The sequence below is a fragment of the Glycine soja genome, chromosome 12 (assembly GCF_004193775.1).
Source record: "Glycine soja cultivar W05 chromosome 12, ASM419377v2, whole genome shotgun sequence".
NCBI classification, from domain to species: domain Eukaryota; kingdom Viridiplantae; phylum Streptophyta; class Magnoliopsida; order Fabales; family Fabaceae; genus Glycine; species Glycine soja.
The window spans coordinates 10780835-10852923 of record NC_041013.1 but is presented as its reverse complement, the minus strand read 5'-3'; the positions used below and the strand labels follow the sequence as shown (position 1 = coordinate 10852923).

General features: G+C 34.0%; 4 protein-coding genes, 1 non-coding gene and 1 pseudogene across 8 annotated transcripts; 3 read left to right on the top strand and 3 right to left on the bottom strand.

Annotated features, from left to right (window-relative positions):
- Window positions 1–14338: 14338 nt before the first annotated feature.
- On the bottom strand, window positions 14339–27165 carry LOC114379597 (annotated as a pseudogene).
- Window positions 27166–28572: 1407 nt separating this feature from the next.
- LOC114379463 (mycothiol acetyltransferase-like) lies at window positions 28573–30181 on the top strand. The gene is made up of 2 exons (XM_028338130.1): window positions 28573–28866; window positions 29830–30181. Exons 1-2 carry the CDS (start codon window positions 28632–28634, stop codon window positions 30057–30059), a joined length of 465 nt encoding a protein of 154 aa, XP_028193931.1. The 5' UTR covers window positions 28573–28631; the 3' UTR covers window positions 30060–30181.
- A 1206-nt stretch (window positions 30182–31387) lies between these two features.
- On the bottom strand, window positions 31388–31460 carry TRNAV-UAC. Its single transcript has one exon. It is a non-coding gene; the product is annotated as a tRNA-Val (tRNA).
- Window positions 31461–31559: 99 nt separating this feature from the next.
- LOC114378292 (tetraspanin-19-like) lies at window positions 31560–36271 on the top strand. The gene is made up of 6 exons (XM_028336864.1): window positions 31560–31908; window positions 32750–32849; window positions 33705–33785; window positions 33914–34018; window positions 35220–35388; window positions 35970–36271. Exons 1-6 carry the CDS (start codon window positions 31739–31741, stop codon window positions 35975–35977), a joined length of 633 nt encoding a protein of 210 aa, XP_028192665.1. The 5' UTR covers window positions 31560–31738; the 3' UTR covers window positions 35978–36271.
- A 4404-nt stretch (window positions 36272–40675) lies between these two features.
- Window positions 40676–41986, top strand: LOC114378705. Its single transcript, XM_028337344.1, has one exon. The coding sequence runs from the start codon at window positions 40676–40678 to the stop codon at window positions 41984–41986; it is 1311 nt and encodes a 436-aa protein (XP_028193145.1).
- An 11088-nt stretch (window positions 41987–53074) lies between these two features.
- On the bottom strand, window positions 53075–61947 carry LOC114378254 (glycerol-3-phosphate dehydrogenase [NAD(+)] GPDHC1, cytosolic-like). Of its 4 annotated transcripts, XM_028336817.1 has the most exons (8): window positions 61205–61947; window positions 61045–61135; window positions 60281–60760; window positions 59745–59832; window positions 59493–59609; window positions 58218–58350; window positions 53419–53922; window positions 53075–53300 (listed from the first exon to the last, which is right to left on the bottom strand). In XM_028336817.1, exons 3-7 carry the CDS (start codon window positions 60332–60334, stop codon window positions 53847–53849), a joined length of 468 nt encoding a protein of 155 aa, XP_028192618.1. In that variant the 5' UTR covers window positions 60335–60760; window positions 61045–61135; window positions 61205–61947; the 3' UTR covers window positions 53075–53300; window positions 53419–53846. The 4 variants fall into 4 exon arrangements, 2 of the variants coding, with proteins under 2 accessions (XP_028192618.1, XP_028192619.1); XM_028336818.1 differs by lacking the exon at window positions 59493–59609 and having other exon boundaries at window positions 60281–61135; window positions 61205–61944; XR_003659281.1 differs by lacking the exons at window positions 53075–53300; window positions 53419–53922; window positions 58218–58350 and having other exon boundaries at window positions 59511–59662; window positions 60281–61135; window positions 61205–61946.
- Between the last annotated feature and the right edge of the window lie 10142 nt (window positions 61948–72089).

The window sequence follows — 72089 nt, the reverse complement described above, 5'->3', positions numbered from 1 at the left end:
GAGATGTGATGTTATGTGATAAGTGGTGGAATGACGTGAACTGTGTTGAAATAAGTTGTATTTCATGATATGTATATCTATGTTGTCATGTTCCTCTGTATTAATTAGGAATGTGATAATTCACTCCCTGTGTATTGTTTGTGTTTGGATCTTGTGATGATCTCAAACTTTGTATTCGTGGGAGCAGATGGTTAGATGGATGACTATGGAGAACCTCATGCTAAAGGACGTTGGAACACAATATTCTGATAGGAAGTGACATTGGGACATGAGATTCTATATTAATTGCATGATGTTCTAGACATGTAGTTTTATCATTTTGTTTCACATGGTGAGTCTTTAGTTCATTCTTTGGAATTTTGGACGATCTTGTTTTGAGCCAGAGATGTTTTTAATAAGTTTTATTTGATAACAGTGAAATGAATGTAACCCTTTTACCCACGTGAATTTGTTTAAGTGATGTAAATAAAATTAATTTAATTAAATTACGGATTTTTATATATTTTTCTTAAGTATATGTATGTCGGGGTAGAGGGTGTCACACCCATTGTATGTTTTGGTCCATTCTTCGATGATCTTCACATAACTTGCTTTGTCATTACATGACTACTTCAAGAATAAATATTTAATCACAAGGGTCATTTTAAAATTTAAATTATTAACAAAAATCATAAATAGCTAATTTAAAACAAGGGACACAAAATAGGGGTCCTCAAATTAGAGCATCTTCATATTTCTTTATAAAATTACACATATAATTTGAAATTGACAGTGAATCCTACATTTGTGGGGACACAAAATAAGGGTCCCCAAATTATAGCATCTAAGAATTACCAACCATGCCAAAAGTGTAGAGTTTCAAGCCAAAATATAAGGTGCATGCATATTGAGAATTGGATTTTTATCACTAAGGTTTATGTGGCTTAAATGTAAAGTGGAAGATTGCATTTTACTAGATGAAAATTATTTGAATGGATGCATTGGAAGCTGCTTTTGTTTTAACTTTCAAGAAAACTTATTTACTATAGTTGGTGGAAATCTTCACTATAAATAGAAAAGATAATTAGTGGATAAACAACACATGAAGAGATAGTGTGTGACAAAAGAGATTGTAAAACAAAATCTCTTTGTTGAGAGAAAAGTGTCTTTGAGTGAGAGTGTTATCATTTATTGTAACCATTGAGTGGAGTACTCGGGTTTGTAGAGTGATGCACTATTTGGGGTGGGTTACAATCTTGTAATCATTTTTGTGATAGTGAAATACTTTTTGAGACAGTTCTATGGACGTAGGCAAGAGGTGTCAAATCACATTAATTTCTTGTGTTTGTTATTACTTTTCTTACGGTGTAATCTTTATTATGTTCTCACGATTCTTTGTAGGTGTGGGTAATTTTATTTGTGGGAGTGTCGATTACCCAACAGTGGTATTAGAGCTATGGTCGAGAGCACACAAAGGTTCAAGATACCGTTGTTTGATGGAAAAATAAATTTTATGATTTGGCAGAGTACTAGTCAAGACCTTTTGGTGCAGCAAGGTCTTGATCATGTGTTAGAAGATGAAAGATCGGCTTCTATAAATGAAACTGAATGGATTAAGATTCAAATGAGAGATGTGAGCATGATTGGGTTAGCCCTTGCTCCTAAGATAAAATACAACATGTTGAAGGAGACAACACCGAAGGCCTTGTGGGAGAAGCTCAAGAATATCTATGCTTCAAAGTCATTAACCAATCATCTTTGTTTGAAGATGAAGTTGTATCAACTCAAAATGGAGATGGGAGGAGATCTCCATGACGACATCAACAAGTTCAATCAGCTAGTAAGTCAATTGTTGAGTGCAGATGATAAAGTCTCTAATGAGGAGCAATCGCTGTTGTTGTTGGCCTCACTACCAAGGTCCTTCAAAGCTTTGGTTTAAACGTTGCTTATGGGAAGATTAACTTTGAATTTGGATGAGGTGACCGTCGTTCTTAGAGAAAATGAGAGAATGATAAGAAATGAAAATGTTGATGATGAACACAATGCAATAGCTATGGTGGAGTCTGAGCGAGGGAGGAATCATTCAAGGAGACATGATGGTCCAAGAAGAAGATCAAAATCACAATTGCATCCACAACGAGATATGGGTAGCATTCAATGTTACTATGATGGTGGGAATGGTCATGTGCAAGTGAGATGTAAACAAATGAAGGAGGACTTGAAGAAATTAAGAGATATGAACAAAGATGACGCTAACTCCCAAGCTAATGTAGTAAAAAGTATTGAAGATGAAAATGATGTGTTGTTTACAACAAATGATGAGGTTGCTAAAACAAAATGGGTGATGGATTATTTTGCCTCAAAGCACATTTGTAGAGATCGAGAGATGTTTGATACTTTGAAATCTGATGGAGAATTTGGCTATTTTAAGTTAAGGAATGGTGGAAAATTGAAGGTTGAAGGCATAGGGAGCATGAAGATGAAGCTCCATGATGTTGCTATTCGAACTTTCTCAAATATGAGGTTTGTACCTTCTGTTGTTGTCAATATGATTTCTATGGGGGAGATGACATCACAAGGGTACAAGTATGTTGGTTCAAAGTGGGATGCCAGGTGTACAAGGAGAGACACTTGATGTTGTGAGGACAGAAAAATAAGGGTAACCTTTGCTATTTGGATGGACAAGCCTTGAAGATGAACCATGATAGCAAAGTGAAGAAGAAAGTGAACTTTGTAATGTTGTCGAAGTGTTGGGAGAGACTTTCGTTGGAGGGAGAGTTTGTTTACTTTTAAATTGATTGAAGGATATTTCTCTTTTGGCTTGAAGGGGAGAATTGTAGAGTTTCAAGCCAAAATATAAGGTGCATGCATATTGAGAATTAGATTTTTATCACTAAGATTTAGATGACTTAAATGTAAAGTGAAATATTGCATTTTACTAGATGAATATTATTTGAATGGATGTATTGGAAGTTGTTTTTGTTTCAACTTTCAAGAGAACTTATTTACTATAGTTGGTGGCAATTTTCACTATCAATAGAGAATATAATTAGTGGATAAATAACACATGGAGAGAGAGTGCGTGAAAAAAGAGATGAAACAAAGTCACTTTGTTGAGAGAGAAATATTTTTATGTAAGAGTGTTATCATTTCTTGTAATCATTAAGTGAGATACTCTGGTTTGTAGAGTGATACACTATTTAGGGTGAGTTATAATTTTGTAATAATTTTTGTGATAGTGAAACACTATTTGAGACGGTTTTGTGGACGTAGACAAGAGGTACCAAACCACATTAAATTTTTGTATTTGTTATTATTTTTCTTAAGATGTAATTTTTATTGTGTTTTCATGATCCTTGGTGAAAATAAGTAATTTTATCTGTGGGTGTGTTTATTATCCAACAAAATAGTTCCTTTTTTTCACTTTAGAAGTTTCATATAGCAATGAAACATGCTTCTGCCTCCTTTTATGTTTCCAGCACGTCTAGTTTAGGAAACCTCATTCATCATGATTTGGGGGCAAAAGCATGTGTCTATTCACTTGCACCTTGTTCAAACCTAAAAGTATTATTTGCCCCCACAAACTTCCTCAGCGACATAGTCGAAATGAATGAAGGAAAATAGTGTTCCCATCAAAACCTTCAAAACCTTATTTTATAGGATATGGGTTCAATCTAGCATTGGTGGACCTTTTTATCCCACTATTTGATTGATTAAAACTTGCCGAATAACGCGTTCAGAACCAAAATAAATCATGATTAAGAAACAAGCCCCATGCATGATCATGACCCTCTCCCTACTCATTTAAGCTTCCCAAGTTAAAATTGAATCACACACCAACTAATAAAATAAAAAGTTATCGGGGGATGCATCCGGATCCCCTGAACCATATAGTTTTCAAATTTCAAACACCACCCTACTAGTTAACAGAAAAGGACAATAAGCAAGATAAAAGAAATTAAAATATTACACAAATAGAATCAAAAGAAACAAGATCTGGAACTTGGGTCCTCACTAGCAATTTTACATACCAATCCAGAGGAAGAACAGAGAGAATAATAAAACAAAATTTTAGATTTAACAAAACAAACAAACTCGGACACACCAAAATTACTTCCCTAGGAAGAGACAAAAACAACCCCAAAAAAGGGGAGAGAGGGACAAAAAAATAGAAGGACTACATTTTACATGCAAACCAAACCTATGAAAGTACAAATAACAATACCAAAAAACAAAACCAATCAAGAGACTTTGGGATAATAAGCCATGCAACAAATGATTACAAATCACTAATCAGCTAGCGTTTGATGTGTTTGACTTTGTTCCACCCCTTCTTGCATGAATCTCCCACAATCTTCACCCCTTTCTTGAGCAAGACCTTGAGCTCCTTGGCTCTATCCTTCATCTGCTGTTCAAACCCACCCATGAGAACAATAGACAAAACAAAACTCTTTGGGAAGAGAAAAACTGAAAAAACTTGGGTTGGGTTGTGAGTGTTTTTAGGCTAATTGGTATTTGAGTTCTACAAGGTGGTGGAAGAAGAAAAAAAATCACTTTAAAATAAGAGGTCTAGTGGAATCCAACGCATCGTAGGATACGTGGCGATGATCGGTTGGTGATGTGGGTATAAAATTTGATCTGAATCGTCCTTTGATGCCTACGTTGATTGCGGGATAAGCATAGAAGCCACGTTGGGGCATTGATTAAGGGGACCACGTGAATGCCAAGGTTGTAGTAATGCTGACACATTTGAAAGCAAAGTGAGTCTAGCTGGGACCCAGGCTAGCTCATTAGATGGGTGGCAAAATCTAAGGCCCTGTTTAGGTTTAGGATGACCGTGAGTTTTTAATTTTTTTTTATTTTTAAATATAATTTTAAAATAAAATATGTTTGATAAAAATAAAGTTTAATTAATTTTTAATTTAATTTTAAAATAGTTTCATATTTATCAACCAAACTAAGAAAAATTATTTTATGAATTTAGTTTTTATTTTTAAAAAATACATTTTAGTCATCATATTATTGTTGTCATCCTCATTATTACTATCGTCATTATCATTCCACCTCATCTTAGTCGTCACCATCTCCATCATCGTTGTTAGTGTTGCTACCACTATTACACCTCATCACAATAGTTGCCACTACTAGAAAACGTGGATTCAACATTGATTATTAAAGACATTCTACATCGATTGACGATCGTCGTCATAGACAATATTGTAAAAAGAGATAACCTATTCTTAGAATGCTGAACATTCTACATCGATCATCTCAGAATCAATATAGAATGCATCGCATTTTAAGACGACCATGGTTAGCATTCTACATCGCTCGTCTCATAACCGATAAAGAATGCATTTTTTTATTTTTTTAGTTTAAACTACTTTTATTTTTTTTCACCGAATTGAAAGTTAGGGGGGTCACACTCCTGGAAAATGATACATTTACACTTCACTCCATGACAATCTTAAATGAATTTTTTTATGAATCTAATGAATATACACTTTTGGTATATAATAATTTTACATTAACAAGTAGAAAAATATTAACCTTATAATTATTTGTTTATTATAATTTTATGCAATATAATTAAAAAATAATGTAAACGTTAATAACTTAACCTAACATTTTATTTTATATTAATATTTGATACGCTAAGTATTAATATATAGATCTCACAATAGAAGTAATTATGCTTGAGATAAATAAAAATACTATGAATAACAAAATTAATTGTTGAGTGTGTAGGTGATGATTTCTAACCTCTCCTAGTGGTTTACTATAATCCACAGGACTTCTTCCAGTAATTACAAGTCCAACATCCCCATGCGGCCAATGTTCTAGATTCCCATTGTCAACATATTCATACACAAGCATCATGCAATATGAATATTGAATACATACTTCAAAGTTCAAATCTTACATTCTTTAAACCAAACAAACTTCTTTAGCTTCAATGTTCAAAAACAAAAAAAAAAAAAACAAAAAAATATACTTGTATGCCCCCTCAACACAGTATCCAAGCTTCAATGTTAAAATTTTTGTATAAACTCATCATAAATTAAGTCATCAATCTATAGATGTATAATTAATAATTTACTATTAATAATTGTTTATAAAGCAAAACTGAAGGCCATATTTTCATAAAACAAGCATGAATGAACATACATATACAACTTTCATTATATATATATATATATATATATATATATATATATATATATATATATATTGTTAACTACAAAATATCCATTTAAAATAAAAAAAAATGTTTAGAATGTGATGTACAAGAATTTCTTGATAGGTGCAGCCTCCATCAAGTTGTAGTATCAATTTAAGGAAGCGGCTTCAAAATTTGGATAAAATAATTTCCCGCATAAATTCTTCAGGTGCTGCACAGAAAGGAAACCACCAGGAATTAATGAGATCACTGGCTTTCCACCAAATTTAGATAGTCTTTTTATAGTTTTAAACCTATTTTTAAGTTATTCTATTTACAGTTTAATGTTTTTTACTCTCAACTTTTTTATGTAAAGCTGTATGTAATGTTTAAAAGATGATATTGTAATCCATCTAAATCAACTAAACTAAAACAATACGTGCATAATATCCACAGGATCATAGGAATATATGTTCACCTTTCTAAATTCCATTTTGGCCTAATCATTTCATGTTAATATCCACAGGATCATAGGAATATATCCTGTTTGCAATTTTGCACGTTAAAAATTGAAAGACCAAGACAAAAAGCTAGGCTACAAACGCACCTGAGACATGTTTTCCCTCCAAAGTACTAGCGAGCTAGACTTATAAACGTAAAATAGCTGCACCAAGTAACTTAATAATTTAGTAACCAGCTGCAACCAGAAAGACAACTAGTTTAGGATCACCTCCAATTGAACCATAGGTCATTTCTTATAAAAAAAACAATATAAATAAATGACAAAATTACAAATTTGGTCCCCCAGTTTATCATCAGTTTTGGATTTGGTCCCACATTAATTTAATTCACGAATTGAGTCCTCTTATTTTGTAAAATCGTGCAATGTTGGTCATCCAAGCCACAATTGAACATTGATCATTACAAAGGAATGTTGACTGTCACGTGTCACGTTCTTATTGGATGATAACTGCCACGTGTCATGTTCTGATTGGATGTCAATTCCTTGAAAGATGAAATACATTGTTGTTTTCATCATACAATCAGAACATGACACGTGACAGTCATCATCCAATAAAAATGTGACACGTGGCAGTCAACGTCACTTGCTAACGGTCAACGTCCAATTGTGGTCTGGGGGATCAACATTGCACGATTTTACAAAATAGGAGGACCCAATTCGTGAATTAAATTAATGAGGGACTAAATCTGAAATTAAAGATAAATTGAGGGACTAAAAATACAATTTTACCTAAATAAATTAAGTTACAAACCAGATAGTGGAGTTTTGGTTAGAGCTCTGGTGCGAAGGGATGAAAGGATGTAAAAGCAACTCTGAACAAATTAAAAATCACAAACATTAAAAACCTACTTGTATAAAGCAAAATATAGTTGTGATTAAATGATAGAGAAAAATTTAAAAACCTGATTCCAAGTATGGATTAGTTAAAAGACAACCTGAAAAAAAGGATGCTACTATTGGTCTCTTGTAGGGATCCCATGAACAAAGTGACTGCAAAAATAGAATTCAAACGGAAAAATGAACACATAACAATCTATTAGTGGAAAAATGGGGAACAGAAGTACACTGTAAAGTAATAAAAGTGAAACTACTTACCATCACAAGGCTGATTGCATCATCGCTTCTGGATGGGATCAGTGTAGAGAGATGTACACCAGCAAGCTGTAGAATTTAAATAAAAGGAAGTATTTAACAAAAGACAGTGCCCATCTTATATCTTAATATACATAATATCAATGGAAAACAACACAAGTTTAAACAAATAAAATAGAACATTCTAAATTCCTTCACATGCCACACCTTCACAAATAAAATAGAACATTGTAAAAAAATAGCTCAATCAAAACTCTTTAAGACCAATTCATCAATTAGTTATTCCCTCTCTGTCTCTCTGGCAATCAAACAACGCATGAAGTGTCTCCCTGAACTCTTAAGAAACTATTTAAATTGGTCATATAAAAGCCAATAAATAGAGTAACAGAGAAAGAGGGGATTTCTCCACGGATCAAAAGAGTGAGAAAGCAAAAGTACCTTCCATGGGTTGGTGATTATTCTCAGCCAAATCCGTGTGCGGGACAAGCATCTCCTCGTACTCCTGCTGCTGCTGCAAAAACCAAAACACACAAACCAAAAAGAAATCATCATTATCACCCTACTTCGGATCCACCGAAGAACCAACCCCAACTAAATCCCCAAATTCCGAGCACGAAATGCATCGTAATTGAAGCAAATTCCACTCGCGCAGATCAAAACCACAACCCCTAACACGAAACCCACATCCACTCGGCGGCAACCTAACCTTCCCCACCAAAATGACAATCAAAATTGACACCATTCGCCAAAACAGAAAAAAGGAACAAAAATCAAGCAAGCAAATAAGAGAAAGCAAAAAATGACTCGCAAAATTGAAAACGTGCGAGTGATCAGAAGCGCAGGGGGAGTTGCAGAATGAGGGGTAAGGGAATGTACGTCAATAGGAGCAAGAGTCATCACAGTCATGGCGATTGCGCAATTGACCTCGCATGGCGTTGCTTATGGAGAAGCAATGGAAGAGAGAGAAAAATGAGAGAGAAAGAAGAATGAGGAAGGAGATGAGGGGACGCGAGGGGGCACAGATGAGGGGACGCGAGACAACGACACCGTGCTGAGAGGTTTAAATTAAAGCTAATAAAGAGGGACGCGAGTGAGAGCAAGTTGGTTTAAATCCAGCACCGACCATACAAAGACGGTCGTGAGGTTAAGACCGTCTTTGTATCAAAATAACAAATTTACAAGTTTGCCATTGAATGCCTCATCAACGATGGGTTTGCGGAAACGTCGTCGTTCCATTCGAGTTAATTATGGAAACGCCACTGCTGCACTTTCTAAGACGATCCTTTACAACTGTCTTAGAATCAGCGACGTAAAAGGCTCAATTTTTAGTAGTGTGCTATTCCCATCACCATTCTATCATCGTTATCGTCACTACCACCGTCACCATCACCACATCATTGTCATTGTCATCGTCACCATTCCACCGCTGCCTTCATCACCATTGTTGTCATCATTGTCATTATTCCACCCCACCACCAACCATAATTTTAAAAATCAAATTAGTGATTAACCCAATCAAGGCATTAGGTCATGGGATCAATGGTCGAACCAGTAGGTCACTAATTAACCCACATGCCATGGTCTTTATATCCAATCTTAATTGACCCACATGATCCAACGGGTTTCCTTCCCTAGGCATGACCCAACTCGGGTCAGTAGGTCACCAGTTTAACCGCAAACACGGCTGGATCATATCGGATTACATCAAGTTCAATGCATGGTCGATCTGATAAGCAACTTGACCCGAACAAACCTCTGGTTCACTAGTTTAACCACAAACCTGACTGGATCATACCAGGTTACATAAGGTTCAATGCATGGTTGATCCAATAAGCAACTTGACCTGACCAAACCTTCGGGTCGCGGTCGAATCAATTCGACCAATCAGATCACTTCGGGTTTTAAAACATAGTCATCACCATTTCACCGTTATTATCATCACCACCACCATCCCACTGCCACCATCGTCACCACCATTATTCCATCCCTATCATCGTTGTCATCGCCATTGACACCACCACTATTGCCATCACTGTTATCGTCGCCACTCCCACAACGCTACCTTTATCACTATCATTATTTCATAGTAGAGCGAGATAAGATAAAACTATTGACTCATTTTATTTATCCTTAATTTGTAACATCTTTTTAAAATCTAAAAACAAAGAATAAACCAAAACTCAAAACTAAAATTGATTTTGATTTTTAAAAATTTTAAAATGAAAAATCAGCCCGAACAAGGGCTAAGAAAAGAAAGTTGAAGGAAAATTGGGGTGAAGGAAAATAGTGAAAATTAAACGGTAAAAGTTGTGTTTTTCTTTTAGCTAAATGATCTATTTTGTCCTTTATCTTAATTTTTTATTCACTTTATTCTTTTTTTTTCAAAAAGTTCAATTTGATCCTTTATCTTATTTTTTGTTCAATTTAATCATTTATCTTTTAAAAAGTTTATTTTAGTCATTTATCTTTTTTATGTTCAATTTAGTGTTTCAATCTATTTAAGATTGACGTCGTGAATCATTTAAGAATGATTTTTTTTTTCTTTAAATGAAGTGTAGGGGAAGAGAATAAAACTGAACTAAAAAGTTTATTTTGAAATGATTAATGAAGTCTATCTTAAATAGATTGAAGGATCAAATTGAAAAAAAATAAGATAAAAGATCAAACTGAACAAAAAAGTTAAGACAACGAACCAAATAAACTTTTTAAAAAGACAAAGAACTAAACTAAACCAAAAAAAATAAGATAAATGACCAAATTGAACTTTAAAAAAAATAAAAAACCAAACTAAATCAAAGAGTAAGATACAGGACCAAATGGATCATTTATCCTTTCCTTTTTACTATCTATATTATAAAATTAAACATTATTTTATGATATAAAAAATTGTGTAAATAGTGCCAGAAATTTTGTGGTAGAGGCAATATTCATATACATAAATTTGTGGGGACAAACCAACAAGAATACTAAATATATGTATAATTCAATGTGTTAGGGTTCATTCAAGAGGTATTGAATTTAATTTCTTTAAATAAAATATCGAGTTTGACCCTTATGAATAAGAAAAATAGGATTAGAAGACGAGAACTCATTAAACCTGACTAATTAATTAGATTTTCAATGAAAATTAATTATCAACCAAATCGATAAATACTTTATATCAATAACATGATAACGAAAAAAATTGACTACTCTCTAATACATATTATAACTTGAGTGTCTAAGTTTCTCAAACTAACATCATCACACTCATTCGTTGAAGACCATCAGAAACCACCACACAACTAGTTTGAATCCTCTTCCTTGTGAACAACTCAAAAGAAATATATATAATTAAATTTTTAATTTGAAAATTATATATATATATATATATATATTATTTTATTTATAAGCAATTTAAAAAATAAATTATATCTTTGTATCATCGTCTTTCCACGTTCGATCAATCTATATACCCGTTATGGTATTTGTTTGCATGTCTATTTTTTTGTTTTAAAAGAGAAACTCCATTTTCAATGAATAAATAAACCCCTCACCCACCAGCTGTTCACACTTTATACATACATTGATACACACACGCACGTACGCCAAGTGACGGAGAAAGAAAACAAAATAAATAAAGAAGAATGAAAAGGATTTTGTTAGTACGTGTCTTCAGTGTATATATGACTATATGTTAAGAAATAAAGCATTTATTATTCGAAATAATTAAGTGTTAATATTTTATATAACATTTTAAATATTTATATTTATATTTATATTCAATAATTCCTTTTTTTTATTTCTTAGTACAAAGGGCACACGTTGGGAAAGATACGGAAAAATAATTATTAAAGAGTAAAATATGTTTGGAGTATGGTAAAATTTAAAAAGTATTACTTTTATTCATATAAAAAAAATTTATATTAATTTGATCCTTATAAAAATAAAAAATATATTTTGTTGATCATTGGTGATAATTCTATTAAACAGTCTTTTTAGATGACTAACAAAATTAATTTTTCTCTTTATCTTCCTAAACAGACTCAAAAGATACTAGAAATTATTGTTCTTTTATTTCTCTTCTTAATCTCACAAGAAAATGTGAAAAAATTGTATAGAAAGTGACAAAAAATTATAATTTTGAAGAATTTTAACTGACATAAATTTCTTATTACATCTTGATGAGTTTTAATCGTCACAAATTATTTAATTAATTTATAGTCAAATTATACATGTAAATGTAACCATGTTATATTACTTTTAGACGAGTTACAGTTGAAGATCAATAAAAATATATTTGATTTTTGAGGAGATGAAATTAATAAATAAAATTATGAGGAGAAAATTAATATTTTGTCAAATTTTATAGGAAACTCAAATATATTTAGGCGTTATTAAATGTGAGAAGAGAGTTTTGATGTGAAAATAATTAGTTTATTATAATGTTAATTTTTGTTAATTAAAGAAGATCAAATTTATCATCTTTTTCATCTCTCTCAACCATTGAATCTTATATATGAGAGTATCATCTTCGAATAAGGAAGTTTTTATTTGATAACTAATCGTTCATTCACCTATTAATTAACAAAGCAAATAAAGGGCAACATTACGCAAGGAATGTATAAATCCAGCTTAGCTATTGGCACAAGTGACGCGTAAAGACTAAAGAGGGTGCATGTGTCTATATTATACTAGTACTCCAGAATGATTGATTTGCTAAAGCTTTGCTGGAATGTGAAGGAAGATACGTATTTGATTGTGAAGTCAACAAGATAAGCATTAAAGCATATATTAAGTTGTATAGTAATAAAGTCGAATAAAGTAGAAATTTTTTTGTACCTGCCGAGAATTCCTCTCAATTTGAAAATTTATGCCATGGCAAGATGGATTACATCTCACATTAAAAAAAAAAAGTTAAAATATTATATGATTTAGGTGGTTGTTCTCCAGCTTTATGTACGTGCTGTCCACCTAACTTGAGGAAAATTATTATGAAAAATAATTATCGATCGATGGCATTTTACAAAACCCCAAAATGTTAATATCCAAACCATTAATTAAGTGGTTTATTTCTACTTTGATAAATGCAAGTTTCTTCTCAATATATTTCTCATTTTAAAGGCATCTATTAAACTTTTAAGTATATGTTTTTGGATGCCATTGAAGGAGCTTAACATTTACTTTTACTATCAAAAGAATATTTTTTCCTTTTCATTTTGTATTTTCAAATTAAAATATATATATTAGAATTCTAAAAAATTCGTTCTCAATTTTATCCAAAGATAACTTAAGTTTCAGACCCTATATGTTCATGTCTGTATTCTCTTGCTTTTAAATGGGATAGGCCAAATGTTCATGGTTCAATTTGAATTTAAATTTAAATACTTAAAATTTAAGAGGAAAAAAAAAAAGGAACAGAGAAAAATAGCTTCTGAAACAGTGGACCAATTCGGTAGGGGGACAAAGGCAGCAAAAATATGATGACATAGACATAATCTCCTACGGAGAAATAATTGTGTTTCCTTAAAGAGAAAAGGCTAAATAGAATAACAACAAATTTTTTATTAGATTAATTAAAAATATCAAGGGAGAATTCGACAACTCCATGGATAGACATCAGCAAATTAATCTATCTATGTACATATATAAGGGCTTATTTGATATTAAGTCAATTTTTTACACTAGCACTAATTAATAATTTATTACAGAATGCAAAATTAATCAATCCAACCATTTGAATTATTTGATATTATTTTTCGAATCATATATATATATATATATATATATCAATTTTCTCATAAATTAGATATTTATTAGTATATTATGTTGTAATGAATATTTACTTATATTTTAACTAATATATTATCCGTCAAAATAAAGTAAAATAATAAAGTAATAAATAATTTTTTATTTAAATAAAATTTTACTAACATAGTTTATTTAATAAGAATGTTTAAAATAAATAAAATTCATCTGTGGTGGTTATTCCAGTGATGAAGAATTTATTTTCCTTTAGTAAGATTCTAAATTTAAGTTTTATAAATTAAAAAAAATTAAAATAATTTCTTTAAATCAATATGGTCAGCTTGAGTAATTAGACTAATGTATCTTTTATTCACAAAAAAGACTAATGTAATTTTTGAATACTAAAGCTTTAAAATAAAAATGACAAAAGCTTTTATCTAAACCATAAATTATTACTATTATTGAATGTCTCATAAGATATGCTGAAATAGTAATGGTGAAGAAGTACGAGAGGTAACCAAACTAATAGCGTGTTAATGGTCACCAAAAGAAAAAAAAAAAAAAAACTACTTTTGTAGTAGCGCTGTAATTTTTCCATTTGATAAAATTTTCCTTTCACGTTATACAACCATAGGCTCATCCAATTTCACTAAATGTTAGGAGAATAAGAAACTCTCGTAGAGAAAGCTTTTTCTATTTTTTTAACCTAAATGTTGGTCATCTTTAATTGGTGAATGGTGACATTTAGCAACAGGGTAGAATATTATTGGGACAAAAAGCTCTAGAGTCATTGCATAAGGCAATGAATGGGTCATGAACACAATATAAATCACATAAGCAAACTAGAGACACCTGGGTAAAATATATAAAGAGTTGTAACAATTTTGCTCAATGATTTCTGCAAATACAATTTAATAAAAATAAGTTATTACTAAGGTCAAAGCATTGTACAAGGAATGTATAACAATGGAGGAACTCAAATTCCCAGTCCAGCAATTGGAGTATCCAAGAACACACCCAATGATGAACAATTGAAGAAAGTTTTCACCAGAGAAGTGAATTAAACTGAATAAAACTGAGCTTATAGGAACAGCTTGCTGCCATTCCATGGCGGATGAAAGTGATGTCAAAAGAAATCCCCTATAAACAACACTTCTTCCAAAAGGGGAGTGACAATGCAATAAGCAAGCACACAAGACACTCTTGAAATGTCACTGTTTAGAAGCATCTCCTTCAGTATGGGGTTGTTCACAGGCTGCATGCATATGGTAAAAGTAAAGTTAAAGGAAAACACCATCATTTCATAACTTTCAACCTGTCTCAGTATGCTAAGGTACAGATTTAAAAAATATTGCAAATTTTAGAATAACTACGGATAGAATCATGAGGTTTGGTAGGGAGGGGCTGGAGGAAATGACAGTTCCATGGTTTGCAATAATAGTGCCTTTATTAAGCATCATGAGAATACGATAATGACACATTCCACAGCTCACACAGTAAAGTAGGACTAATTTTTGCTATCAAATAGTGCTGGGTATTCTCCACAACTGAATCAAACCACTCGGGTAATTTATACCGTGTACGTTGGAATGCATAACAATCTTATCTACTTATCTAACCTATTTAATTAAAAATAATTACACACCCTTTTAGTCAGATGCCAAACACAATAGTTGTTTCTTACTTTTTATTTTCAAATTTCCCCTTGCTCTTTTCTTGAAGTTTCCTCCTATATCTCTTAGTTCTTCCAAAATAAGTAGTTAGCAGCAAGAAGCAATCATAACCCTGTTTGTTTCTGTCATAAGCCTATCTGATTTAATACTGGATGAGACATTTTTCTGAAATGCATATTATCTCAGAGCCTCCCCAAATTAACATGGCAAATTTACCATGTATGAAGAAAGTCTAACTGTGATATTAAAAGAAATATAAGAAACGTAGAAAAGAAATGCTAGTTAATAAAAACTACGATTTCTTTTTGAAAATTAGCTCCTTGAAATGATAGATTATTAGGTAGTCTTGGAACACATGATCGTCATCGAAAGATTAGTTGGGACCATAGACACGTGGGGGTCCTAGACTTAATAATTTCTCATTTACAATAGAGGTAGACCTTAAGAATTCCTCAAGACAAAAAAAGAAAAGATATCACATGTCATTCAAGTTTGAGACCTATAAAGTATAACCTACCTACCTCCCAAATCTTCACTTAATAATTGCTTACATCTTTTATTTCCCCAATTTTCCCTTATATTCCACACCTGTTTCCAGATGTAAGCAAGTTTCTTATAGCCCAAACCCCTCTTTTGTCCTTACTCATTTCCGGCATAATCTAGCACAGGAGTGGATGGTACAGCTGGAAAATGTGGGGTATTTTCCATGATCAGGAAGGACATTTTATTGAAACAAGGTTTATTAATCATACATATATACTAATGCAACAAAAATTAATGCTTGTAAAGAAAGATGTTTTCAAAGGAAAAAAACAACATAATGATACCAGTTTCTGATTCACTACCTAGTACCTACAGCAGTATTGTTATTGAACAGTCTGGGGTTTGAAAGAAGATTCTTGATGATTCTAATCTATTACCATGTGGTTTTACACAGATTTTGGTGAAGATATAAGGCCATGAAGGTACCTTGAGATGTCAAACTAATAAGACGCTCTTGGTGTATTGTGATTTACAGAGGGTATAGCTTAAATCCTGAGGATTCCTAGAACTATCCGAACACCTTGAGAAAGCTACGCAACTTGAAAAAGCGTTGGGTGCCTTGAGGTCCTAAATGTGCATTGAGAAAGCCTAGGGAACCTTTTGGAAGCTTCAACTCTTTTGCTCTAGGAATAATGCTTTCCGTGGCTTGCTGAAATAAATAAAACTCCGAAGGATGCCAACGGGAATTGTGTACAAGTGGGTTAGTCACTATTTAAAGGAGGAAAGAGTTTGGTTTGGATGGAGTCAACATGAATAGACTAAAGTAAGGAGTAAGAAATTTTAAAAAGAATTTGCTGATAGACTAAATTTTTCTTATCAAGAAAAGAGAAGAAGAAACAAAATTTATCAGTTTTAATCAACTTTTAGAATAAGATTTATTTTCATTTTTAATGGTATTTTGAGTCTATTCTTAAATTTGTAATGAGATATAATCTTTTAGTGTTATTTTAACTCTTTTAATTATTAAAGTAGTTATTGGATCTTGTGTCTAATTTAGAAGTATTAGTAAGTATAATCATCCTCAACTTATTAATGTGAATTGTTTTTATTTTTTTTATTTTTTTCAATTTTAGAAAATTACAAATAGTTTTTCTAAGTTATTGATGTTAAATATTGGATCGGCAAATTAACGTTCCATCAGTTCGCTTGATCCATCAAGTTATCAAAATCTCATTAAATACTATTTTTTTTCTGTTAACAAATGCAACCCAACAATTTGATCATACCAGGGAAGTAGAGCACGCACCACCCTAGCTAGCACTACTCCAAGCTAAATATGTAAAAATAGCATGGAAGGACATTCCTCAAATAAAGATAAATTATCATGTTCCCTTCCAATAAATACTCCCAATCTCCTGTATATCTCACACAACTCAAGGTTCATCCCTCTTAATCTCCTCCTTCTCGCAAATCTCACAGTTTTCACAGTTGTTCTGCCATCCACCTTAGCCTTTGGTTGTTATTTAGTGTTTACTCTTAGGAACTATTTGTAAATCTTTAAGGGGTTTCCTAGACTATCAATTATAGAAAACCAACAGGATTTTAAAATCTATGATTCTCACAAACAATAGATAAACAGATAATAATGCGTACCTTTCTCCATAGGAAAGCTTCTCTCCGGTGTACTTTAATTTCCTTGAAAGAGGAAAGAGATAAAGTTTCACTTCCTTAGGCCTTTCTTTTCTGCCTCTCTCTGTTCGTGATGACTATGGGTGAGAGAGAACACTTTTCTAGTCAGGAAGGGAACCTTATTTCACGTTAGTTGGGTATTAAACCCCTTTTATAACCACTACTCCCATCAAGTAGCAGTTAACCCTAGAAACTTCTCCTATTAAGCCCAATGACAATTTAGTCCTTAATCGTTAATTATTTACTTATTAGTCCCTACATAAGTCACATGTCTCTCACATGAGACATAAATTCTAACATTCTCCCACTTGACTCATGTGACATTAATAAACATTATGGACTAAATAAATAAATAGATTAACTAACATAATATGCATTAAAATTAACTAAATTGTTTTATACATTAGGTACATCATAATTTCATGATTAAGAATAGGAACCAATTTGAGTCATAGCGGTTATACATCATCTAATCGACGTAGTCCCTTCCATGTACTACAAATTAGTCTTCTCCTTAATATGACCATTAGTTAGGAGTACATAATTGGTCCAACATAATGTCTTCATTCAAGACAAAACCTGTTAACATTATTCTAATACAAACATGCATGCAAATATAGAGAGAACAAGTAATCAGAAACATATCATAAATGAGCTTAGAGTGTCAACAAAATCTCATAAGGTAAATTACACTTAATGATCATCAATAACAATAATGCCCATATTTTCAACATGTTCTATAAATGTCTTGGGCGGTAATCCCTTTGTCAAAGGGTCAGCTATCATAAGCTTTGTGCTAATATGTTCTATTGACACTCTTTGTTTCTGAACTTCTTCTTTCACGACAAAGTACTTCAATTTCATATGCTTAGCACTCGTAGAGTACTTGTCGTTCTTAGAAAAAAAATATTGTTGCGGAGTTATCACAATACATTTTTAGCGGCCTAGCAATACTGTCGACAATTCCAAGCCCTGAAATAAAGTTTCGCAGCCAATTAGCATGAATTGTAGCCTCAAAACATGCTACAAATTCAGCTTCCATGGTGGATGCAACAACAACTGATTGTTTTGCACTCTTCCATGATATTGCTCCTCCGGCTAAGAGAAATACAAAGCCAAGAGTGGATTTTCTTGTATCCACACATCCAGCAAAGTCTGAGTCTGAATATCCAATCACCTCTAGGTGATCAGACCTCTTATATGTAAGCATGTGGTCTTTTGTTCCTTGTAAGTATCTCAGAACTTTCTTTGCAGCTTTCCAATGTTCCATTCCTGGATTACTTTGATATCTTCCTAACATTCCGGTTGCAAAGCTTATATCTGGTCGAGTGCAGGTCTGAGCATACATAATACTCCCAACAACTGATGCATACGGAATTGCTTCCATTTGCTTCCGTTCCAGATCATTTCTAGGACATTGTGCGAGACTAAATTTGTCTCCTTTCTGAATTGGAACGGGAGATGCTGAGCACTTTTCCATCCTAAATCTCTCTAGTACTTTATTGATATATGCTTTCTGAGATAAGCCTAACAATCCTTGTGATCTATTTCAGAATATTTCTATCCCTATCACATAGCTTGCCTCACCCATATCCTTCATTTCAAAGTTACTAGAAAGAAACTTCTTAGTCTCATGAAGAAGACCAAGATCATTAGTTGCAAGCAATATATCATCAACATACAGGATTAGAAACATAACCTTACTCCCACTGACCTTCAGATATATACACCGATCAATAGTATTTTCCTTAAATCCAAAGGAAACAATGGTATCATTAAATTTCAAGTACCATTGGCGGGAAGCTTGCTTAAGACCGTATATTGATTTCTTTAATTTGCACACCATGTGTTCCTTTCCTTCAACTGAGAACCCCATTGGTTGGTCCATATAAACATCCTCCTCTAAATCTCTATTCAAAAAGGCAGTTTTCACATCCACCTGATGTAGCTCCAAGTCATAATGGGCTACTAATGCCATGATAATCCTAAAAGAATCCTTTCGTGAGACTGGAGAAAACGTCTCTTTATAATCAATGTCATCTTTTTGAGTAAATCCCTTAGCAACAAGTCTAGCCTTGTAACGTTCAAGGTTGCCATGAGAGTCACATTTAGTCTTGAAGACCCACTTACAACCAACTCTTTTACAACCCTTTGGTAATTCTACAAGGTCCCAAACACCATTATGTTCCATGGAATCTATCTCTTCTTTCATAGCATTTAACCACTTCTCAGAATTATCACAACTTACAGCTTGTGAAAATGAAACTGGATCATTATCATTAATGCTTAAGTCTGTTTCTGTTTCATGTAAGTATACCACATAGTCATTTGAAATAGCTGGTCTTCTTTCTCTTTGAGACCTCCTTAATGCTACTTCTTGTGGTTCTTCCACAATGGGTTCATTATGTATCGTGGGCTCATCATTGTGTTGTACTTCTTCATTACTGTTTGTAGCAATAACTAAAGTAGTAATCACCTTATTGCTAGAGGCAAAGGCTAAAGGGACTTGCACTCTAACTTCTTTAATTTCCACTTCTCGTGGAACTGTACTCCCACTGATTTCACCGTTTTCAATGAACCTTACATTTCCAGTTTCGACAATTCTCATACTATGATTAGGACAATAAAACATATACCCCTTTGACTTTTCTGGATAACCAATGAAATATCCACTTATTGTTCTTGCATCCAATTTTCTTTCTTGCGGATTGTAAATTCTTATTTCGGCCTGACATGCCGAATTTAGGTGCCTTATACTAGGTGTCCTATTTGTCCACAGTTTAAAAGGTGTCTTTGGAACTGCCTTACTAGGAACCCTATTCAACAAATACATGGCAGTTTTCAAAGCATACATCCACAAAGATACGAGCATGGTTGAATTGATTAACATACTCCTAACCATATTCATTAAAGTTCTGTTACGCCTTTCTGATACACCATTTTGTTGTGGCGTACCAGGCATTGTGTATTGCGCACAAATGCCTCGTTTCTAAAGAAGCTTAGCAAATGGACCTGAGTGTTGCCCAGTTTCATCATATATTCCGTAATACTCACCACCTCTATCAGATCTAATAATTTTCACCTTTCTGTCTAATTGTCTTTCTACTTCATTCGAGTAAATTTCCAAAGCATTCACTGCCTGAGATTTCTCATGCAGTAAGTAGACATAACCATAACGTGAATAATCATCAATAAAGGTGATAAAATATCTTTCCCTTCCAAAAGAACTAACATCAAAAGGTCCACAAATATCTGTATGCACAATTTCAAGAAGCTGAGTGTTTCTTGTAGCTCCTTTCTTTGTATGTTTTGTTTGTTTTCCCTTGATACAATCCACACAAATATTTAGATCCGTAAAATCTAGATTAGGAAGAATTTCATTCTTTATTAATCTTTCTATCCTTTCTCTAGAAATGTGACCTAAACGTTTATGCCACAAGAAAGCAGATCGTTCATTCACTAAACTACGTTTAGTGCCAACATTATGATGCAGAGTTAAAACAGTTTTAACATACAAACCATCCAATTTAAATTTATATAAACCATCACAAAGAACACCAGTACCAATGAGATGATTATACTTAAATAAACTGAAACATCTATTACCAAAATTAAAAGAGTATCCAGTAATATCAAGTTTAGATAATGAAACCAAATTCCTAGATAAACTAGGTACATAAAGAGTTTCCAGTAAATCTAAATGATGTCCAGTGTCGAGTTTTAAATGATAAGTCCCGACCACTTCCACTGGAGCTTTCACTCTATTCCCCATGAAGACAAACTTCTCGTTTGGGCTTATGGTCTGGATTGTAAGAAATCCCTGCATAGTGTTAGAAACATGAGTCGTACATCCAGAATCAATCCACCATGTATTATGGGGAACTTCAGTTAAGTTTGATTCAAAACATACAAGAGCATTGAGCTCACCTTTCTTTTCAAACCAAGACTTACGCTTTGGACAATCCTTCTGGAAGTGTCCAGATTTTCCACAAAAATGACAATTATTACTCTTTGATGCTTTCTTCTGGATTTGCATCGGACCGTCCTTGATCTTTAATGGTCCTTTTCCTTTATCATGTTTCTTTACAAATCTTTTTCTAGCTCCTTGATTCCCTCGATGGCTTACATAATGGATTGAGTGACTTCCTTGATTCTTAAGCCTCGTTTCTTCCTGAACTAACATACTGTGTAATTCATGCACATTCCATTTATCTTTCATGGCATTATAGCTCATTTGAAACGGGCCATACTCAAACGATAATGAGTTTAGAATAAACTAAACAAGAAAGTTCTCATTCACAGCCATTCCCAAGGTCTTAAGTCTTGCTGCAATGTTTGTCATCTCAATGACATGTTCATGCATAGTATGCGAACCATCAAACTTCATGGTGGTTAGTGTACTTATTAATGTCTCAGCAAGAGACTTATCAGTTGCTTGAGAGCGCTCTCCCACTAATCCCATAAACTCTTTAGCACTATCGGTTTTAGGGAAAGTTGTCTTAATATTGTCTGCAACAGTCATTCTCATGAACATTAGGTTGAGTCTGTTAGATCTTTCCCAAGCTTTATAATGAGTTTTTTGTTCATTGCTACTAGCATCAGTAATAGTAGCAGGCTTCTCTTCCAATATAGCAAGATCAAGATCCAAAACACCGAGATGAAATTGGACTTGCTCATTCCAGTCGGAGAAGTTAAGCCCATTAAAAATTGGTACAGATGATACATGAGAATTCAATGAGTTGGGAACAGGTACTGCATAATAAAACTTCACATAAGCATTTTGGTACATAAAACACAAGTCATACATATAATTTACTCAGATAACAATGAATGTATATTGATGTTCTCCTTTGGGTGATACACCAACACACAACATACAAACATGATGATGCTAATAAAATTTTAACATTATTTGACAATTAAATATGCACCAATTAGTAGTATCTATTTCCTTTGGGTATATAAATAAAACTAATTATACACACAAATCGCCTACAATAATATTCATTTATTATAAGAACAACTAATCAACCTTTGGGCGATTCATAAATGCCTTATAACAATGAATTTCAATTACCCATAAGCCAATAATCATATAATTTAGCATCCATTATTCTATGAGTAATTGAAATAATCATTAATTTGGAATTAAATAACCTTACAAGTTTGGGCACTTTGGTGACTAACAAATTCAACATACATTTAATTCCAACCAAATATATATGGCCTGCACATACTTATTGCTATTAACAATTCATAGTCATTCCATTAATTTCATTCTTGGCCGTAAAATAATTTTCACATATATTTGTATTTTGCATTCAAACACATTCAAAGGAATATGTAACATATACATATTTACTGCCACCAATAATTTCAAAACATTCACATTAATTTAATTATAAGACAAAAACTTTCAATCCTTCAATAATATTCAACAATAACATTCGGAAGAAAAAGGAGGCAGGTGGGATTGGAAATAACAAACAAAGATTGCAAATAGCAATTTCCAAAATATTCATTCTACCTGCAAGGACTTATTTGGTACGCCTCTTCAAAGCATTATAATTAAAAGTAATCCTACGTACCTACACCTATGTATGCTGCGCAGCTTTTCAAAAAGATTGGAATTAAAGGTAACCTATTGTACGACCACACAGCTTTTCAAAACATTGGAATTAGCCTTTCTCCATTAGAAATAAATTAATGGCTTTCTCTACTTTCATTCTAGTTAAATGCTTAACGTGCGTAAATGGCGAGGCAGAAGCTTTCTCATGAAGTTTTATATATACAGAATTTCATACTTTGCAGTGAAAAATATAATTAACACGAAAGGCACGTTATCAAAACATGTAATTGAAAATACATGTAACATAAATTAAAAATCCCTAAATTTCATAATTAGGGTTTATGCATAATTGGGATAAATTAAATCATTCTTGGAGAATCATAAATTTCATAACACATGCTCTGATATCACATGTAAATCTTTAAGGGGTTTCCTAGACTATCAATTATAGAAAATCAATAGGATCTTAAAACCTATGATTCTCATAAACAATAGATAAACAGATAATAATGCGTACCTTTCTCCATAGGAAGGCTTCTCTCCGGTGTACTTTAATTTCCTTGAACGAGGAAAAAAATAAGATTTCACTTCCTTAGGCCTTTCTTTTCTGCCTCTCTCCATTCGTGATGGCTATGGGTGAGAGAGAATACTTTTCTGGTCAGGAAGGGGACCTTATTTCACGTTAGTGGGTATTAAGTCCCTTTTATAACCACTACTTCCATCAAGTAGCAGTTAACCCTAGAAACTTCTCCTATTAAGCCCAATTACAATTCAGTCCTTAATCGTTAATTATTTACTTATTAGTCCCTACATAATGTAGAAGTAAGCTTCATGATGAATCAAGATTGATTCAAGGAGTTTTAATGATAACAAAGATGATGACAAAAATCTCAAAAGTCAAGATCACTTCATGATAACAAAGATGATGACATTCAAGAATGAGTTCAAGATTGAGTCAAGAACACTTCAAGGATCAAGAGGAAATTTGATTTCAAGAATCAAGAATCAAGATTCAAGAATAATCAATATCAAGATTCAAGAATCAAGAGAAGACTTAATCAAGATAAGTATTAAAAAGTTTTTCAAAACATTGAGTAGCACAAGAAGTTTTCACAAAATCATTACCAAAGAGTTTTACTCTCTGGTAATCGATTACCAAATTATAGTAATCGATTACCAGTGGTTTTAAAACGTTAATATTTTTAAAATTCAAAATGAAGAGTCACATCTATTGATGTGTAATCGATTACTAGTGACTGTTTTCGAAAAATTCATTTCCAAAAGTCACATTTCTTCAAGTGACTTATTTCTGAAGATTCTTTCAAAAGTTATATCTTTTTAAGTGATTAGTTTTAAAGGAATTGCCAAGAGTTACAAGTTTTGACTTGAGTCATCAAGAAACTATAAATATGTGACCTTGGCATGAAACATTTTAATTATCTCATTCAGATCTATCATATCTTTCAACCATTCTATCTTTCAATCTATCTTTCAACATCTTTCATTTCTTTCAGAACTTTCTTATTTCATCTTCTCTTCATCTTTCTAAAAGTTTTTGTTCAAAACTTTTTCTTCCAAGAAAAGTTCTTTGTTCAAAAACTTGTGCTATTCATCTTTTTCATTCCCTTCTCCCTTTGCCAAAAAGAATTCGCCAAGGACTAACCGCCCGAATTCTTTTTGTGTCTCTCTTCTCCCTTTTCCAAAAGAACGAAGGACTAACTGCCTGAATTCTTTTGTGTCTCCCTTGTCAAAGAATTCAAAACGACACAGTCTGAGAATTCTTTTGATTCTTCCCTTTCCCTAAAACAAAAGATTTCAAAGGACTAACCGCTTGAGAATTCTTTTGTTTCCCCTTTCACAAAGTTTCAAAGGACTAACCGCCTGAGAACTTTGTCTTAACACATTGGAGGATACATCCTTTGTGGCACAAGTAGAGGGTACATCTACTTGGGTTGTTGATTGAGAACAAGAGAGGGTACATCTCTTGTGGATCAGTTCTAGTGGAGGGTACATCCACTAGGTTGTTCAAAGAGAACAAGGAAGGGTACATCTCTTGTGGACCTTTGCTTATAAAAGGATTTTTACAAGGTTGAAAAGAAATCTCAAGGATCGTAGGTCGCTTGGGGACTGGATGTAGGCACGGGTTGTTGCCGAACTAGTATAAAACTCTTGTGTGTTTGTCTCCTTCTTCCCTACTCTTTTAATTTCCACTGTGCTCTTTAATTCCCGCTTTTACTTTTGGTTAAGTTTCTTTTCTATTCTTTATTTTCTTAACAACATAGTAAAAGCCTAAGAAGGGTAATTTTTAATTAGTAAAGGTCTAGTAATAATTAATTCAATCCCCCCTTCTTAATTATTCTGAGGCCACTTGATCCAACACATAAGTCACATGCCTCTCACATGAGACATAAATTCTAACACTATTTCTTTGCAAACACTACTCATTGCATAAAGCCTCAAAACCAACACTAGTGAAAAGATGCAACCTATTGTACTATGAAAGCTTTGCAAAGCAAAGATAATGGGAGGATAATTTTGACAAATGTGATAGACATAGTTTATATGTTTTTTATATGCAAATGAAATGAAATTACTGGAAAAAAACATGTAATCCAACCTGGGAGTCAAATAATCTGTCAGCAAGTAGATATGTTAGGAAAATCAGAAGAACAAGAAACCCAAATCCCAGAGCCCATGACAAAATCCAGTTCCTATTGCTCAATAGTTTGTTCTTTTTGAAGAAATTTGAAAACTTGTATTGTGGCTTAGCAGTGTACTTCAATAAAAGCAGAGCCCCACTAAGCTCCAGAATCTGAATGGTGAGAAGTGATAAGGCCTGCATTAGTGCATGAAAAGAGCTTGTTAAAAAGCTCTAGCAGAGGGTAAATTTAGACGATATAAAGGACCATTTATAGTGTATCACATAGAAACACAAGTTCCGGTTATCGGTTGATGCTCTATTGCAGAGCCCTAAAACTTCTGATGCATACACTGGACATGTGAACATAAAAGCACCATTTTAAAAATTAAAGCTATCCCCAAGCACAAGAAGTTACACGGCAAAGTGTAAACCTTAAAAAAACAACTTCCAATTCAGTCTTGCAGGACAAAAAAAGAATATTGTTGATCTATACCTATTAAAGCAATAATAATAATAAGAGTAAATCACCTATTTTGTCCTTTAAAGTTAGGGCATCAGTATCACCAATTCACCACCACATCTTCTAAAGATTAAGATCATCAAGTAATCCCTCTAAGTCAGAAATTAGGTGTTGCCACTTTAATCCTCAGTAAGACATGGTAATATATATTTGAACTACCAATTTGGTCATCAAACATTTTGAGTAAATAATGTGGTGACACATTAATTTCTCATGGGACTAATTTAACAACAAAAAAATCTTTATAGGATTAAGATTAAGATAGTACCACCTTGATATTTGGAGGACTTGGGGTTTACTCTAATCTATTCTATATTATAATTACAATTATTCAATTTGATGTACACATTTATTATTCTCAATTTACCCTCAATTGTTTTTTTTATTACTATCAATCCAGAAAAAAAAGAAAGAAATATTATCAATCTCAAAACGTGGACAACATACAACATACTTAACTGAAAGGTGACCTCAGTTTGCCCCTTGTGATTATAAGAGATAAATAATAAAGGTGACCTCAGTTTGTGGGTCAACAACAGGTTGTCCATTAAATAGAGCAACCACGGATAAGCCTCCAAAGCTGAAAGGGATATGCAGAGTGAATACATAGAGTGCAAGATTGCTCAATACATTCCCTCTCTCCCATGGACTATCATCCTCTTGCAAGGTTGAGAATTCCTGTAATTTGGAATTAACATAAAGAACATAAAATATTAGATTCAATGGTTACATTAAAATTAGAGGGTCTCTGAGATGAGAAAGAATGAGCATGTTGTTTTCATACCTGAGAAAAAGGTGTGACGTGTTCTTTCCTATCGCAAAAGCACTTGAAATAGTTGTGTTGGGAGGGAGTGCTTCCCAATTGCAGTTTTTGTGAACATTTCAGGCTTTTGTTATCTGTGTTTGGGAGGTGAAAACACTGAAAGGGTATGGCCAACTCATGAGTGAGAAATTTAGCATAAGCAGATGGACACCCGAGAACCGACAACATTAATTTGCCTCTTGAATTGAGTCCTTATTGTTCATTCATTTATCTCACATCATAGTATTCCACGAGTGAGATTAAAGGTCTTTGGTTTGCGCCAAATTTTCATGCTTCAACACTTCAACAGGACCAGATCTTCAAACCTTTTCACAAGTGTGTGTTGTCTGTTACTTATTTTGCACGTTTTGGTCCGTGAGATGATTACCACTAGTGTGTGTTGTCTGTTACTTATTGCCTCATCTGCGTACTCTGGTCCATTGAATTAATCCAATCTATATTTTTCTTTACCATTATTGGTACGACTATGTCACGTCTAAAAATTGTGATTAATCTTTATAAATTATGAGTGTATAAAAGGTGGATTTTCTCTCAAAATACTATCTATTTCATACCCATTATGACTTGTGTCCACAATTATTTTGTTGGTTATTAATCTAATATAAGTTAATTGATTTTTTCAATTGGTTATTTACTCTTCATTACACAATTACAGCCAACTTATTCTATATATGGATATTTGTTAATTAAAAGAGTTAAATATGTTTTTAGTTTTGTAAGTTAATGTTTTCATTTTTAGTCCTATAAGTTCATTTTCTATTTTTAGTCTAAGTTTGTATCTTTTTAATATTTGTTCTTATAAGTTTTTTATTTATTTTTTATTTTAGTCCTTATAAATTTATGGTTTTTCAATTTTAATTATTTTAAAATTCTAATTCTTTAATTTTATAGTTTTTATAAATTTACATTTATAGAAAAAAATTAAAAAATATAAATTTATAAAGACTGAAAATGAAAAAATATCATATAAGAATTAAAACTAAAAAAACACAAATTTACACGAACTAGAATTAAATAAAATAATTACACGGATCAAAATTGAAAAAATACTAACTTAGAACCAAAAACATATTTGGGCTTAATTAACCGATTTTAATTTTTTTACGATGTCCAGAATAAAAAATTTTATATTAACCAATAAAAATTCATAATTAATCTGATTTATGGCTTTTAAAGTTAACAAATTTACTGGAAGTTTGTTTTTGGAAGACAATATAAATTTATTTTTACACTATTACTTCATGTTACTTATTCTTAATTTTGATATGTTATTCTCTTAGTCAACTAGAAATTATTTTGAATATAATTTTAAAATAAATATTATTAAAATTGATAATCTTTGAAAAATAATTTATAATTAAATAATAGTATAAAATAATAAAAATGTTACTGCATTATTATACACTTTTTTTTATTATACAATTATTTTTTAATTCATTATTATACAATTGTTGAACATTATTAGCTCATGAAATTAAAGAATATTTATTAAAACATTTTTATATTATTTTTTAAAAAATTAAATTTTTTAAAAATAATTAAAAATATTTAATAAAATTTATAATAATGCTTAACATGAATCTTAAAATTCCATTAAAAAAATCTGAATTTTAAAAAGTTGTTACATTCAATGTGTCTTAGTTTAAGACAACATACTTGTATATTCCAAATAAACAACAAAGTCACTGACAAATTCATATAAACTGAAGTATATATGCTATCAGTTATTTTTTCACTCAATACTCACGAATCATGGCGAAGGTGGCGATTGTTGAGCTCAATAGAAACTGTGCCAATACAGTGGAAGAGATAGTGAAAATGGAGAGAAAGATCTTTCCCAAGCACGAATCACTGGCTTCATTCTTTCACGATGAACTTAGAAAGAAAAACAGTGGGTTGCTTTATATTCACGTGAATGGCGTAATTGCAGGCTATGTCATGTATTCTTGGCCTTCTTCCTTGTACGGCTCCATCACAAAGCTCGCAGGTTCCAACCCCACTTCGTTTTCTTGCTTAGTTCTAAGTCACGGAATAATGGTTGCATTCAAAATTTCAAATTTCGTCTTTCCAATGTTAAATTTTATGCAGGCGTTGTAAATTAAGTTATGCCCATAACCTGTTTGATGAAATTTCCCAATTAAAAAGATGAAAGCTCTTTTACTACTTGGGAAGATGATAATAATGCGGTCTTATATGTAGCTCTCATCAACCTCAGATAGGCTGTTTTTGGTTCTGAAGAAAGGGAAATAGAGTAGATAGAAATGGAAGAGAAATAATTTGAAAAAAGAGAAATAGAGTACAAATAAAATTGAATGTTAGAGTTGTTTTGTTATGATTAACCCGTGGGTCCACAAAGTTCAAAATTAACTCTCTAATTTCTCTCTCATGCCAAACAACCGCACCTTATTTCCGTCTTTGCAAAAGCATTTTCGTCTTTCGTACCAAATACAGCCATAGTGAGAAGTGTTTTGAAAATCGGACAAACCATATCTGGTTGGACTGAAAAACTGTTGAACCAATATAGTGTCTAGTCTAAATAAATCACAAAAACAGCATTGAGGATAATTGGTCAAAGAATTGGAAAACTAACTAAACACCGGTTTATAGCGGGTCAATGAAAACTACTTTATACAACTTCCATTTGATTTTTTTTTTTTAAGAAAATGAAAAAGTTAACTTGATGCTGTTGATGAACATTTTTATATTAGTATATGGTTGAAACTTAGACTTAGTATTATGATATATTTGATTTGAAATTTTGTATGTAATTTAAATGTTAAAACTTACAAAATAATGTTTTTTTTTATAGTTTTTAAGACTATAAAATAATGATAGTAAGTATGCTTTAACTGGTTCAATGACCAGTTTAATTTTAGAAACGTTAATTGTATTGAATCTTCAATTTTTTGGTTACTCATAACATGGGTATGCCATAATTTGGTCTTGATAGTGAAGGAGCAATGGAGGGGACAAGGCCACGGAGAGGCTCTGTTGAAAGCAGGAATTGAGAAATGCAGGACAAGGAAAGTTTCGCGCATAATGCTTCATGTGGATCCCTTGAGGACTCCTGCAGTGAATCTTTACAAGAAACATGGTTTCCAAATTGACACTTTGGTTGAAGGGTACTACTCCTCAGATAGAGATGCCTATAGAATGTACTTGGACTTCGATTCAAGTTGAAGGAGAAATTAAAAATACATTTTACATATGACCAGTGGTTAATTTAAAAGAACAAATTTGTAACTCTGTGTATGGAGTCATGAAAGACAAGCATTTAATAAAGAGGGCTTGTGGTTTTACTATTGTTTTCCTTTTCCTAGCAGAAAATGAAGATCTATGTAATGTTTTTCAATTGCCTGTACTGCTACTACCTGTACATGCTTTTTCAGTGCAGGTAACATTGTGAAAATGTCTAAAAATGAAAGTATAGAAAGATTGATGATTAAAAAAGTGGAAATGCTAAAATAATTCTAAAAGTAACCAACTAACACTCTTTATTGATGGATGAAACATGTTTAGAATCACAAATTATAAGTCAATCTTATTAAGGAGTGAGCCTTCCAGTGAGAGTGTCATCATTTTGTATGTCACAATTTTTTTACTTGATAAACAAATGCTAATAAGTATTTTTAGATACGTATAGAGGTGTCAGAACAAGTCCGAATCATTGAGTCAACCCGACTCATCATGGATTTGGGCCAAATTAACTCACTTAATTCGTGAGTCTGGTAGGTTTGAGTAGGATTGGTCCACTTAACCCATTTAAATCATTTGAATTAATAAATGTCTTTGATGAAAAAAAAATATCATTTTTTTAAAAAAGAAAAATATTTTAATTTTTTATTTAGGATTTATTTTTACTTTTATACACTTGACAAGCCAACCCACCTAATTACCAACCATTGGTACCGGATTAATATTTTCACGACTCATTTAAGAATGAGTTGAGTTGGCTCAACCCATTTAATGTTCAACCTTTGGTAGACTAATTCGTGTGAGTTAAGTTGACCTATTTTAACCCCTTAGATAAATGTTAAGAAGTTAAAAATAATTTTTTTAATGCACTATGATTTTTATATAGAGGACTCATGTGGTAATTAATAATAAATAAATATGAATTTATACTTCTATTTTTTGTTGGAATAAGAGTATTCTAATATTAAAAATATCATGAAATTGATTTTCAAGTTAGCAGGGGAATAAAGTTTTTACTTCACACTGAAGTGAGTTTTATTTCTCTCAATAATATTTTTCCATACATACAATTGAAAAATAATATATATCTCACTAGAGTCTCTCATCTTCTATATAGGGGAGTAGTATAGTAATTTTAACATACGTGAAAAAAAGTGTAAAAAAAAGAATATCTCATGTGACATTTATTATTTTTCAAGGAAAAAAAAACTCTCTTGCTCGTGCAAGTTATAATACGAAAAATAAAATAGAAAATTTTCAAACGTTTGTTTTTTTTGAAAGATAAATGAAATGATGAATAAAACATTTAATACTGTTGCTGCCCAGGATCGAACTGGGGACCTTTAGTGTGTAAGACTAACGTGATAACCACTACACCACAGCAACTTTAATGTTATATCGTAAAACGAGAATAATATAATTTATTTAAAATATAATGATGGCACATGAAAAACTCAAAACCATAAAATAACTAAAAGAAGAAACTAATAACCTCTTCGCCCTCTTCGAATCCGTTGATCCGCATTCGAGCCCTAGATTTCAATCTAGGGTTTCATTGCACTCTAATTCCATATTCTAACTCTGCTTTCATTCGATTCAGGGGGAATTAAATTGTTTCTATATTTTTTTTTCAATTTTTCACAAATTAGAAATCGATAAAGAAAATGGTGAGGGTGTTGAGAAGCTGCATTCAATCGACATTGAAGCTGGTAAACTCGGTAATTGGGATGGCCGGGCTAGCCATGATTCTATACTCCGCATGGATGATTAGGGTTTGGCAGAGGAAGATGGGTGAGCTTCCCTTTGGTCACGATTCTGATTACCCACCTCCGTGGTAAAATTGTCTTTTATTTTTCTTCCTTTTTTTTTTTTTGTTTTTCTAGCTTCTTTTTTCGTTGTGTGGATGAGTGAGAAACTTTAGACTTCGGTTGACCCGTGGCAAATAAGATTTGAGCATAGAAAAATGTTTTAAAAATACAATGATATTATTATTTGATATTATGGTGCTATTTGATTTTTTTTATTATTATTGTTTTGATATTAAAGCGTTAAATGGAAGATAATGTTTTAGGAAACCAGACGATTTAATTGTGAAAGAGAGAATTGTTTATCGGGGGAGTTGTGTTTGACATTATAATGTTATACAATTTGAGAATATAATTTAAATGACTTTTGGGAATACAGTTTTGCATTCTGTCCACTTGCAAGCTGTTAATGGAATTAAGAGAACCAGGAAACATATTAAGTATAAGCCGGAGTTTTGGAGCAGGATTCGGGTTCTGGCTTAGGATATGGATATGTTTAAGGTTTTAAATTGTGGTTTTTGTAATAATCCTTGATATTGTGGAAAGTTTATTGTGGTCGTAGAAACTCCAACAACTTTGATGTTAGACGCAGATGCCATTTTTTAAAACCTTGATATTCATTTTGTGAGGTACACTGGTTGGTACTTTGTATGCTTCAAATCTTTTGAAGATGATTTTTATTTTTTGGTGGTTTGGGGGGTGGGGTGTTCTCACACTGATTGCTTATTTTTGTATACTTTTTGAGAAATAATCGTGTCCAAAGTCCAAACACTGTATTTCCTTCTTTGATTCTTCTTTACATTATTAAGTTTTCTGATCTGTATGTATGGACAGATTGTTAACAAATTGTTTTTTTTTTTCTGCAATCAGGTTCATTTACACATTTCTTGGGCTTGGAGTTGCGTTCTGTGTAATCACTTGTTTAGGTCATGTTGCTGCTGAAACTGCTAATGGCTGTTGCCTGTATTTGGTATCCTTTTCTTTAATCTACCATTATATTTCAATCTATGATGCACGGATACAGGCACTATTATCGGATATGTTTCTGATACAATGCAAGGATATGACACTTCTAAAAACTTAGGTTGTAACTATGGCATGATACAACATAAAATATATATGAAATTTATAGATTACTCTTAACAAATATTTTTAACCATTTTCTTAAAATCTAAATTCGAGACTTTTAATTTTAAGCATTAAATGCATTAAGGAAAATATGTTTTAATATGATAAAATAAATAAGGTTATAAGGTAGCCATTATTAGCTAACAATTAAAATAAGGAAATGATTACTGTTTAATGTATTTATCTATTGATCCCCTGTGTACTTAATGATTTTGGCATTTTTCACTTAATTTCATTTCTGATAAGTATTAATCAAACACCATTGATAATTTTCACTGCTGAAACTTTTAATTTTCTGCACTGAAATAGAGACTTCTAATTATTAATTGCTAGTGCATGGTAAGAAAACATATTTTAATAAAATAAATGATACAATAATATTTTAAGATAACTATAATCATTTAATAATTTTTTTTATCAGTGCATTTAATAATTTAAACAAGGGAAAGTTCACTGTTGAATGTATTCATTGATTTCCTGTGTACTGAATTATTTTTGCACTTTTCACTTAATTTCACTTTTGGTAAATATTAAACAAGCCCCAATAATATTTTTTTAGTGATGAAACTTTTAATTTTATGTACTGAATTGAGCTTTCAAGCAGCCTAAACAGTAGTAGCATTGTGTTCAATTGCAAAAACATCTCGTTATGTGGTCATTAAGTCATTTAGGCACTGTTGACCTTGACTGCTTACAGTATATAGTATTTGTTGTTTTGCTTATCATGCTGGAGGCTGCAGTAACTGTTGATGTATTTGTAAACCAGGACTGGGAGAAGGTATTGTATATAAAGAACTTTCTCAGTAATGTTTTTGTTAAATTCAATACTTCTGTAGTCTTCTCTTCCTGTGACATATATGTGTTAAACCATTATCTGATCCATTCAAACATGGAAATTGGAATCAGGACTTCCCAAAGGACCCCTCCGGGAGTTTTGATCAGTTCAAGAATTTTATCAGGTCAAATTATGAGATGTGCAAATGGGTAGGCCTGTCACTTGTTTCTGTACAGGTGAATCTCCCTCTTCTCTGTGTGACACTAGTATAACAATTTACGACACAATTACTGTAGAAGCCTAATCACCTAATGTTGAAAATTCTTCCCACTTCCTAGTTGATTATAATATACAAGTTTTCAACACATTCAAGTTATTTAGTTCAAGAGAATTTTGTATTCAGGTTTTCAAGATTGTCTAAGTAGCTTCTTCCTTCTCTTTTGTGAATAAAGCATACTAAGAAAACTATGGCTAATGATCGGAAAATACTGAGTTTTAAAACAATATTTATTGCTTTCTCTAAGCAAGTTTGGGGGACCTGTTGTATGTGAGACTAACACGATAAGCACTACACAGCAGCAACTTTCTTCTTTTGTACACATCTCTTTCACACTGTCAAGATCAGGTTTTATCTTTTTTAAAAAAATGGAAAAAGAAAATATCGGCTTTTGTCGTTTGTTTCTAAGTGCATCCTGTTATGTTTGTCCTTTATATATACTTTATATGTTTTGTTTAGTTATTTGTAATTTGGATGCATATTTTACGATTAAGGGATTGATAAAGGTAATACTCCTGTTGTGGATGAGATCTGAACCAATTATTCTATCTGTATAATTACTTAATTAGTATGTATAACACAAATATGTGGTGGGCAAAATATCTTCATGAAGGATGCGTTCTGTTTTATATATGGACTGCTATTTGTATCAGTTATCTCAGCTGCATATTATCAGTTATCAACGTGTCAGCATATAGCAGGGATGGTTTTATCAGATTTGATGTTTTCATCTTTATGAGTTTGTATTTTTAGTGTTTTTGGGTGGGTTATGAGCCAGTAAGGAGACTGATGTTATATGTTTTGCTATTTTTGGTTATACATGGGGGATGTAGGTAATGGTCGTGCTTTTGTTTGCAGTAAGATGTCTGGTCTTTGCTTTTGATGTATTATGTTTTGGATCATTCAAGGCACATCTTGCGATTCAGATGGTTTTAATAAATTTGATTGTCTTTTAAAAAAAAAAAAAAAAAACTTAATTAGGATGTTAAACAACTGGCAACTAGTACAATGTCTACTGTTTTTCTAATACATTTGTTCTGTCAGTACAGTACCTGGTCAGCTAGTGCATATTTCTTGTGCTTTGTTACATATTTCTCTGACTACTACTTGGTTAATGAATGATGTATTAATGGATGGCTGTCTGTGCTGCTAACAAGCAGGGACTCTCTTTATTATTGGCAATGATACTCAAAGCACTAGGGCCACATCAATATTATGACAGTGATGATGAATATGCTCCTGACAGGGTGCCACTCTTGAAGAATGCTCCACCTCATTATGTTGTTGATCCAGGATATGCACATGGAAATGATACATGGAGGAGACAAGGTAGAAAAGATTGGAATTCTTTAATTGATCATAGTTTTCTTATTCTAGCTATCTTGGATTTCCTTTATCATTTATTTTCACTAGTCTGTTTCAAATACCTATTATCATGCATCAGCCTTATTCTTAAATGGTTTGAAGAGGCAAGTAGACCGTACTTCGATTTATACTACAATTTATGAATTTGAAAATGGTTATGTATTAGATAAATCTATATCATTTTTTTTTGAAGATTTTATATGCAATCTATAGCATTTATGTTAGCAATATTGATTTTCTTCATTCCTCTTTTTTTAAACTTGTTTAGAAATTAGAACATTAATCTCTGCTAATGATGCTTTTTTTGCATGATATTGATTTAACTTTAATGTTAACATTATTCTGTCAGTGGTAAGATACTTTATGAAATATCTGTTTGATTTTATATAGTCACTATTTATTAGTTACCTTGGTGGAATAAGTCTTGCTTTGTTTTTCTTTGGTGAATACTTGGTTATTGTTTTATTGTACATTAGTCAGCATGTTGAACCTTAGCTCTTGCTTGCACTTTTCTCTTTTTAAATGGAAGTTTCCTTTTTAATCAGAGAAATAGGGTAAGGCCAATGCTTTCAACTGAACCTTGACGTTTGGAGCCATGGAAGGTAGGAGAGGTAGTCCTTTCGGATGCCAGTTGGCTTAGAAAAAGGACTTGTATGCTGGAGATGGATTAGCTATTGGATTAATGGGTATGGGAGAAACAAGTGCTTATTGTGACCCTTGCATCTGTTACACCAATTTCATACAGTTATGAGCAAAATATTTTTTTTTTATTTCTTTTTTGGTGAATGAACGTATGTATCATTATGATTCCTGTCTGTATATAGTAAATAAAATCCTCTTCATGATAGACCCCCCCCCCCCCCCCCCCTGTATCTTCTGTTAACAGTATCTCAGAAGTTGCCTAAAAAAAATCTCCGAGAAGTTGGATCCATGGATATGAACAAATATTCTTTTGTTTATCCTGGTTACTGATCATTCAACTGTTTGGTGCCGGTGCATTTAGGCAAAAACACGATTGTCCTTTTCTTTTTTGTGCGTTTTTACTTTTTAAAGTTCAAAGACTTGAGAGATTCGGATTATAAACTTCATTTCATCACTTGATCAAATGGAGATGAAATTGATTTCCTACAGGTGTCGTTGCGAGCTTAAAAAAAAACAAACAGAAAAATCTTGTTTTTGAATGTTCATTAGACAAAGACACTTGTGTTTTTCTTTCTAATTAGTGTAATTAGACAAATGAATAAAACATCTAATGATTCTAAAATGTTTCATCAACGGTTGTTAAATTAACAAAAAAATCTAATGATTTTAAAATATAGAAGCAGTTTTTTTATAAAAACAAAAATTTACATTTAATCAAATTAATGAATGTTGTGAAATTAAAATTTCAATCTAGCGGTTTACAATTTGTTAGATATTTATGGAATTTTGATAAAATAACTAATAAATATTTAACTATGTTATATTGTTGTAGTAACTGCTGACTCTATATTTGATTGGTCTCTTTACCTATTGCTTGTAATTGTTTAAATTATTTACAATTGTTGGGGTTATATATATATATATATATATAACTCCTGGATGTTTGTCATATATAAAGTGTGTGTATAGAACCAATATTGATTTATTTCAAATAATAACAACAACATTCATTTTTCTCTGTGCCTTGTGTTTGTGTGTGATCATATTTTTCTAGTTTTGATCTTGCTTTGTAGTATCATAGTTCTTGAACCAACAAGTGGCGTTGTCTGTGGAAAAAAATGCAAAGGTTAACAAGATCATTCAAGAAATGGCAACGAAGTTTGACATTAAGAAGTTCTTTGGCTCCAATGACTTTGGACTATGGAAGATCAAAATGGAAGCAATCTTGATTCAACAAGGATGTGATGAAGTATTGAAAGGGGAGTTGAACATGCCGCCAACCTTGACGCATGCAAAGAAGAAAAGTATTATTGACAAGGCCAGGAGTGCAATCATACTGTGCCTTGGTGATAAGGCACTAAGGGAGGTTGCAAAGGAGAAAACTGCGGCTGGGATATGGGCAAAGTTGGAATCCCTGTACATGACCAGGTCTTTGGCCCATAGGTTGTGTCTCAAACAACAACTCTATTCATTCAAGATGGCAGAAACAAGGACGATCGAGGAACAACTCGCAGAATTCAACAAGAACATTGATGATCTTGAGAATATCGGAGTGAAACTAGAAGATGAAGATAAAGTTATCATTCTTCTAAATGCTTTACCTAAAACCTTTGAGCACTTTAGAGATGCTCTTCTGTATGGGAAGGATCAGCTAAATACCTTGGAGGAGGTGGTCACCTCAATTCAAACCAAAGAATTCCAAAAACTCCAAGATTCAAAGATTACAGAGGAGGTGTCATCTGGTCTAGCAGCAATGAAGGGAAAAGGAAAGAAGGGATAAGGTAAATGGAAGAAGTCAAGGCCTGAAACCAAGAAGCGGGTCCGATGTTTCAAATGTCAAAAGGTTGGCCATATCAAGAAGCACTGCCCTAAGAAAGGTACCAAGGCCTCTCGGGTTACTGAAACTGCAGATGTTGCAAAAGCTTATGAAGGATATGAATCTGCTGGGGTCTTGGTGGCTTCATCTGATGATTCACAGAAGAGTTGGGTCATGGACTCAGGATGCACATACCATATGTGTCCTGTAAAGGATTACTTCGAGGATCTTGAACAAAAAGAGTATGGAACAGTACTCCTTGGGAACAACAAGGCTTGCAAGGTGCATGGCATTGGGACTGTCAGACTGAGAATGTTTGACAACAGGGAAATGCTGCTGTAAGATGTGAGGTACAATCCAGAACTCAAGAGAAACCTTATCTCTATAAGCATGTTTGATCTTATAGGATACATTACAAAGGTTGAGAATGGGATAATGAAGGTGTCTACTGGAGCCTCAATCATTGCTAAGGGAAGGCGAAGCAATGGGCTATACATCCTGGAAGGATCCACAGTAATTGGACAAGCATCTGTTGCAAGTCAAACAATGGAAGATAAGTCTAAATTGTGGCAGTTGCAGCTAGGCCACATCAGTGATAAGTCTAAATTGTGGCACCTTCTGATGGGTGATAAACTCCACAAATTGGAGTTTTGTGACCAGTATGTCTTGGGAAAATCTCACAGGGTGAAATTTGGGACAGGTAAGCGCACCTCAACCAAACCTTTTGAGTATGCTCATGCAGATCTATGGGGACCATTTAGGATCCAAACACATGGGGGTGGATCCTATTTCTTGAGCATTATCCATGACTATTCAAGAAGAGTATGGGTCTACATCCTAAGGAACAAAGCTGAAACATCTCAGAAGTTCAAGGAATGACGTACTTGATAACTGCTAAATAATAGTGAATTAATAGTGGAAAATCGGTCTAAAATTAACTTAGAATTAATTATTTAGCATTTATTTATGCTTAATTTGGAAAGATTTATTTAATTTCGAATTTTGATTGCAGATGTGAAAAAAGGAGGTACAACAAGCAAAAAGGAGCAGAAATAAAGGAAAAAAAAGAAGAAAATCAGAAAAAGCCCAAGCCCAAGTTTGCACCTATAAATAAGAGGGCCAGCCTAGGAAAGCAGACACTTCTTGAGAACTCAGTTTTCAGACCTCTAGCACTCAGTTTTCACCCCCCTTCTCATTGTAAAGCCCTCATGACTATGAGTGGCTAATCCCCTAGCTAGGGCCTGGCAGGCCTAAAAAGCCAATGATGTATGGAGCATTTCAAGAGTTATCAATAAAAAGAGGAATTCCCTCCAGGTTCTTTTATTTATCTACCGTTCTTTCTTTTTACATCCTGTATCTCAGAACTTGCTTTCTATTAGGGTTTAGTCCACTCGGGAGAGGATAAAGCCTAATTAGGGGTAAGGAATGAATACTTGAATCTGTTTTAAGGGTTAGGCCACTCGGGAGAGGGTAACGCTTAAGAGAACACTAAAAGGAAGAAATTATTGGGTTATCTTTTATAGGGTTTTCCTTTCAGGTTCTTTTATCTGCTTTTCTTTCTTATTTATTCTGCATTTCAAACTTTATTTTCTGTTAGTCTTTAGGCCACTCGGGAGAGGGTAAAGCCTAATTAGGGATAAGGAATGAATGCGTGAATCGGTTATAAGGGTTAGGCCACTCGGGAGAGGGTAAAGCCTAATTAGGGATAAGGAATGAATGCGTGAATCGGTTATAAGGGTTAGGCCACTCGGGAGAGGGTAACGCTTAATAGAACAATAAAAGAAAGAAATCATTGGGTTAGCATGACTTAATGCCCCAATGCCCATGCTTTAGCAAACATCTAGAATGTAATCTTAATGCATCTTAGTTATTGAGTCTTCGCAAAGGGCATTTGGAAGATAGGTAATTAAGGTAGGCTTGTCATCATGAGGCATCAGTGGCAAGTTGATGGATAGATGTGGGGCAGAATTAGTTCACTGGTATTGATAATAGACAAATCCTGAATCCATATATCTAGGCTGATTAGGCTTGTTAGGTTTTAGCGATTTTACTATATAGACTTTATTCCCTATTTTATTGTTTGAAGTTTCTTATTTTATTGTTGGGTTTTCTTAGAAGTAGTTATTCTTATCTTTATGATATCTCAATTTAAATATTTTATCTTTTATTTTGATCTTTCAATCTTTTATCTTTTTCTTTTATCTTCTAATTTTATCTTTAAATATCTTATCTTTTCTTTTATCTTCTAATTTTATCTCTAAATATCTTATCTTTTCTTTACCTTATCTCTTATATTTCTTTATCTTTTATTTTAAATTCTTATCTCTTGCTTCTAAATTGGGGTTTGCATTAATCTAAGTACAAACAAAGTCCCTGTGGATTCGACACTCGGACTTCCGAGAACTTTACTACTTGTGACGATTTGGTACACTTGCCAACGAGTTAACAAGTTTTTGGCGCCGTTGCCGGGGATTTTGTTTTCGCATTTAAGTGTCATATTATCAGTTTGTAATTTGTTTCCCTCTTGGCCATTCTTTCCTTCACTGTTGGCCATTCTTTCTTTCACCCCTCCTCTTTCCCTTGGCCATTCTTTCTCTCACCACTCCTCTTTCCCCATTCTTTCCTTCTCCATAAATTACACGGGTATAAACTTGTGTTTTTATGCGAGGTAAATCTACTATCGTTCCCATAGACTTAGAAATCGAAGCTACCTGTCGGTGTAACAATGCCGCGAGAAGACAAAGGGAGCAAGACATAGATACTTCACCTCCTCTCTCTCCAAATCACGTTCAAATGGACGGAGAACCAGTACGTAGGGTTACATTAAAAGATTTCTGTCATACTACTACTCCTGAATTCTTCACAAGTATCACACCGCCAGAGGTTCAAGCCCCTAATATTTCGTACCCTCATTCTCTCATTCAGCTGATTCACGGGAACCTCTTCCATGGTCTCCCAAGTGAGGATCCTTATACGCATCTAGCCTCATTTATAGAAATATGCAACACGTTTAAGATAACGGGAGTTCCACCACAAGCGGTACGCCTCAGCCTCTTTTCTTTCTCGTTAGCGGGAGAGGCAAAAAGATGGTTGCATTCTTTTAAAGGCAACACCTTTAGGACTTGGGAAGAAGTTGTAGACATATTTCTGAAAAAGTACTTCCCTGAATCCAAGACAGCTGAAGGGAAGCTAGAAATCTCATCTTTCCATCAATTCCCAGATGAATCCCTTAGCGAGGCCTTAGAACGCTTCCACGGATTGTTAAGGAAAACGCCCACTCATGGATATAGCGAGCCAGTACAGTTAAACATCTTCATTGATGGATTACGACCTCAATCGAAGCAATTATTGGACGCATCCGCAGGAGGAAAAATCAAGTTAAAGACACCCGAGGAAGCGATGGAACTCATTGAGAACATGGCAGCGAGCGATCGGGCTATCCTTCGTGACCGTTCTCATGTCCCAACAAAGAAAAGCCTCCTAGAGCTTAGTACACAAGACGCAACTCTGGCACAACATAAGTTGATATCCAGACAATTAGAAGCTATTACGAAGACGCTTAACAAATTGCCCCAACAACTACAAGTAGTGAATATTTCTCATTCCCCTGTTTTGCAAGTAGAGGGATGTCCCACATGTGTAGGAACACATGAGCCTGGACAATGCGCAATCCAACATGAGCCCTCTCAAGAAATAAATTACATGGGCAATCCTAATCGCCAAGGTTTCCAAGGCTACTACCAAGGAAACCCGTCTGGATACAATAACGGATTGCCAAGATTTAACCAGGGAAGAAACTTTAACCGAGGCTCCGGCTGGAGAAATCAAGGAAATCAGTACAAGGAGCTTAGGCCTCAACCACCATACCAGCACCCTAGTCACGGTCCGAGTCAGCAAGAAAAGCCGTCTCTCAGTATAGAGGAAATGATCTTAAGTTTCACTCAGGAAACAAGGGCATTCATCCAGGAGACAAGGGCAAACACTCAGAAGACGAAGGCATTCAGTCAGGAGACAAGAGCGTTCATCCAGGAGACGAGATCACATCAAAAGAGCACATATGCAGCTATCAGAAACCTGGAGACACAATTGGGCCAGCTAGCCTAGGAAAGGGCTGAAAGGCCCACAAGAACTTTTGGGGCTAATACTGAGAAGAACCTAAGAGAAGAGTGTAAAGCGGTAGTGACTCGAGCACAAAAGAACTCTCAAGAAGCAAGAACGATGACAGAAGACGAGGAAACTGAGGATAAGAAAGAAAAAATTCAAGAGGAAGGGAAGCTAGAGGAAGAAGAGAAGGTGGTCTCATCACCTAAAACCAAGAGTCAAAAGGCAAGAGAAGCTAAGAAGGAAGAATCGCCAGTCTTGCCACAGGATCTTCCGTATCCTAAGGTGCCAACCAAGAAGAATAAAGAGCGCTACTTCAAGCGTTTCTTAGAAATATTTAAAGGACTGGAGATCACCATGGCATTCGGGGAGGCCTTATAACAGATGCCCCTCTACTCTAAGTTCATGAAAGACATCATCACTAAGAAGGGGAAATATATAGACAGCGAGAACATTGTAGTAGGAGGCAATTGTAGCGCGATCATTCAAAGGAAGCTACCTAAAAAGTTCAAGGACCTCGGAAGCGTTACCATCCCATGCACTATAGGAAAAGAAGCGGTAGATAAAGCCCTCATTGATCTAGGGGCAAGCATCAATTTGATGCCCTTATCAATGTGTCGACGAATTGGGAATCTGAAAATTGATCCCACTAGAATGACACTTCAATTGGCAGACCGCTCAATTACGAGACCATACGGGGTGGTAGAAGATGTCCTGGTCAAGGTTCGCCACTTCACTTTTCCGGTGGACTTTGTCATCATGGACATCGATGAGGACACAAAAATTCCCCTTATCTTAGGCAGACCCTTCATGTTGACTGCCAACTGTGTGGTAGATATGGGGAACGGAAGCTTGGAACTGAGTATTGACAATCAGAAGATCACTTTCGACCTTTTTAAAGCAATGAAGTATCCACGGGAAGGTTGGAAGTGCTTCAAGATAGAAAAGATTGACAGGGACAATAATATCAATATTCTGGATACACCACACACTTCACTGGAGAAAGCAATAGTAAATAAGATGGACTGTCTCACCAGTGAAGAAGAAGAGGATCTCAAGGCTTGCTTGGAAGACTTGGATCGGCAAGAAGTCATTCTTGAGAAAGAATCCTGTTTTGAGATATTAGAGAAAAAGGCTCTACCCGAGAAAAAGAAGGTTGAATTAAAGGTATTGCCTAAGCATTTAAAGTATGTTTTCTTGGAAGGTGACACCAAACCTGTAGTAATTAGTAATGCACTGACACAGGCAGAAGAGAACAGGTTGGTGGACATCCTGAGGAAGCATAAGGAAGCAATCGGATGGCATATATCTGACTTGAAGGGAATCAGTCCTTCGTATTGCATGCATAAGATAATGATGGAGGACGATTACAAGCCTATTCGACAACCTCAGAGACGTTTGAATCCGACTATGAAAGAAGAAGTAAGGAAGGAAGTGCTTAAGTTGTTAAAGGCTAGACTCATATACCCTATCTCTGATAGAGGTTGGGTCAGTCCGGTACAAGTGGTCCCCAAGAAAGGTGGAATGACAGTCGTGAAGAATGAAAAGAATGATCTAATACCCACACGAACTGTCACGGGCTGGCGGATGTGCATTGACTACCGCAAGTTAAACGAAGCCACCCGGAAGGACCATTTTCCTTTGCCCTTCATGGATAAGATGTTCGAAAGACTTGCAGGGCAAGCATACTACTGTTTCTTGGACGGATACTCAGGTTATAATCAAATCGCGGTGGATCCCAAGGATCCGGTAAAGACAGCCTTTACATGCCCTTATGGTGTTTTTGCTTATAGGCGAATGCCATTTGGATTGTGTAATGCACCAGCTACATTTCAAAGGTGCATGCTGTTTATATTCTCAGATATGGTGGAGAAGAGTATCAAAGTTTTCATGGACGACTTCTCAATTTTTGGGCCCTCGTTCGACACTTGTTTTGGATAATTTAGAAAAGGTATTACAAAGGTGTGTCAAAACCAACTTGGTATTGAACTAGGAAAAGTGCCAATTTATGGTTCGAGAGGGTATTGTTTTGGGTCACAAGATCTCATGTAAAGGCATAGAAGTTGACCCAGCAAAGATAGACGTCATCGAGAGGTTGCCACCACCACTGAATGTCAAAGGCGTCAGAAGTTTCCTGGGGCATGCTGGCTTTTATAGGAGGTTCATTAAGGACTTCTCAAAAATCGCCAAGCCCCTAAGTAATCTGCTGAACAAAGATGTAGCCTTTAAGTTTGATAAAGATTGTTCAGCAGCGTTCCAGACACTGAAGCATAAGCTCACCACGGCACCAGTAATGATTGCCCCAGATTGGAGCAAGGATTTTGAATTGATATGTGATGCTAGCGACTATGCAGTAAGTGCAGTTCTGGGACAAAGGCATGACAAGGTTTTTCACGCCATATATTATGCCAGCAAGGTCCTAAACGAGGCGCAATTAAATTATGCCACTATAGAGAAGGAGATGCTGGCCATTGTTTTTGCCTTAGAAAAGTTTCGGTCTTACTTGATAGGATCAAGGGTCGTCATTTTCACTGACCATGCCGCCATCAAGCATTTGCTAGCTAAGGCGGATTCAAAGCCGAGATTAATTAGATGGGTCCTGTTGCTACAAGAATTTGATATCACCATCAAGGATAAAAGAGGATCCGAAAACGTAGTGGCTGACCATTTATCCAGATTGAAGAACAAGGAGATCACCAAGGAGGAACCAGAGGTAAAAGGCGAATTCCCTGACGAATTCCTCTTACAAGCCGACACTCGACCTTGGTTTGCAGACATGGCCAACTATAAAGCCACCGGGATCATCCAGAAGAATTTAATTGGAATCAGAAGAAGAAATTCTTGCATGATTCACGCTTCTATGTCTGGGATGATCCTCATTTATTCAAGGCAGGGGCTGATAATTTACTAAGAAGATGTGTTACGAAGGAAGAAGCGCGAAATATTCTTTGGCACTACCACAGTTCACCCTATGGTGGTCATCACAATGGGGACAGAACGGCGGCAAAAGTGCTACAATCAGGTTTTTTCTGGCCCTCCATTTTTAAAGATGCCCACGAGTTCGTGCGTTATTGCGATAGATGCCAAAGAACAGGGGGAGTCTCACGAAGGAATGAAATGCCATTACAAAATGTAATGGAAGTTGAGATTTTTGACTGCTGGGGCATAGACTTCATGGGGCCTCTTCCTTCTTCATACGGGAATGTCTACATCTTGGTAGCTGTGGATTACGTCTCCAAATGGGTGGAGGCCATAGCCACACCAAAAGATGATGCCAGGGTAATGATCAAGTTCTTGAAGAAGAACATCTTTTCCCGTTTTGGAGTCCCAAGAACTCTGATTAGCGATGGGGGCACGCATTTTTGTAACCATCATCTGAGAAAAGTCCTGGAGCAATACAATGTACGACATAAGGTAGCTACACCTTATCATCCGCAAACAAATGGCCAAGCAGAGATATCTAACAGAGAGCTGAAACGAATCCTTGAAAAGACAGAAGCATCATCAAGGAAGGATTGGGCCTTGAAGCTCGATGACACACTCTGGGCCTACAGGACAGCATTTAAGACTCCCATTGGCTTATCACCCTTTCAGCTAGTATATGGGAAGGCATGCCACCTACCAGTAGAATTGGAGCATAAAGCATATTGGGCTCTTAAATTCCTAAACTTTGATAATAGGGCATGCAGAGAGAAGAGGAAGCTGCAGTTATTGGAATTGGAAGAAATGAGGTTGAATGCTTATGAATCATCTAGGATTTACAAGCAGAAGACTAAGGCGTATCACGATAAGAAGTTACAAAAGAAAGAATTCTAGCCAGGGCAGCAGGTATTACTCTTGAACTCCAGGTTGAGACTCTTCCCAGGAAAGCTGAAGTCAAAGTGGTCAGGACCGTTCATTATTAAAGAAATCAGATCTCACGGAGCAGTAGAATTAGTGGACCCTCGAGCAGAAAATTATGAGAAGAAATGGATCGTCAACGGACAGCGCTTAAAGATCTATAATGGAGGACAATTAGAGAAGTTGACGACCGTCGTGCATTTAAAAGATCCTTGAAAGAAGCTCTATGTCTAGCTAAAGACATTAAACTAAGCATTGGTTGGGAGGCAACCCAACATTTTATTATAGGTATTTATGTTCTGTCCTTATTTTGCAATTGTTATTTTCTGTTTTGTTTTTTTTCTTAAAAAAAAAACACAGGGCCCAAATAGGTGCAAACAGCAAACAGGAGGGGTACCAATTTCAACTTGAAGTGGGCTGCACGAAGCCACGCGCTTAGCGCGCGACCTCGCGCTAAGTGCCCAGGTAAGTTTTTAAAATTTGAATTTTTGAATCTGAGGGGCAACCAAGGGACGCTTCCCTTGGTGCGCTTAGCGGCCACATGCGCGCTAAGCGCGCACGTCATAAATTCGGGGGAGTTATCGAAACCCCCAAACCCCTCAGTTGCCTCCAGGGGGGCTTTTCTAATTTGAGAAACTCTCGTTTCTCTCTTCTTCTACGCTTTCACTCTCTTTACACCCTTCTCTCTCTGCATTCTCTTCTTACCCACATATCTCTTGTGCCTTTTTCACGTAGTTTTGCAGATGGATCCGTCGCTCACGACTCCAGAGGCCTATCGTCAGCAGGTCGCCTGGCCAGGAGACCAGCCCTCCACTGACAGGGGGGAATGGCCTTCTGGAGTCGCTGCTGAGGATCCTGTAGTTGATGAGGACCTCATGGCTGGCGCTGATTGGGGCCCATGGGCAGATTTGGGAGGCGGCGTAGGACATTAGTTTATTTAGTTTTATTTTTCTTTATGTTTTTGTTTCATGTTTTATGTTTATGTTTATGTTCTTATGTTTTAGGTTTCTAGTTTAAGTTATTTTGTCATACTTGTAGCTTGTGTTCAAAATGAAAAGCAGTGGTAATATTATTAGATTTGAGCATATGCGTGAATAAATAAATTGCATGATAACTTGAGAAATGACAATTTTGAGTTTGTTCTGAAAGGTCCAACACTTGAAAGGCTACTAGTCATTGGAAAACACTGGTCTTGGAAGCAAAAGTCAGATCAAGGAATGAAACATGATTCACAGAAAAGGAAAGGTTAGCTTGATGGAATGAAGACACATCTGGTACGCTAATACTGAATTTATCCCGATGAGAGTGTGACCTTAATTGTGAGAGAAAATGCCTATTTTTAAACTTTTAGTTTTGCATCATTCTTGGACTGTTAAAATTAGTTACTTAAGGTGGATATGATCAAGGCCATGTTTGTTTTATTTCACCCACTCAGCCAAAAAGCTAACCCAACATAATTTTATCCCTTGCACCCATATTGAGCCGAAAGAATTATAATGATTTATTCTGAGTAGAACCCTAAGCCAAGAAATTCATATTCCTGACCTTGTGTAGGATTCTAAGAGAGCAGTAGGGTTCTAAATGATAATAAGGCCTTAATTTGGGGGAGTTTGAACAAATGGGTAAAGTAGCCAAGGAAATAGCACACACTAGAACACCTCTAAATAATTGTGAGCCCATTGTTATTATTATGCTTATTATTGAAAAAAAAGAAAAAAAAAGAAAAAAAAAAGAAAAGAAAAAAAAGGGAAAAAGAAATATATATATATATATATATATATATATATATATATATATATATATATATATATATATATATATATATAATAAATAAAAAGGGCAAGAATGAAAAAGAGAGGTGTCAGTGGAAAGTGCTAAAGGCAAAAAGGGGCTTAAAGTGGGAAATAGGTCTTGACAAGAATTTAAATTTTTGGAATGCATGCTCTCTTATAATCTTATATTTTGAATTTCCAAGAAAAACCATGATTCTTTGTTAGTCAGGCCCCATTACAAGCCATAAAAGTCCTTAGTGATCCACCGAAGGTAATTAAGACTAACCTTAACTGAGATGAAGTACAAAACTCTTGAGTTTTATTTACAGGTTGTTAAAATTGCAAACACTTGACCAGACACTTGTGAGCAGAGAGAAACACCAGCTTTGTAAGGAAGTAAGGCAAGCCAGACCTGTTGGAATTCCAGATAATTGACTTGTTTCTCCTCTCGTGTTTATGCTTTTATTTTAAGATCATGACAGATGCAAAGAGACCAATCAAAGGACCAAGGAATTGAAGTCATGGAGAGTGTTGGAATGATTGGAACTTACTTGAGGAAATTTTTGCTTAAGAATGGAATAATTTTATTCTTCTTATTTGCTTGGGGGATTTTGATAACTGCTAAATAATAGTGAATTAATAGTGGAGAATCGGTCTAAAATTAACTTAGAATTAATTATTTAGCAGTTATTTATGCTTTAATTTGGAAAGATTTAATTAATTTCGAATTTTGATTGCAGATGTGAAAAAGGGAGGTACAACAAGCAAAAAGGAGTAGAAATAAAGGAAAAAAAAGAAGAAAATCAGAAAAAGCCCAAACCCAAGTTTGCACCTATAAATAAGAGGGTCAGCCTAGGAAAACAGACACTTCCTGAGAGCTCAGTTTTCAGACCTCTAGCACTCAGTTCTCTCTTTTTCCTTCCCTTTTCTTATATTCTTATTATCTTTCTTTCACCCCCTTTCTCATTGTAAAGCCCTCATGACTATGAGTGCCTAGCTAGGGCCTGGCAGGCCTAAAAAGCCAATGATGTATGGAGCATTTCAAGAGTTATCAATAAAAAGAGGAATTCCCTCCAGGTTCTTTTATTTATTTACCGTTCTTTCTTTTTACATCCTGTATCTCGGAACTTGCTTTCTGTTAGGGTTTAGTCCACTCGGGAGAGGGTAAAGCCTAATTATGGGTAAGGAATGAATACTTGAATCTGCTTTAAGGGTTAGGCCACTCGGGATAGGGTAACACTTAAGAGAACACTAAAAGGAAGAAATTATCGGGTTATCTTTTAGAGGGTTTTCCTTCCAGGTTCTTTTATCTACTTTTCTTTCTTATTTATTCTGCATTTCAAACTTTATTTTCTGATAGTCTTTAGGCCACTCGGGAGAGGGTAAAACCTAATTAGGGATAAGGAATGAATGCGTGAATCAGTTTTAAGGGTTAGGCCACTCGGGAGAGGGTAACGCTTAATAGAACAATAAAAGAAAGAAATCATTGGGTTAACATGACTTAATGCCCCAATGCCCATGCTTTAGCAAACATCTAGAATGTAATCTTAATACATCTTAGTTATTGAGTCTTCGCAAAGGGCATTTGGAAGATAGGTAATTAAGGTTGGCTTGTCATCGTGAGGCATCAGGGGCAAGTAGATGGATAGATGTGGGGCAGAATTAGTTTGTTGCTATTGATAACAGACAAATCCAGAATCCATATATCTAGGCTAATTAGACTTGTCAGGTTTTAGCGATTTTAATATTATAGATTTTATTCCCTATTTTTATTGTTGGTTTTTCTTAGAAGTAGTTATTCCTTATTTTACTGTTGAGTTTTAGGAGTAAGTATTTAGGCTTAGTAGATTTAGATTTTATTTATTTGAATTTCGTAGAAGTAGTTATCTTTATCGCAATTTAAATATTTTATCTTCTAATTTTATCTTTTAATCTTATCTTTAAATCTTTTATCTTATCTTATCTATTATCTTTATCTTTTATTTTAAATTTCTTATCCTTTGCTAGATTTAGATTATATTTACTTTTATATGCTAAATTTACAATTTACAAACTGAAAAGTACTTCACATAAGTGTAACAAAATCCCCATGGTATGACACTCGGCTTACCGAGAGATTATTACTACGAGCGATTTGGTACACTTGCCAAAGAGCTAACAATACTCAAATTGAAAATTAGCAAGGAACCAAGCTAAAGGTGCTAAAGACAGACAATGGGCTTGAATTTGTCTCAGATCAATTCAATACTTTTTGCACACATCATGGAATCAAGAGGCACAAAACAGTACCCCTCAACAAAATGGCCTTGCAGAAAAGATGAATAGAACCATCCTAAAAAGAGTGACATGCATGCTTCTTGGAGCAGGTTTGCCCAAGGTTTTATGGGGAGAAGTTGCAAACACAGTTGTGCATTTGATCAACAGGAGTCCATCGATCATCTGCCCTTGAATACAAAACACCAATGGAGGTTTGGAGTGGAAGTCCAGTAGATTACTCTAACCTAAGGGTTTTTGGAGCCTTGGCATATGCATATGTCAAGAAGGACAAGTTGGATGCTCGAGCTGTAAGATGTCTATTTCTTGGGTATGTTGAAGGAGTCAAGGGTTACAGGCTGTGGAGGTTGGATCCAAAACCTTCCAAGCTCATCATCAACAAAGATGTGACATTTAATGAGACAAGAATGCGAATGTATTCTGAAAACTCAGAATGTGGAAAGGAGAAAACTCACATTAAGGTGGAGCCTTTTACTGATAAGGTGCAGGAAAACACTTAGATAAATCCAATTATTGACCTAGACAATACAACAGAGGAAACTGGACACTCAGTTTCAAATTTGAGGAGATCAGATCATGCCATTAATGATTACCAATTGGTTCGTGATAGGGAAAGGAGAATTCCTAAACCAAACCGAAAGCTTGGTCAAGCTGATCTCATCTGCTATGCTTTAACAGCAACTGAGGAAATTAAAGGATCAGCAAAACCAAGGAATTTCAAGGAGGCACATGAAAGTGAGGAGAGACAACTTTGGCTTCATGCAATGAAAGAAGAACTTGAGGTACTCAGGAAGAACAATACCTGGAGGCTTGTGGAACTACCTAAGGGACAGAAGGTAGTTGGTGGCAAGTCGATCTTCAAAAGGAAAGGTGAAATTCTCGGGGTTCAGAAGACAAGATACAAGGCAAGGTTGGTGGCTAAAGGATTTACTCAAGTTGAGGGTGTGAATTACAATGAGATATTTGCACCTGTGGTAAAGCACTACTCTATCAGAATCTTGATGTCAATTGGCAACCAGTTCAAGCTACACCTAGAACAATTGGATGCCAAGACAACCTTCTTACATGTAGACTTGGAGGAAACCATTTACATGAGGCAACCAAAAGGCTTTGCTGTGGATGATAGGGTATGCCTCTTGCAAAAATCCTTATATGGCTTGAAACAAAGCCCAAGGCAATGGTACAAGAAATTTGATGATTTCTTGATAAAGATGGAGTTCAAGAGATGCAGCTATGATAGTTGTGTTTATGTTCTGCACCAGGAGAATTATCTATATCTCCTAATGTATCTAGATGATATTTTGGTGGCTAGTTGCAACAAATGTATGATCAATGACCTAAAGTCAAGGATGAACTCAGAATTCGAGATGAAGGATCTTGGGGAAGCTAGACGAATCCTTGGTGTTGATATTAAAAGAGATTAGCTGAAAGGAACTTTGCTATTATCCCAACAAGCCTATATGCAGAAGGTAGTGGAGAGGTTTAGGATGCATTAGTCCAAACCTGTGAGCACACCTTTGGGGTAGCACATGAAGCTCTCGAAAAGCCAAGGTCCAATATCAGATGATGATAGGAAGAAGATGGATACAGTTCCCTGTACTAGTGGGGTTGGAAGCATCATGTATGGAATGGTCTGTACAAGACCAGACTTGGCTCATGCTGTGAGTGTTGTCAGCAGGTTCATGGTGGAACCTGGTCAAGCACACTGGGAGGCTTTAAAGTGGATATTGAGATATATAAATGGAAGTTTGGACTCAGGCTTACTGTATCATAAAAACTCTCAAGGTGGAACAGTAATTGAAGGGTTTGTGGATGCAGATTTTGCAAGGTGCTTGGACACAAGGAAATCATTGTCAGGATATATGTTTACTTTGTTTGGAACTGCAGTTAGCTAAAAATCAAACCTTCAGTCAATTGTAGCTTTATCCACCACTAAAGCTGAGTATAATGCCTTGGCTGAAGGAGTGAAACAAGGTCTATGGCTGAAAGGGATGCTACATGAATTGGGGATTGAACAAGAGACTATCTAGATACATTGTGATAGCCAAAGTGCTATTCATTTGGCCAATCATCAAATGTACCATACAAGGACCAAACACATTGATATAAAGCATTACTTCATTCGTGAAGTGGTGGAATCAGGAGCAATCAAAATAGTGAAGATTACATCTAAAGACAATCCAACTAATATGTTAACTAAATCCCTGCCAAGGGATAAATTTGAGAAATGCTTAAGCTTGGTTGGATTTGACTGAGATTAGTGTTGTTTAGAAATGTAGAGTCGAGGTGGAGATTGTTGTAGTAACTACTTTAACTGTCATGATTATTATAACTGTTAGGTTACTACTATATATATATATATATATATATATATATATATATATATATATATATATATATATATATATATATATATATATATATATATATAACTCCTGGATGTTTGCTATATATAGAGTGTGTGTATAGAGCCAATATGGATTCATTTCAAAAAATAACAACAACATTCATTTTTTTTTGTGCCTTGTGTCTGCGTGTGATCATATTTTTCTAGTTTTGATCTTGCTTTGCAGTATTATAGTTCTTGAACCAACATATACATTTATTAAATCAAATTAAATTAGAATTTTGATCTAATCATTAATAAAGTTTTAAAGCTTCTTTTATACATACAGTATATAGATTTCTAACAAATGTGAGTTTAAATTTTATCATATTCCACGTATTCCGTTCTTCTAAGATGTGTGGGAGCGGAAATTAATCTAGGATCAAAGCATTAATGCATTACAATTCATGAGTAAAATGGTTAAATAAACTGACTTCACGAGTTCACGTCAACCAAGAATTATATTTGCACCTAATAATGCTACCAACCTTATACATTCACTCACCAAGAGTGTGTCGTCATTCGAACAATAACCCGAGTTTAAAATTTATAATTGCTGACATCTTCCGTTCTTTTAGGATTATAGTGCGAGCACCGAAGTAAATTTTGGATCTAAGCATTACGATTCACAAATAAAGTGATTATAAAATGTGACTTCCCGTCAGGCAAAATTTATACATGCACCGAATAATGCTAGCTCTACCTACCATGCATATACATATTCACATTTCACACACACCATCCTTTTTTTTTTTCTTTTCATTTTTTATTTTATTTTTGTACTCACACACCATCCTTCGATACAAGCGAATTAATTACTGAAGTCATTAATAAAATAATTTGTAGATAGATGTGTTATTGTATCCTTAATTAATTTGTATATACAGGTATTTTGAGTCCTTAGCTGTGCGATTACATTGCAACCTTAATCTTTCTGAGTTTAGTGCATTTGATTAAGGTGTTTATCACTGAGCATACGTAAATCATGGAGGACCTGAAGAATATGCAATTCCCAAGTCCAGATGCAGCTTCACAAGTGGGACTACTGCATAAGGAAATTGTTGGAAAAGTTATGATTTATGAGTTGTATAAAGCTGTTGAAATAGGAAATGTGGATAACTTTGTTGAAGTGTTGAAGCAACAATGTATTGAAAGTAAAGTACCTTTGATATTTTTGATAAAGTCACCCTAGCAGGTGATTCACTGCTTCATGTGGCAGCAGATTTGGGGAAAGAAGAGATTACAGAGCTGATTGCTCATCACTTTCCTGAGCTTCTTATTAGGAGAAACGTAAGAGGCGATACTCCACTTCATGTTGCTGTGAGGTCTAAGAACTTTACTAGTACTATAGTCAAGTTCATTCTCTCCCATTATGCCACTTCTAAGTCAAAATATGATGAGATGAAAGATAAAGAAATAACAAGAGAAAGAAATGAACATGGTGACACTCCTTTGCACGAGGCTGTCTACAGTGGGCATGTTGATTTGGTTAAAGAGATTTTCGGTGCAGATATGGCTGCAGTCCATTGTTTGAACAAGCCAAAGCGATCACCACAGTGTGCGGCAGTTGAGAGTGGGAAAGTGGAAATTCTTAACCATTTGTTGCAAATTCCATTCCCTGCAGATCAGCCGCTTTCAGTGTCGTGGAAGTTCTCCACTCCATGCAGCTATACAGAAACAAAATGATGGTAATACTTCTTTACACCAAATTACTATTATTTTCAATCATAAACAAATTACTATTATTTTTTCACATTAATAACTTTATTTATGGTGCATGTGTTTGGATAAACATTATATTTCCAATTGAATGGTTATACCAATCCGTATTATTCACATCATCACATGCAATTAAGTGAGGCACAACTAGTCATGGGTTATTACAGATTGCGGGATATTATTGGAGCAAATTAGAGATATTTAAGATCTTGTCCATCTTATACCACTCAATTTGTGAGAAAACAGCTAATTTGGTGGCTCACACCTTACTTAGAAATTCTTTCCTTTTTGAGTGTGAGAAAATCTTTGATGTAATTCGTCTTTTTTTTTTTTTTTAATTTTGGGTATTGAATATATTTTTAGTTAATTTCACTCTTTTTTTATATGCATTTTCCCATATATATATATATATTAAAAAAAATTCTTTTATTAACTATATGGATCAACTTGTTAACTTTCGGGTCTAATAAGTTTAATTTTACTTGGATTGAGTCAACCAATTCCTAATTAAACTTATTAGATCCGAAAGTTAACAAGTTGGTTCATATAATTCAAAGTATTATCGTTGCCTTTAAAACTCTTTCAATTAATTCATACTTTAAGAAAAATAATTAATTTAGTTAATCATTTTAAATTTGTCAATTATTTATACCATTATTTCAAAATTACCCTTAATTTGTCTCTCCACTTATCACCAAAGAATAATTAATGTTTGAAGAGAGAATGTTATAATTAATTAAGGGTACTATAGAATAAAAATAATTAATGCATTAAACTTTTAGAAGAGGATCTTATAAAAATAGACAAATAATAAAGTGAAAATGATTTTATGTATAGGGACAAAGATAGTACATAAGAAAATTGCACCAATCATTTATGAAGAAATTGTTTAATCTTGTTTTTACTTAGAATAAGTTAGATAACCACATACTTTTATCTACCCATTTGATTTAAAGGACAAGCTAGTAACACTTTGTAACTAAGACCGGAAATGAATTGGATTTATACAACATAGACAATCTTGCATACATAACTCTACATGAAAGTCATCAAATTTATACAACATAGATGATCTTACATACATAACTCTACATGAAAGTCATCAAAATGGATTTGTTCAACTCATCCCAAATAAAAATAAGATTAAACAATCTCATATTAAATGATTAATGTAACTCTTTCTAACTCCACAAGTGGATGTGAGAGATGACTGAGTGAGTGAGAGAGAAAGCGAGAGTGAGATGATGAGTGGACTGTAGTGAATCGAAGACGGAAGAAAGATAATGGACTGAATATCAAGGAAAAGGAAGATCAAAGGAGTATACAAATGTTCTTCTTCACAAATTTTCTAGATAATTTTAAAGCAAAGGCGATGAAGTGTATTTTCAATTGATGGGATAATGTGGAGGATGTTTTCATTCCACAAAAGGGATAGCTATGGGAAAAAATTGGGTTTGTAAGAATGGTTGTGGAAGGGGATGTTGGAGTCATGGAGAAGAAGGTGGACCATCAATGGATTAGTACTTATAAGCTACTAGTAAATGTCATGAAGCTCAAGAGGAATGAAAAATGTGATAACATAAAATATCACAATTTATCACATGCATCAATTGAAAATTCTTTTGATCAATTGAGAAAAAATCACAATGCTAAAAAGGATGGGAGATTATTGTTGGAAAGGAGAAGGTTATAGGAAGTATTTGAGAGAAATGGAGGAGGAGAGAATATCTGAAAGAATGCTAGTTTTTATTACTTGAGAAATGTTTTGGTTTTGTCTTTGTTTGCAAATGACAACCTCTCCCCATTTTATAGGCTTCAAGGGAGAGTTTTAGATACATCAAGAAAAAATTTTCACACACTTCAAGGGAGAGTTCTATACACTTCTCCAAATTACTTAGTTCTACACACTTCTTCCAATTATTTATTAAATATTACTTCTACTTATCTCTACACTTCTCTAGAATTTTCTTTGGAGTAGTAACACAAACTTAAATGGGCCTAACACTTGATTAATGGGCTAAATCAAGTTTACATTATTCAACAATTATATGTAGAAGTGGTGGAAAAAAAAGAAAAATATGAAGTGGCCACCAAAGAAGAAGACAAGTGTAATTCAAATTCAAAATAAGGAAGAAATTGATTGGAAGCATTTATCATTCAAAGTAATTAAGGAGCATATGAAATAGTTGGATGGGTGTTAAGTAGGAAGAGTTCAACCACCAGAAATAGAATATATACTCTTTGGGACAGGTTGATAGAAAAAGGGTTAAACTCTATGATGGTTACTCATTTAGAATAAGATATGGTGTTAATATGACCATTGGAAGGGGAAGTTTTGGAGGAACTATTGGAAGAGAGCAAAATAATCGAGGATCAATTCTTTTATCAGATTAATGGTCGCCTAGCGAAGTGCTAATGGAAAGATATATGCAGATTAGATGTCATGGTGTTTCATTCCATGCTTGGAGTGTTAGTTTTCTTAATCATATTGTTTAAACATTTGGAACGTGCATGTCAATGGATCTTAACACTATGTTCAAAAAGAAATTGGATTATGCCAGAATATTAATTCAAATTACAACAATAAAGGTGATTAACATGGTCAAGAAAATATACATATATGAATCTCTTTTTCTATTAGAATCACAAAAGAGACGTTTACTCTAGCATCATATGGTAGTCAAGGTGTTAAACATATTGTAACAACTAACTCGTCATCAAAATCATTGTGTTGGCTAGAGTATGGGTGGTCAAAAATGGGGGATCTATTAGATGAAGAAGATTTCAAAATTCAAATTTGAAATGTTGAGCAAGTCATGAAAGGAGTAGCAGATGAAGTAATGATGTATGATTTCTTTGGGGAATGGGATATTGGAGGGTGGTGGAAAATTAAATTCAAATGAAATGGATGCTTGTCAGATGCAAGATGATGATGTGAATCAAGTTAGTAATAAGGGGCCTAACATTATTGAGGCCCGTGAAGTGAAGGTGGCAGACAAGTTGATTGTGGAGGGGATGGGTGTCTTAGTGAGTAAGGTGGGGGTGCATGTAGTAAATGACAAAATGGATTTGGCAAAAAAGATAAGCATAGGTGGCAATGTGTAGTTACAATAAGGTGTTGGGGTTGTAGTTATAGTTGAGGGAGATAAAAGTAAGGATTTAATATATGTTTTTGTTTAGTATGTGAAAGGGGAAATTGGAGGTATTTTTTGTGATGAGTGCAAAGGAAAATCGAAGAATATAGTGGAAGGGGGTTTATTTAGGGTTGCAATGTGTGGATTTGGGGTCGGTGGCAATGATGAATAACAACATTCATGAGATAAGTATATAAGACCATGGCAAAGGAGTTTTGCACAAGGAAGCAATAGAGATGGCTTCAAAGGTATGGGGTTTTGGGAGTGACATTGAGGTTTCATGTTCTAATAGAGAGGAAGAGGATTTCAACAAATTAACTAATCTGGAAGAAAATAGACAAAATTGCTAGTGGAAAGGAGAAAAGGAGCAGACGTAGAAACAAGGAGCATATCAATGAAGATAATTGCATATGACATAAGAGAACTTGGTTGGAGGATGGAAACGGAGGTAAAAGAGTTTACACTACTAAAAAACGCAGATTCCACATTGGAAACCACATTTTACATCGGTGGTCAACCGATGTTAAATAGGATGTTGTTGAAAGTTAAAAATTACAACATCGATCCTCAAACCACCGTTGTAAAAAGACAACATTTTCTACAACGGTGCATTCCTAACCATCGATGTAGAAATTAGACCTTCTACATCAGTGTTATCTCAGTGAACGATGTAAAATAGCACTTTTCCACATTGGTGCTTAGTTGAGAAACGATGTAGAAATTAGACCTTCTACATCAGTGTTATCTTAGTGAACAATGTAAAATAGCGCTTTTTCATGTGGGTGCTCAGTTAAGAAACGATGTAGAAATTAGACCTTCTACATTGATGTTATCTTAGTGAACGATGTAAAATAACGCTTTTTTAAATCAGCGCTCAATTAAGAAAACGATGTAAAATGCCTTTTTTTTTTTATTTTTTTAACTAGACCTTACTGATACATCCATTTCAATTGAATGAAGAATTTAACGTCTTAGTGATTTCCATATCAAAAGTAAAGAGAATGGATATTATGTATTTCCTGCTTAAAATAGCATTTACCTACTAGCTTCTATGAAGTTATTCTTTACAATGTACAACAATGTAAGAGGAAAATGGAGAAATTACTTGCCTCAAAAACTTTACCAATGTTTTCCTCCATTTTTCTTCCCCACACATCCGAGCATTTGCATATTCCTTGTTGTAAATTTCTGAGGCAATGTTCGGTCCTCCAAGATAAAAGAAGCTGTCCAAGGGAACACCAACTACAAAGAAATCAGGCAACAATGGGAGTTTAATTAAACATAGATGTCACACCATTACAAAAATAAGAACTCCAGAAAGAATATCAAGATTTTTTTTTCTTCATAGACAAAGAATTAATCAAGAGAAATCCCATTAAGATTCATCTATCTCAAAAATAATAATTACTTTGCATTACTTCCCATTCTTTAGGGATTTTTTTTGCTATTTATAAGGTTCAATTACATAAGCTTCTATGAAGACCAAAAAAGTGACAATAAACAAAAATGAATTATGCATACAGTATCAAGTATCAACTACAAACATGTATATAAGAACAGAAATCACTTTTTTAAATTTTAATAAACAAAACCTCAATGTTTTGAAAGAAACAAGCATATCTATTGGGTTACCGGGCTATCAAACATCAAATGATCCACTGTATAGCAGCTCATCTTAACCCTTAGCATGAAGAGATACTCAACTCACATGTGAATTTACAAAATTCCATCCCAAAGAAAAAGCTTCAATTGTTATCTTGTTATTCACATATTGCATAGTAATTCCAATTTAGGAAAAAAAGCTTCAGATTTAGTTTTTCTTGATATAAAAGAAAGAAAAAATCATTAAATCATAAGAGCTCATCTAAATTCTGTACAGAAAAGCCATGTAGATATATACACCGACAAAGTAAGAACACAAACACAACACTCGGCCTTGGTGAACATGGAAGACCAAATTCAGTTAAAAAGTCTAAAGACCAAATTCTAATAACATGCGTACCTTGATTGTTGGGTTAGTAGACCAAAAGCAATATACTCAAGTATAAAAAAGACTATGCTAATGATGGTCAAATATCATAAGCATTCAAGAGGGAAAAACTGCTTATAATTTGATTTGACTGACCATGTAAATATAAAATTTATAGCAAAGTGTAGCAATTATCTCTTGATTGAATTAGACACATAATAAGATACAAGCACAGCCATCCATTTTCTTATAAGACACGTCCCCTTTAAGAATCTATAGTATAGTTGAAAAGCTGCAGCACTCTTATTATCCACTGAGAATTCCTTAATTTGTTTTTAAATCTTCTACAAAATTAATTTCTTCCAATTTATTAGTCTTGGCATCTATAGTATAGTTGAAAAGTTGCAGCACTAACCTGCAGTCTTGGCATCTAATTCTTTCCCTTCCACCAATACAGCAAGATTGCTTTCAATATTGCTAAAGGAAGGCCCAACAATGGTTATATGGCCCATCTTTCGTTGCTTTCTCATTTCTCACAAATTATCATGATGGTGTTATTTACTAGTCATACAAGTGATTAAATGCCTTTTAAAAAGATTACAAGTGATTAAACAACAAACAAGAGGGGAATAATCAACCTCAAATTGATGCTTAACTAGAAGTTTACCTGGCTTATCATACCAATGAACAGTTGCCCCGGGGATGGTCAATGCTTTTTTGATCAATTGATGAGCTAATTGAAAACCAAGATCCCCCTAAAATCATTTAGAAAATTTAACAGACTAAAGTATGAAACAATGGTAACTAAAGAGAATGATCTTTTCAAAACAAGTAAATGAATTAAAAGGAACACTCAGTAGACAGCAGCCTTTGATTGCATAACCTTCATCCAACTATGAACCAAATATATAACGTGAAAAAAAGTCAATCATTAATTGCAGGTCCACAGGGAGCATTATAGCACTATCTAACCTTCATCATATCACTTGTTGATGCCGACCTACCACTATCTAATTTTCCAGGTTGCATGGTGAAATTATTCGGGCCAAACAATTATGTACCCTCATGTGGAGCACTAATCATTAAACTCGATCATTGGAAAACTGTTAATTATTATTCTCTTGAAATCTAATGTGTTAAAGTATCAATATATGATGTTATTCCAATACACATTTTTTAATATATGTCTCTAATAAGTATTACCTGGACTTTATCATTTCCCAATATTTTAGTCCCACCAACTCTGCTCCATGGCATTTGCTTGCACAAAGACTCCAACTTCAATCATGTGTGTGTTGATTGAGTTTTTTTCCACCAAAATCCTATTCACTTATTGTTAATGTTAGTTAAACTGTTAAACAGATATAGAAAAATTGGATACTGTAGACTATTGGAAATGTGATCAATTGATTAGATAGGAACTAGAATACAGATTTGGATGGAGATAGGAACCAGAATACAAGATCAAAGGGATATATCAAATTAAGAAATTGATCACATCACACAAGATAATAAAAAATGATAGAAAAGTTAATCACCATTTTAGACAGAGAGTATAAATCAGACAGCCAAAGGGTAGAAAGACTAGACAAACAAAGAACAAAACCTCCAAGATTAGAACAACCTTCCATCTTGAGGCTTTTGAGGCTCTTTTTATCAGCAACAAATCGAGCAAATTCACCCCTGCATTGTTAATGTTGCAGAATAGAAATGGGGTATCTATGAGAGCATGCTCATCATGGGCCATCTAGATTTCTAATTATGTAGAATGAGTGACATTGCTGGTTAGGATTAAGGTCATTCAATATTCGTAAATAAATAAATAACTACAAATAATTGAACTAGTAACTTTGTTAGATGATATAGCAGAAAATGACTTCCATAAGTATATATGATATAGCAGAAAAAATAAATAATTTTGAGGAGAAGAGGAAACAATAGACCAAAGATTTCCTAGCATGAAAAACCTGAAATCCATGTGAGGTGGCTGCAGATTCCCTAACAGATATCCTCCTTCCTCTGGAATCCAATCCATTAGCCACGTAGGGATTTCACGTACTGTATAATTTTGAAGGGTATTAAATTTTTTTGTAAGTTCTATAGAAAGGAGTGATATTATATTCTTACTAGGAATTTGTGGAGAAGACATTGCTCTGCTTGACCCTGGCCTTCTTTGGCTTTTTGACTCCTCCGGTATCAGGAATTTTTTGTGTCTTCACTGATAAAGGTCTTCTAGATCATAACTAGGAAGCCATAGTCACAGGCTTATTTTGCAAATACTCCTCCGGTACCCACCGTTGGGCACAGACCTGGAGGTGCAGCAGAGTACGAAGAAGACGACGACGAAGAAAACGTGCCCTCTCCCTCCACCGCTCTCGCGGTCACCGTCGCCGTCCCCGATTCCTTCGTCTCCAACGGTGGCGGCACTCCAATTTCAAAGCCCACCGCCACCATCGTCCTCACCGACTCATCCGATCTGAAGCAGCGTTGCCTAGAGCTAATCGAGGAGAAAAAGTCGTCGCCGCCTCTGGATGACTCGCGGCAGCTGTTTCAGCGGCTGTGGACTGACAAGGACAAGATCGAGCTTTTGCAAGGGTTCCTCGACTACACATCGCAGCGAGGATCCTCGCACCACAATGACACCGCTTTGTTCTACGAGCCAAATAAATTGAGTGCAAAATGAGTGAGGTAATGAGGGAAAAAGATGAAAATTTAAGCGAGATTCAAAGACGGTGTTTATAAAACCCGTCTTTGAATAATGCAGTTCAACAACGGTGTTCCAAAAACGATGTGGTAACACGCAGATAACTTCATTTCTTGCAAAAATGTTGTTAAAATAAATCACTTATTTACTAAAATGTCACCACCTCTAAAACAACATCATTTTTGGAACCACCAATGTTGAATGCGCGTTGTAGAATAGTATTATTTTAGTAGTGTTATGGTAGAATACAAGCTAAATATGATTTTCTTACAAAAAAAAAGGTTCAAGAGGTTGCTTACAGGGGGTTTGATGCTTTTCTTTATGCTTTTAAAGAGACAAATGAGTGGTCAATGGGAATTTTTCTTATGTCTTGAAGGTTAATGATATTATTCATGGCTTATGTTTTTTGGTGGTGGTGGGTGGGTGCATGGGGTGTGAAGAGGTTACATAGTATCTGCTATGTGTGTATGTATATGCGTTTATGAATTAAATATGAAGAAAGAGGCACAGTAGGATTTAATGTAGCTAAAGGAACAATTAGGGGGGCAAATGGTGTATATTTGGGAATTTTAATTCTATTAAAAGTGAGGAGGAAAGGAAAGGGGTTGGGAATTATTCCAGGAGAGAAGAAATACAGTTTATTTGGTGATTTTTTAGGAGTCAACGAAGGTGGTGGGTTTACCTTTAACTGGTAGAAAATATACATGGTATAGAGAGGATGGATTAACTGTTAATAGGTTGGGCATATTTTTGGTATCGGAGGAATGGATTCAACAATGGCTATATTGTACTTTGTGGTGTTTGCCAAAGAACTTATTGGATCATTGTGTGATTATTTTATGGAGAAGAAGATATATTAGGGACCTAAACCTTTCAAGGTTCTTAATAGTTGGAGGCAAGTTGAGGGTTATGAATAGTTTATAAAGGAGAAGTGGAAAGAGTTGACTTTTGAGGGTTGGAGGGCATATGTTTTGAAGGAAAAGTTTAAGGCTCTGAAAAATTATTTGAAGGAGTGGAGAAAGAATCATGTGGGGGTTTTGGAAAATAAATTAAGAGAAGCAAATGAGGGACTTGAAGGGGGAATTACAAGAGTTGGAAGAAGAAGAAGCACAGGCAAGAATATGGATTGTATCAATAATATAGCAAGGCTATCTAGAACAAGTTGCAATGAATTGTGGCAAAGATCAAGACAAAAGTGGTTGAAGAAGGAAGATGCAAATTCAAAAATTTTTCATAGATGTGTACAACAATGAAGAAAGGTGAATGGGATCTTATGTGTAGAAATTGATAGGAGAAGGAGTCAGGAGGCTCAAAGTATAAAGGAATCCATGGAAGGATATTTTGAAAAACATTTTGAGAGGGGGAAAAGAATAATGGGAAAGTTAGAGGGCATGGGGTTCAAGGTTTTGGACTTTGAGACACAAAATGCCTCGGTAAAACCTTTTGAGGAGGATGATATAAAATGCAACCATTTGGGATTATGAGAGGTCAAAGAGTCCTAGGCCTAATGGTTTTTGTTTTGGTCTAGGGTTTCTATAGGGTTTAGAGTTATCTAGCCGGAGTATAAAGTGTATTCTTCCCTTGCTCATAGGTCATAAGTGCCTTTTATAGGCCCTCGATGCCTACGTTGTTATATGTTGTTTCCTTAATTGTAGAAGAAGATAAGGTATTATATGATTATAAATTGGTTGGGATAAGATAAAGATATGTTACCATTAATAACAAGATATGATAAGATATTCACAAAATATAAGATGACGGAGATATAATTGTGGGAGCGTTTATTTGATGAAATCTAATTGGATTCCTACGAATGTTATTCTTGGGAATATTAGAAGCAAATGACATTGTTGAGTATTTCAAAAAAATATATATTTGATTAACTGTTAAAATTGGTTGAGAATCTTATTGATAATATATGTGTTTTGATTCACATGATTTTTCTGAGGAATATATAACACATCATATTACTAAATTATCCATATTATATTAAACAAATTATTATATTTTATATCAACAACTAAATTTCCTATTCTTCTCGTGAGTCCATGCATTGCAATTACCAAATTTTAAAATATAAAACAAAGTCATCACAACACAGTGATTATTTGGCAGCAATGTACCCACACACACATATATTGATAGGCAAAAGTTAATTTCTTATGTGTTACTAGGTGGATACAAAAAGTAACACATAGAAAGCTTATTTCATCTAAAACCCATGACACCAACTACTTAACTTTTTATAGCCTCCTAACACACCCTTATATCAAAGAGAAGTTCAATTTAACTATAAATGTTACAATAATGGAAATAAAAATACATGTGGGTAGAGGTAGTGGGTATTAATAGTGACGACATAATAGAATTTTTACACAATAACTATGATTCCAACCACATAGGAATACACATTCCCACTTTCCTTCCATGTGAATAAAATCAGTGTAAAATCTATATAAGCATAAAAGTCTTATTTTCCTGGGAATAAAACATACCTGAAATATTTTCAGTACCTTCTTACAAATATGAAGACATATATTCCCATTTCCATATTCTCAGAATCTAATAAGATTTTGTGAAACAAATGTCTCCTATATATTAGTCCTGTGAACCTGAGACAATGACTAGCACTAAGAGTATTAATTGGTAGTTTACCAACCAATCATGAGCCGTAGGACATAGGTCGTTTGGTAACATGATGACTAAACAACACACAACCCCTAAAGCTTAGGCGTGTAACACAAAGAGGCTAGATGCTTTGATAAGGTTATCATAGAATCGATCGAGAGATACATTACCCCTGAGACTCAAGTGTGTAGCGAGAAAAGGTAAGATGCTTTAATAAGGTCATCATAGAACCAACCGATTGGTATAATTTTATTTTTGGTTTCATCAAAGAATTATGGGAGGAAAACTAGTCAGGTTTTGTTTCTTTTATCAAAGAATTTTATAACAATGGAAGATTGCCAAAATGGACTAATTGTTCTTTTATTGCTTTAATCCCAAAGAATATCCTCAGAAGATTTTAAATTACAAGCCTATTTGTTTAATTGGATGCATGTACAAAGTTTTAGCTAAGTTGTTAACAAACAAAATGAGAAAAGTGAGACATCAAGTTATATAGGATAACCAATCCGCGTTTATTCAGGCAAGACATACTTTGGATGTATTTGTACGTTGCTACTTTTGTTTAAGGTAGATTTTGAGAAGGCATATAATTTAGTGGATTGGGAATATCTTTTGCATTTTATTGAGAATATAGGGTTCCCATGGAGGGATTGGATTTATGAATGTCCAAGGACAACTTCAATATCTATGTTAGTGACTGGTTGTGCTACAAAAAGGAATTTATGTTTGGCTGTGGACTTAGGCAGGGAGATCCATTGTCTCAATTCTTATTTATGTTAGCAACAGAAGGTTTAAGTTTTATGTTTAATTATATGGCGTATAAGGGGAAATTTGGTGGGGTGAAAATTGAAGGGTTGAATAAGTAGACAATTTGCAGAAGACATTGTTTTTTGGGATAAAAAGTTGGTCCAATAAGGCGACATTTAGTTATTTGAGATTGTATATGGAAAATCAAGAGCTTATTGGTAGGGTAAATGCTCACGAGGATTGGTTAGAAGAGGCATTTTTTTAGTTGACTTGTAAAAAGGAAAAGTTGCCAATGAAATATTCAGGTCTTCCTATCGGAGGTAATCTAAGGAAGTGGAGTACTTGGAGCATGTGGTAGATGTGGTCAAGAAGAGATTGAGGGGATAGGCTAACAAGCACTTGTCTATGGGCATTTGGTTCTTATGAAGTCTGTATTGTCTTCAATTTCAATCTATTATCTTTCTTTCTGCAAGGCTCCTGCATGTATTATTTTTTACCTAGAATCTTTTCTTTGGGGAAGGAGAGAGGAGTATAAGAAAATTCATTGGGTTACATGGGATAAGGTGTGTGTGGAAAAAAGTTAAGGGGGGTTGAGGGTTAAGGATTTAATGAGATTTAGTTTAGCTCTTCTGGGGAAGTGGAGGTGGCGGATATTAATGGAAAAGGAGAGCTTGTGGTATAAAGTCCTTGTGGGTTTGTATGGTGAGCAAAGGGGAATGCTCGTGGGGAATAAAAGGAAAGAGTCAAGATGGTGGAAAACAATGTGAAGATTGGAAGATGGTTCTTGGGGAGCTAAGAGGCAGTGGTTTGTGGAGTGTATTAAGAGAGTGGTGGGAAATGGGGAAAATACCTTCTTTTGGTCAATTCCATGGTTGTAGCGAGGGTTTTTGAAAGAAAGGTTTCCAAGGCTATTTTCCTTAGTGGGTGATATAGGAGCAAAAATAGGGGAGTTAGGTGAATGTGTTGAGGGAAGATGAGAGTGGAACTGGTGGTGGAAAAGAGAGCTCTTTCAATGGAAAAAGTAGTTATTTCAGGAATTTAAATAGCAGGTGGAAATACAAAGATTATCATCCACAGAGCAAGACAAATGGATATGGAAAAGGAATCTCAAAGGGGATATATGGTTCATTCATCTTACGTGACTATGAAGGAAAAAGGTGTGACAACAAATAGAGATATATGTTGGAAAAGAGTATGGAATAAAATCATACCACTTAAGGTAGCGATTTCTGCATGGAAAACACTCTAAAACAAGATACTTACTAAGGCAAGTTTAGCAAAAGGGGTGTTCTGCATTATCAGCATGTGCTATGCAGCGGCTGTCAATTTGAGCTAGAGAACATTGAACATATATTTTTTGGGGGGTGATAATGTTGTTCGAATTTGGTATTCATGTTTCAGTTGGTTGGGATTCTCTTCGATTATACATAATAGGTTACGGGATCAAATGTTTCATTTTAATGGGATTACAAGTAGTACTAAGATAGATAAAGGATGTTGGAAAGTTATATGTTTTTTCTCTCATAATTTTTTTTTTACATTAAGTTTCTAATAAAATAATTTTATTTTTTATTATTCATATTATTTTTTAAAGGGGTTAATAAAAAAATATTATTTTATTAAAAAATAAATACAAAATTTGTTAATTTATTATATACTAAAAAAGTGTCAAGGATAAAAAAAATTATTCTTTTTTATTAGAGATTCAATGTAAATAAAAAATTTATTAGAAAACAAATATAAAATTAATATATTTATTAACAATAAAAACACATTTTACCCAAGATTTTATTTGCTTTGTTGAAAAAATGGCCAATATAATTAAGACAATTGGTACACTAAAATTCTTTCACTAATGATGTTACTATCATATGCAATGTTAACCACCTTTCTCTTAGGTCATTTATGTGTAAAGCTAAAATTTGATACATAGAATATGTCTCCTAAATCTTTCTTTTATCTCATACCCCTTTTTGTTTTTCATTTTATTCTTTCAGCAACCCTACTAGTATAACACTTTTAAATCTTTTTTGCATCATTTTTACTATAACTTTTTATTATAATTTATAGATAAAGGATATAATTGTTAATTAAACAATGTAATTATTTATAAAAAATTAAAATTACAACATTTTGATTATCACACACATGCCCTATACTTAAGTTTTTATTCACCCAAATTATTTGAGATAAAATAAAAAATTTAAGTTCTTGCACTAACTCGATTGAATTTTTTTAAGCATATCAAAATAACTTTTAAATAAAAATATTCTAGAATACTTAATTATGAAAATACTTAATTATGAAAAAGTGTTTTTTAAGAATAGAGTTTGCTTTTAAAAAATAAGCAGAGATTTTTTAAAAAAACAAAACATAATTTAAACAAACCCATCAGAAAAATAGAAATCTATTTATTTTTATTAAAAAATTATCCTGTAACAAATAAAGTTTTAACAAATAGACCCATAAGCTGGTATATCAAACGGAACATATTTGATCGAACTTAGTTGATCAAATTAACTTGTAAGTTAGACAAATGAATTCAAGTTTCTTAATCTTACCCAACACATTTTAAAATAATTGTAAAGTTTACTAAAGTTATTTAATTTTTAATTTTTAAATGATTAAAATATTTAATATTGTTTAATCATGTCCTTAAACAAGATCTCATTAATTTATTTCACTTTGATTTGTTCAATCAATTGTAGTTATCACTACCAAAAAAATTATCATTTATGACGTCCGGTCAATGACGGTTATTTCAAAAACGTACCTCCTTATTAAACATGTGGTGGCATTTCGGTAAATATGACTATCATCTTAATGTAAAACAAAAACGGTTGTAGGAAACCGTGTTTGTTTCAATTTGAATTTTTTAAAAAAAATTAAAAGCTCTCTCATTTTGTGTGCTCTCCTCTTCCCGATATGTCACTCTCTTTCTCTCTCTTTCTTCTTATTGTGTTTAGCACGTACGCTATGAATGAGCAAACCGTCGGTCTCCATTCCCCACTAAACAAAAACCAGAGAAAGGAGGAGAGGCGAGTACGTCGTTCATGTCGACACGCGTTGGCAAGGGGAAATTTTAGTACTGCAGAGTCTAGCGAGCATGCGGCTGGTGATGGCTCGACGATGTCGCTTGTGGAGCTTGGTGCGCTCCCTCTCCTTCTCCCTCTCCTAATTCTCATTGCCACCGGTATTGGTGGTGATCGGCGCCGTCGCAAAGCCCTGTGGACAGTGGGGCTGAGGGTGGGGTTCAGGGTGGGAATTAGGGTGAGCTAAATAATTTGGAGCTGTAGTAAATTCAAATGGATTCAAACAAAATTAATTTTATTTTCTCTATTTTTCTTCTTTTTCTTTTCTTCAATCGGAAAACACCTTAATTTTATTTTCATTACAACAGGCAGAGATGTGGTGGACGAGGTGATGGCAGCGGGGGCGGAAGTGGTAGAGATGAAGACTGGGGTTGCCCTAACCCAAGGTTTGAGATTTTACCCTGCTTTTTGAATTTTACCTTTCTTATTTTCTGAAAAAATATTTTTTGTTTTCAATAATTGGTTACCTATCTTATTTTCTGAAAAAATATTTTGTGTTTTCAATAATTGGAACTGGGGATATATTATACACATGATGGTTCTTATGTTTATGCATTTGGTTGTAAATTTGGTATTATTATTATAGTTGTGGGAATTTGAGCTTTGAGAGAAGGGCCGAATGTAACAAATGTGGTGCTCCATGTCCTGCTGTTTTTGTGAGTTTGTTTTCGAAGATGATTGCACATGTTGATCAATATTGTAATGTTTATGATATTTTTGTCAACCCTATGTAGATCATGTTGGATGCTTGAAAGATAGAGAAAAATATGAGTCACGAAGATATATGCATGCAGAATTTCTTCTATAATAAAACAACCAATAGTTATTATAGAATTTCTTCTATAATAAAAATCGAGTCACAGGCATTTACCACAAGACTATCCTCTTGTTGGGACATCCTCTTACATCATTTTGAGCCAGTAGTTTTTTTTTTTTCTGAACCAAAATAAAACAGCTAACAAGATGCAAGTAGAAGGATTTCTTTTCTTTTTTTTTAGATGAAAGTTTGAACAATTTTCAACAAAACTAGAACGCAGAACAAAAATTGGGATAGTATGGTTAACTTTTTCCTATATATTTTCAAAATTTGTCATTCGCTTTATGTAAGTAAAAGTGGTTTTTTCTTTTCTTGTTGGAGGAAAACAAAACATAACAAGTAGGAATCATTCCATGAAAGCGAAGCTGGGCCTAACAGTCAATTAGCTCTCAGAGAAGATGCTCTCGGATCCATATTTCTGGTGCTTCTCCAATTTCACAGTCAATGGCTTTAATAAGGTTGTCTTAGACCCTAAATTGGGCTCTCCTTATCACATCATCGTTTGAGAGTGATATATTAAATCGTTTAAGCTTATTATAAGATAAAATTGTGGTTTCCAATTTGCAACTGGTCATTGATCACTAATCAGCATTCATATAATAATATTTAAAAAATGGAACTATCAATTTGTGGAGACTATTAAAAAATCGGTAGCCAAATAAATTGCCCTGAATAGTGAATTTTATTGTTCCACTATCCTTTTCCAATTTTGTTGGACAGTGTCTGTCGAAGAGTTAGTTCTTTATGTAGGTCATATGTGATTTTATTTATGGTTTTCATTTAATAGAAACAATGGAAGATTTTGGTTATGGATATGTGTTAAGACATTGCAAGAAGAACACATTTAAATTTAAGGCTTTGTTTCTTTTATAAAAGGAATTCCTATTGCATTGTTTTATGAAGCAATTCAAGTTAAGTTATCATCAATTTGGATCTAATTTCTTATCCTATAAGGTTTCATATAATCAGCTTCTCATAATGTATTAGCAATTTAACATGAGATTTTATAAAGCATAACTAAAAGCTATTAGCATGATCTTGTGCTATGTAAATCATACACTTACTCTCAAGGGTGGGAACGGCGTTGATTTTCAACCCCTTCAAACTAGCCAAGTTCTCCAACTTTGTAAGTGGTTTTCTCAGCTTCAACTTATTTTTAAAAAAATCATACTTTGTCTTGATTTTTTTATAAATTAAATATTGCTTCTCTGTCAACTATTTTAGTTCCTCACCTAGTCAATATATTATGTCATAAAATTTTAAGAATAACTAGTAAATTCCACAATGATTCATATTGTTTCTTATATGGATTAATATTTAACATATCATAACTTGAATTTCTAGCTCAATTAGGACTGGTTTCATCCTGTGGAGGTTTCTCTCAAGCGACCTTTTATCCAGAGGTTAATCTTTGAAATTGCGGTAAACAAAAACCACAGTTTGCATGAAGGTTTTCCCTCTGTCTACAATGAAGACCATCGCTATTCATAAAATGCCTTGTGAGTTTTTTTTTCTTTCTTACTACATATTTTGTTGGATATAGCATATCTAATTGGTTTTGAATCCTCATGCTTCTGTAGACTTCTGTGATTCTTGGAGCATGTCTTATTTGTTGAACATTTCACATCAAAGTGCCAATGTGATATGGTAGTAAAGCACTAGGAGACTAGGTTAGAAACCAAATTACATGACATAAGATTTCAATTCAATTGAATTTTACAATGGCCAAACATCGTGGCAGAGTGGGAGCAAAGTGCATAGGGCTACAAAAACTAGACTTAGATGTGTAGCCATCATTGATATCTTATGCCATCAATGATGGCTACACATCTAAGTCTAGTTTTTGTGGCCCTCTGCACTTTGCTCCCACCCTGCTACCATGTTTGACCATTGTAAAATTCAATTGAATTGAAATCTTATGTCATGCAATTTGGTTTCTAAGCTAGTCTCCTAGTGCTTTACTACCACATCACATTGGCACTTTGATGTGAAATGTTCAACAAATAAGACATGCTCCAAGAATCACTGAAGGCTACAGAAGCATGAGGATGCAAAACCAATGAGACATGCTATATCCAACAAAATATGTAGTAAGAAAGAAAAAAAACTCACAAGACATTTTCTGAATAGCGATGGTCTTCATTGTAGACAGAGGGAAAACCTTCATGCAAACTGTGGTTTTTGTTTACCGCAATTTCAAAGATTAACCTCTGGATAAAAGGTCGCTTGAGAGAAACCTCCACAGGATGAAACCAGTCCAAATTGAGCTAGAAAATTTCAAGTTATGATATGTTAAATATTAATCCATATAAGAAACGATATGAATAATTGTGGAGTTTAGTAGTTATTCGTAAAATTTTATGACATAATATATTGACTAGGTGAGGAACTAAATTAGTTGAGAGAGAAGCAATATTTAATTTATAAAAAAATCAAGACAAAGTATGATTTTTTTAAAAATAAGTTGAAGCTGAGAAAACCACTTACAAAGTTGGAGAACTTGGCTAGTTTGAAGGGGTTGAAAATCAACGTTGTTCCCACCCTTGAGAGTAAGTGTATGATTTACATAACACAAGATCATGCTAATAGCTTTTAGTTATGTTTTATAAAATCTCATGTTAAATTGCTAATACATTCTGAGAAACTGATTATATGAAACCTTATAGGATAAGAAATTAGATCCAAATTGATGATAACTTAACTTGAATTGCTTCATAAAACAATGCAGTAGGAATTCCTTTTATAAAAGAAACAAAGCCTTAAATTTAAATGTGTTCTTCTTGCAATGTCTTAACACATATCCATAACCAAAATCTTCCATTGTTTCTATTAAATGAAAACCATAAATAAAAGCACATATGACCTGCATAAAGAACTAACACTTCGACAGACACTATCTAACAAAATTGGAAAAGGAAGGTGGAACAATAAAATTCACTATTAAGGGCAATTTATTTGCTATCGATTTTTTAATAGTCTCCACAAATTGATAGTTCCATTTTTTAAAGATTATTATATGAATGC

Bases quoted from the DNA above. Each gene is read 5' to 3' on its own strand.
- LOC114379463 (XM_028338130.1), top strand. From the start codon at position 28,632: ATGGCGAAGGTGGCGATTGTTGAGCTCAATAGAAACTGTGCCAATACA. The intron at 28,867-29,829 runs GTTCCAACCCCA...TGGTCTTGATAG, and splicing joins CTCCATCACAAAGCTCGCAG to TGAAGGAGCAATGGAGGGGA.
- LOC114378292 (XM_028336864.1), top strand. From the start codon at position 31,739: ATGGTGAGGGTGTTGAGAAGCTGCATTCAATCGACATTGAAGCTGGTA. The intron at 31,909-32,749 runs GTAAAATTGTCT...TTCTGCAATCAG, and splicing joins TCTGATTACCCACCTCCGTG to GTTCATTTACACATTTCTTG. The intron at 34,019-35,219 runs GTGAATCTCCCT...GCTAACAAGCAG, and splicing joins TGTCACTTGTTTCTGTACAG to GGACTCTCTTTATTATTGGC.
- LOC114378705 (XM_028337344.1), top strand. From the start codon at position 40,676: ATGGACGGAGAACCAGTACGTAGGGTTACATTAAAAGATTTCTGTCAT.
- LOC114378254 (XM_028336817.1), bottom strand. From the start codon at position 60,334: ATGCCATGGAGCAGAGTTGGTGGGACTAAAATATTGGGAAATGATAAA. The intron at 59,833-60,280 runs GTAATACTTATT...AAATGATTTTAG, and splicing joins TGGGAAATGATAAAGTCCAG to GGGGATCTTGGTTTTCAATT. The intron at 58,351-59,492 runs GTTAGTGCTGCA...ATTTCTTTGTAG, and splicing joins ATTAGATGCCAAGACTGCAG to TTGGTGTTCCCTTGGACAGC.